The sequence below is a fragment of the Lissotriton helveticus genome, chromosome 12 (genome assembly GCF_964261635.1).
Source record: "Lissotriton helveticus chromosome 12, aLisHel1.1, whole genome shotgun sequence".
NCBI lineage: Eukaryota > Metazoa > Chordata > Amphibia > Caudata > Salamandridae > Lissotriton > Lissotriton helveticus.
Window position 1 is genome coordinate 834,527,267 of NC_136073.1, and position 59,576 is coordinate 834,586,842.

Here is a 59,576-nt window from a genome sequence, read left to right on the forward strand (position 1 = left end):
AATTTCACACCTCCAAATTTGTTAAAGTCTTTTGGCCATATATAGGGTCAACACAACATTATATAAAGAGAACAATTAGAAAACCATAAAGTCTTCAAGTAAAAAAAGTTGTGGTTCATTTCACAAAAAAAGTTAAAATATGGGCTGAGAATTACAAATCTACCTAAGCAAACTTTCACAAGTTTATTTTTGTTGGGCACAAACAAAAAGTTTATATCAGCCGTAAACTTAAGTTTATGACAAAAAAGTATCTTTGTGAGTTGGATCCCTGGTTCTTACTTTACAATTGGGTCAATTGACAGGTTGGTTGAGTGTATAATGTGCAACTAACCAAGAAAAATACTACACAGGACAGCTGCCTCTGAAAATGTTGTTGTTATTTTTGTTTTATTTCATCCTTTATATTTAATGTTTATTTAACTTCAAGATTCTTTAGGGAACCCACTGAACTCTACAAATTTAAAGCAAATGCACCTCACTCATCAATTTCCACTTCAAGACCTTGGATGTGGAGTATTTAAGACCAGGACACAGTAACAGACACTGTTCTATGGGTAAAAACTCCATCTACCCAATAGCACATCAGTCCGGCCTCTCCTGCACCTCCTAAGAAATAGCTTACAAAGGATGAATGGAGCAGCCAATACCCCTCTTAGCAGTGTATTTAATTAGTTCCAAAGAGAAAACTGTTGCACAATTGTAAGAGACCAGTGGCCCTTTATTCGTCAATCACCTTGCCCATTAAATTATTGAGACATTACTCAGCACTCCAAATCAAGTCACCAATGCAATACTACTCAACATATAATATGACTCAATTGCCCATGTTTCAATGAAAAAACAAAATATTCCCATGTGCAGTTTGTATTTGATTCTTTATTTTTCATCTGGTCATGAACTGTCCATGTATCTAACTTCATATCTGTCATACGTCACTGTTCCCCTGCACCTCCTACCTGCGCCTGTTGCCTACTATGCAGCATCCACAGGTAGGGGCATATTTATAATTATGTGATGCAGCACAGCAAGTCTCCTTGCTGTGCTACGTGAAAGGAAAAGGGCAGGTATGTGCTGTATTTACCATAATACAGAGCATTATTGCCTTTTCCAAGCACTGCCACAATGTGCTGCCGAGCACCAATGCAGGGACCGTTGCACACAGGATTGTTTTTGTGCAGGAAAAACACCTTCCTGCACAAACACAATCCCCACAGGCATTCTGCAGCACAAATAGAAAGAGGAAAAAACTAAGAGAAATAAATATTTCTCCTTGTGACGCCTTTCCTGGGAAGGCATAGCATTTTTGAAGCATTCCCAGGTCTCCCAGGTCTACCAGTAATGGTAAATCTGGGACTGCATCAAAATCCATGGGTGTTGGAACGCCCACGCCCCACCCATGGAATGCCTCCCTGGAGCCGAGTAGCACAAAGCACCGATTTGTGCTGCGTCAAGTTATTACAGATGTATCAAGCCACGCAAGGCCACAGAATGTGGCCTTGCGTGGCTTGATAGATTGCAGTTAAGGGTTGCATCGCGCTTAACCCTGTTGCATGATGCAAAAGTAGTGCAACTCTTTGATAATTATGTGCCGTAGTATCCAATTCGGAGCTCATCTTCCTCACAATTGACCCGAAGCTTAAGACAAGCCGCCAAGGGGGCGCCACATACACCCAGTAAGCCACTTCCTGAAACTGTATGAGGTTAATTGGTTTAAAAAGTAGTGTAAAATGTATAGCCATAAAAAGTAGAGGTGACCGCAACCCGCATAATTCTGGGTAGCATAATCACATAGAATTACCTCAAAATTCTGCGAGATTACCTCGAATTATGCAAAAAAAGTAATACGCTTTTAATGCGATTTCTAAGCGTAAAAATGCTCGAGGGTGCATTTTTTCACTAAGAAATAGAGCCAAATGTATCAGAGCGCAATCAGCATGTGCGAGCGGTCGTTCGCTAAATGTGCTCTTGCAGTAGGATTTTTTTTCACCAAATTACACAAGCACCAGCAATTGCATAATCATCTGTAATTCCGCATCATGGAGGAACATGGAATTACCAAAATTACTCTGATTACTCTGGCGTAAATGAGATTCTACCCAGGCCCAATAAAAAGGCAGAGGTAAAATCATTGTAGAAAAAAAAGTATCTCAATAGAAAATACAAAACTGCAGTGGTTAATTTTACCAATGTATTTGTGAATTGTATACAGCTATGCCTTAATCTTCACCATAATCCCTAAATGGGACTCCTTCTTAGCTCTAACCTTAAAATGTTCCCCTTACACCATATTACTGTTAAAAAGGGGGTGCCCTCGGACCATTTCCTGTCTATGTTTCTTTTGCATTTTCTTTTTGCACCATTAGTTACACCTCCCATTACACTAACCCTTACCCAGTGCCTCAATCTAATATAACATTAACCTCACCACTTGTCGAAACCCTACTCCTTACCCCAATCCTTACACTAACCCGTACTTCAAACCTAACCGTAACACCATCCCTTACTCTAAACCACGGGTACTCATAGTACGGCCCGTGGGCCTTCCCTGGTGGCCCGCGGACCTTGCAGACATCATAACCCTGTTTTAATTTTTTATTTTAAAGAGTGTCAGCAAACACCCCTGCGGCACCGCGACTCAGAGACTGTGCTGCTCTGTGGGGGCCGGGCGATTCCCGCCATAGTCAGAGTGGTGCTGCAGGGGCGCTAACAGGTGAACAAAGCCTCATTAACATGCGAATGGTCTTCTTTTAAAGACCTGTGAAGTGCTCGGGAGCGGCTGTGTAAATGTGTGTGCCCAGAATCTGTCTCAGCCCGCGCACACACAGGCAGGGTGAGAGGAAGGGAGGTAGAGGGAGGGAGACAGAGGGAGAAGGAGGGAGGGAGACAGAGGCAGACAGAGGGAGGGAAAGGGAGGGAGACAAAGGGAGGGTGAGGGAGACAGAGGGAGGGAAAGGGAGGAAGAGGGAAGGAGATCGAGGGAGGGAGACAGAGGGAGGAAAAGGGAGGGAGAGGTAGACAGAGGGAGGGAGGGAGGGAGACAGAGCGATGAAAAGGGAAAGAGAGGGAGTCAGAGGGAGAGTGAGGGAGAAAGAGGGAGGGAGAGGGAGGGAAAGGGAGGGAGACAGAGGGAGGGAAAGGGAGGGAGAGGGAAACAGAGGGAGACGGGGGAAGGGAGAGGGAGGGAAAGGGAGAGGGGGAGGGAAAGGGAGGGAGACAGAGGGAGGGAAAGGGAGGGAGACAGAGGGAGGGAAAGGGAGGGAGACAGAGGGAGAGGGAGGGAGGGAGAGGGAGGGAGGGAGGGAATTAGAGGAAGGGAGACAGAGGGAGGGAGGGAAATGGAGGGAGGGAGGAAAAGGGAGGGAGACAGAGGGAGAGGGAGGGTGGGAGAGGGAGAGGGAGGGAGAGGGAGACAGAGGGAGGGAGAGGGTGAGAGAGGGAGAAGGAGGGAGGGAAAGGGAGGGAGAAAGAGGGAGGAAAAGGGAGGGAGAGGGAGACAGAGGGAGGGAGGGAGGGAGGGAGGGGGAGGGAGGGAGAGGGAGGAGGAGGGAGGGAAAGGGAGGGAGACAGAGGGACGAAAAGGGAAAGAGAGGGAGTCAGAGGGAGAGTGAGGGAGAAAGAGGGAGGGAGAGGGAGGGAAGGGGAGGGAGACAGAGGGAGGGAAAGGGAGGGAGAGGGAAACAGAGGGAGACGGGGAAGGGAGAGAGAGGGAAAGGGAGAGGGGGAGGGAAAGGGAGGGAGACAGAGGGGGGGAAATGGAGACAGAGGGAGACAGAGGGAGAGGGAGGGAGACAGAGGGAGGGAGAGGGGGAGGGAAAGGGAGGGAGACAGAGACAGAGTAAGGGAGAGGGAGGGAAAGGGAGGTAGAGGGAGACAGAGGAAGGGAGGGAAAGGAAGGGAGAGGGAGACAGGGGGAGAATGAGACAGAGGGAGAGGGAGGGATGGAGAGGGAGACAGAGGGAGTGGGAGGGGAGGGAGGGAGAGGGAGAGAGAAGGAGACAGAGTGAGGGAGACCCAGAGTGAGGGAGAGGGAAGGAGAGAGAGGGAGACCTCAGAGAGAGGGAGACCTCAGAGTGAGGGAGAGGGAAAGAGGGAGAGGGAGACCTCAGAGTGAGGGAGAGGGAAAGAGAGAGGGAGACCTCAGAGTGAGGGAGAGGGAAGGAGAGTGAGGGAGATATCAGAGTGAGGGAGACCTCAGAGTGAGGGAAGGATAGAGAGGGAGACCTCAGAGTGAGGGAGGGGGAAGGGGAGAGAGGGAGACCTCAAAGTGAGGGAGACAGAGGGAGACCTCAGAGTGAGGGAGACAGGGGGAAGGAGAATGAGGGAGACCTCAGAGCGAGGGAGATCTCAGAGTGAGGGAGACAGAGGGAGACCTCAGAGTGAGGGAGAGGGAAGGAGAGAGAGGGAGACCTCAGAGTGAGGGAGACAGGGGGAAGGAGAGTGAGGGAGATCTCAGAGTGAGGGAGATCTCAGAGTGAGGGAGACAGAGGGAAGGAGAGAGAGGGGGACAGAGGGAAGGAGAGAGATGGAGACGGAGGGAAGGAGAGAGAGGGAAAGAGACAGAGTGAGGGATACAGAGTGAGGGAGACAGATTGAGAGAGGGAGAGAGAGAGGGAGAGAGAGAGGGAGAGGGAAACAGAGTGAGCGGGAGGAAAACAGAGAGAGGTAGAGGGAAACAAAGAGAGAGAGGGAGACAGAGAGAGAGAGGGAGAAAGTGAGACAGTCAGAGTGAGTGAGACAGAGGGAGAGAGAGAGGGAGTGAGACAGTCAGAGTGAGTGAGACAGATGGAGAGAGGGAGTGAGAGAGAGAGAGAAAGAGGGAGAGAGAGAGAGAGAGAGCGAGAGAGAGAGAGAGAAAGAGAGAGAGAGAAGGAGAGAGAGGGAGATGTGTGTGTATGCCGGGTCTGGTGGCTCAGTGGACGAAGGCGTCCGCTGCAGGGACCTGTGATCAACCTCATGGTCACAGTTTTGATTTGTTGCTCTAGCCCCTCCCCCACTGACCCCGGCCCCACTGGTGGAGCCCTCGGACACAAACCACACTGTAAATTTGGCCCCCAAGAGAAAGTTTGTGAGTACCCATGCTCTAAACCTAACCCTAACTTCTACACATAACCTAACTCTAACTATTAACATATTCTTAATGTCATACACGATGTATCCATTTATTTATGACTTTTTAAAATTTGTTTTGAAGTTAAATTTTGTACTTTTTTCACCTCTTTTTTGTTAATCTACCCTTTATTGTATTTTTTTAACATAAACCCATAATCATTCAGTGACGCCACACACTTGCAACCATCACACTCTTAAATAGTTAAGGTTAAAACCTGATTTAAATTGCACTTGTTGGTACACCCTTACAACCACAGCAAGCAGTGCACATGTAGAAGCACCATGCACCCCTTTCCTTCTGAAATACAGCGCTTTCAGGAAGCAAAGAAAGTTGGCTGGGTCTTACAAAATCCTAAAACAAATAAATACTAACCCCTACACGTGAAATATCTTGGTGAAAATCAACATCAAGTACCACTTCCTACACCAGGAGACATGCTTGAGTGTCTCGAGGCACGCATGTGTAGTTTTCAGCCAGTAGTGACTCAACAGTCAAGTGTGACCAGGGCCGGCTTTAGCACTGCTGGTACCTAGTTCGACAATTTTTTTGGGCCCCCCCATGTACTAGTCCTCAGATCCTCTCACTAGCACCCGGCTAAAATGCCCCTCTCTGATATACATTTCTTTTGTTTAAAAGCTCTGGTAAAGGCTGGCTTTACTCATTCACTCAACTATCCAAGTAAAATACAGATCTGTTCTTTGCAGCAGGCATATTAACCCTCTGCGCTACTTTATGTTGAGTCAAAACTGTCACCAAACAAAAAGTTCTGATCTCCCCCTCTCTCTAGCAGGAAAATAAATTGCCAGAGTTATCTTGACATTTTTATTGCTGCCTGAAAGCTGGATGCACAAGGAACTCTGCAGCAGGTGCTTTTAAATCGTAAGTTATTGCTAAACACAAAGCCCCATCCCCCCCCCCCCCCCCCCCGCCAAGGTCTGTGCCCACCTTCCAGGTCGGCGCCCTGTGCAGCCGCACCAGTAGCACCGCCCTAAAGCTGATCCTGAGTGTGACAGACATCAACTGGTAAAGTAGAAAAGGAAATAACTTAGCATTACTTCCGCAACAGCTTACAGCATTGGCTGAATATTAAGCTCCAAAAAGGGTTTGGCCACATTTCTTCCTCAACAAATTGCTGAAATCACATTTCGCCATGGGGAAATTTGCATAACTGAATCCAGCCCTAGAGCTGGACTTTACTTCCCCTTTCTGCAGCTGCTACCTACATCCCTTCAGATTTACTCCTGATGGTGTGGGGTCCACGGCCGTGATGGAGCCTGAGGTCACGTATGCGGAGCTGAAGTTCCCTCCGACAGCCCCGCCACCAAGGAAAGGACAGGCGGCCGTGGTCAGGACAGCAGGTAGGGGGCACTGCAAGCAAGCTTTCATAGGGTCTCTGCATGAGGACTTCTGTAGAGGGCTTCCACAGAACACCTATAAGGTCACAGCTTTAGGATTTCTAAATGGGCACTGTAGCAGAGCTTGTGTGGTGTCACGCATGATTTGTGTAGGGTCGCTGTATGCTTGCTAATGTAGGGTCTCTATAACATGGCCGCCGTCTATGAAGTTACAGATGCCTCAAGTGGCAGGAGTGGCTTTTGCAGGATGTTTGAATGATTGAAGCAGGAGGACATCTGTAGAGTCACATCTGCAATTTTCTGAGGGATAACTCAGGTAGCTCTTTAAGGGCACTACAACTGGTCCTTTGTTTTGCAACGGCAACAGTACGCCTCTTTCCTAGTTCTTATATTTAACAAAGGTTTGAAACAGAAAGTCTTCTGACTCAATATTCTTCTGGGATGATATGGCAGAACATTTCAAACTTAGGGCCGTATTATGAGTTTGGGGGTGCAGGTGAGAAGGACCGCACCGCCCGCCCCGCCCTGCCCCGCTCCGCTCCCGCACTGCCAGACCCATGTTAGAAACGTCCACCAAATTAGGAATTTTCTCTTGTCTGGTGACGGTTCTTTGGCGTTCCCACGGCAATGCTTATGAAATAGGCACCACAATGGGAATGTCAAAATCAGTACTTGCATTGCATGGACTGCTGCAGACCATGCGCTGCAGGTACTGGTGTGCCTGCACACAGGGGGCCACATGATTTAGGGCCGCCTTTGTTTCCTCACCGTGACACTTTTCATGGTGGTGGCAGCGCCATGAAAAGTGTGGCGGTTCGGAAAATCTTAATATGCTTGGTGGACTGCAGTGGCCCATCAAGCATACTGCGGCCTCAAAACCGCTGCAACCCTTCTAGGGATCTTTCATTCCTGGAAGTTGCTGTAGTCCAGGGTGGTCCAACTGCCCTGGTATTAATAAGGCGGTCGGGAGACCTCCACCACTCTGGCAGTCCGTGGACCACCAGGCTCGTAATAAAGCCTTTAGCATAATCGTTGAACAGCACTGACAGTGAGGAGGAGATGTGGCTAGTAGTGACTTGAGCGGTTGACATTGAAACATGGCGATCCAGGCTCAATTTCTGACCCCAACTCAGCATTCTGTGACTTCAGGCAAATCACCTAATCTTCAAATTTAGGGACAGGATGCACACCTTATTTTTACGTTTTTCCATATCTTTTTCACATTCCATTGCTTCGCCTGCAGACTGGTTTTTAAGTGCAATGCCCAAAAAGCACACTTTGATCAGAACTCCATGACAGTGGGGCGACATCTCACCCCGACCAATCACACTGCTTAGTTGTGCCTTCATAGGCAGCATCTTCAAATCACCTAATGTGCCTGTGGCTAGAATAAAAAAACGTGTAATGTCTGGTTCTCCACTAAAGCGCTATAATAACCTCAGGGCCAGTATTGAGATAAAGAAAAGAGCTCAATCTCTTAAAGTGTCTTTTCATTGTGTGTTTATTAAATCATACAGTAAAAATAAGAAAACTATCTCAGCAATATTAATCTATATCAGAATCTCTTTATAATGTTTCACCGTGCGTGCTAAAAATATTAATGCATAGGCATTAGTGTGCCAGAGCGCTATCAAATTCTGAGAATCTCATGCATATCTTTTAACCATCCTGCACCATGGTATTAACTGTTTTATTAATAATGGAAACCCTGAATGTACATTTTTTGGAGAAGTAGCCACAAGAGCTGTCTATCAACTTCTCTCTGTATTTCCTGTTTAGATTGTGTTTAAAGTTCAGAATACCATGTCTTTCATCTCTTGACTTTCCCACAACTACTCAGGAGACATTCTGTAGGTCCTTGTCTCTAGGGTCATTGTGAGAGCAAGGTCTACATGTGTCATGTTTATGAAGGAGAAGGGACAGCTGCCACACGTCACTTGCATGCCAACATGAGTACATGTTTAGAGGTGTTGTGTTGTGTACTCAGGTCGACATGTTTCAGCCCTCAGTTGGCCCACAAAGGAGTCTGGAGCTTTCCTCAGCACCAAAAAACCCTATGTGACCCTATGTAGTTCCCTTAATCAAAATGATCATACACGCACCCCGAGCGCACACATACAATGCCAGATCACTAATATCTGGTTACTTCAATCAAGAAGCTTTTCCTTCTCAGTAAAGGCTCCCTAACTATGGGAATCTAACACCTCATGGAGGATTGGAGTGGGGAAGTTATGTAGTCACAAATGGAGTGCGCGTATGAGCATTTTGAATAAGGGAAATACTTAGGGTCTATCAATAAAACTAGGATGTTCTTTTGGAAGATGACAGGGATTTTTAAGTAGATCCCTCTCACTCTCACTATACTTTCTCTCGGTCTGTTAGCAAGGGCCCTCCCACCATTAGAGGATGGTTTGGTGAGCGCAGGATCGCCGATGATGAAGCACGCCCGGGCGGAGGGGGCCATCCCGTTCTTTTTAAACATGTCTGTTGGGTTCCAACAGTGGAACTCTGGGATAGTTGGTCCACTTGTAATAGGAATTTTTTTTTTTTATATGGCAGGGTGGCTCAGCCCCAAGTTGGGGCTGATCTGATGCAGGAATGTTACGTTTTTTGGTATTTGGCTGTTGCAAGGGAGAGAATGAACACTTGCCCTACAAATCACTCTCCTTCTCCCTGTCCTACTAAATTGAATGGGTGCACGCGTTAAGAAGATACTTTATAGGCCTGTTGTGGTTAGGTATGGAATTAGTCTCCATTTTGGAGATTTCCTCCTTCGCTCGTCATTTTAATCCTCCTCACTTGCTCCCGATAGCTAAGGGAGTTCTCTTCAAATCACTTTGCATTTACCATTCCTCCTTACATAGTTTAGGCCTGCTCTATCTTCTGAATCGTCTTCGTCCATATACATCAGTCAGATCCATCCTGTCCAGAAATTCCAGCTGTTCAAAAACCTTAACATTCCTTGACCTTGTACTGTTGACCACGCCTTTTCCTATTTGCTGACCAAACATTAGAACTCCTTTCTTATCAATCTTAAAGCCATTACTAACCATCCCCTCTAAAGTCATCAACTATATACTGTAACACTTCATCCTTCGTCAAGCAACATCTTAGGCTCCTGGCTTTCCAGATTACCTATGTTATCACTCTGTTCTGCATCTACCTTTGGGGTGGATGATGTCGGGTCTTCACCTAGCCCATCTGAGTGCAGTCAACCACCTGTGGAGGGTGCTAGGCGGTAAGAGGGAATATTTGGCCTTGTGACTACTCCAAACCTGTGCAGGTGAAATGGGAATTCTCTGTGTGTTGTACTTGTGCATTTCTGATTGTGTGCCTCCTGTTGTCCATATTATTGGTTGATGATGTGTCTGCATTACCATGTGTTCCCACCCCTATGTCTCCCTATTCCTATGTGTTCCTGCTTCTCTGCCTCCAGTGCCCCAGGTTGTGCAGTCACACGGATTCTATGCCTCTGTTTCATTTGCCCCTATCCATTTTTACACCTGCCACTATCCATCTCCTATCCTATTATCCAATTAAACTTTATTCGACAATTAAGTCAAAAAAGTGTACATACATAAAAAGAGAATTAATAATTTAAAATCCATTAAAATTCATACAATAAATATTAAAAAGGAATTAAACTACAATAGACTATTGCCGAATATCAACTTACATTGTTTCAAATATAACATAAAATCAATCTCATCAATATACAGTTCTTTCAGAGGAATATAGCACAGGAGCTCGCAAGCGATACCCCTAATTTTTATGGATATAAACAGCTAAATCTTCATATATCTGTCCCTATTTGTTTTGTGCGGATTACCCAAGCCCATTTTAGGAACTTAGCCACAGCAACAGCGATTGTAGGGGTCGGGTCTGTACATAGGATTCTAAGAGCCTCTCCATGTCTATGAATCCCAAGCAATTTACATATAGGCTTGATCCACATCGTTCTGGGGGCAGTATACATGGGACAGAAGAAGAGAAAATGGCTTAAAGACTCTTGTTCCTCCCCACACTTTGGACATCTGTCGTTACCATTTTTTCCTGCCCAATTTGCTGTAAAAGACCTTACTGGGAGGGTGCCCACTCTGAGCTGAAAATAGAGCTTACGATCCAGCTGTTTCCCAATAGTGTCCCAATAAGGTTCCAGAATCGGATGGGCCTTAACATCCATGAAACGACCTGTCAAGTGCCGGGAGAGACCCTCTGGCCTCTCTTCTGCGATCACCATCTCCCAATACTTTTTTTTAAGAAAATGTTTGGAGGGGAAAAGAGCGTTTTCCGGGTCTTCCCACACTTCCCTCATTCCCAATTTAAAAAGTAAAGACCGAATGGCCTTCAACCAGTGTATTTTATGGGAGGAATCCTTAGCCATTATCTCCCTCAGGCCCTGAGCATAGTGGTATAGTTCTTCTGTGGTCCATAGGCGGCGCCAGTAAAGTAGTGGCCGCAAAAGGGCAAGGTCCTGCACCGCCTTTTTTCCAAGGTCCCACATTAGTGGTGTTAACGGGGTACTTACGGGAACGCTAGTAGCTTTTCGCAGAAATTCGTTTTCTGCTAGCGTCAGTTTCCTTAGATCTTCAAATCCCCAAAGTTCGGCTCCATAAAGGGCCGAACTTAAGACCTTCATCCCATATAATTCTAATAGTGGGCTAATGGGCTTTGTCAATGAAGAGGAAACATTTTTCAGGAGAATGCCTGCCTGTTGGCTGTGTTTTAGGACTACAATGTCTAATTGTCTAGACCACCCCAGATCTCTCTGGAGGGTAACCCCCAAGTAAGTGAAGGCGTCTACCCGCTCCAGCTGGGAGCCATTCATATATATCATCCCTTTAAAAGGCCTGGCAGTCCCATGAGCTTTACGGCCAGTAAGGACCATAAACTTGGTTTTTGCCGTGTTTATTTCTAAGCCCCTATCGAGACAAAAATCATCAAAGCACCTCAGCACTTGCTGGAGCCCACTAGGTGTCTTTGAAATGATGAGGGTATCGTCCGCAAACATGAGGATCGGGACCCGCTCACCAGACAACGCAGGGGCATCGGTCGGGACCAGGGAGAGGAAGTCCGCAATCCCGTTCACAAAGAGCGAGAACAGGGTCGGTGCCATGACGCAACCCTGCCTCACTCCCCGTTCTACAGGGAAGGGTTCCGTGACCGCCCTCTGGCGACCCCACCGGACTCGAGCGAACGTGCCCTCATGTAAGCGGACGATCAAGCTCAACAGTTCAGGTGGCATCCCCTGCCCCGCAAGAACTTCCCATAATGTGTTGCATGGGACCAGGTCGAAAGCCGCCTTTAAATCAACAAAGACGGCAAACAAAGTACCCTTTTCCAGGACCACGGTACGCCAGTATAACATTATAAACCGGAAGACCTGGTCTATGGTACTTGTTTTTGGGCGGAAACCAGCCTGGAGGTGACTCAAAATATTGTCGTTATCCATCCAGGTCTGGATTCTGCCCAAAACCAGCCGTCCCATGATTTTTTGTATGCAGTCAATTAGACTTATTGGTCTATAATTGGCTGCAAGCGACTTATCCCCCTTCTTATACACCGGCACTATTTCTGCCCCTTTCCAAGATTTAGGTACTTCCATACCTTGGGCTACGGCGTTAGCCAAGTACAAAATGTAGACCAGCCATTGCCCTCTGTTGTTTAGAAATAAATCTGCGGGGACACAATCCATGCCGGTGGCACGACCCTCTGTGACTTAGTCCAAAGCCCTATCCACTTCCCCCAAATTAAAGACAGGCTCCTCATAAAAGGTATAATCAAAAGATCCTTCGCTGTGATCAGAAGCACTACTGGCGTATTGGGGCTTAAAGTAGTCAACCCATGAATTTCGGTCGACATTATTATGGGGGTTCTCACGATGCCCTCCCCTGTCCCATTTAAAAATGTCCCAGAAAAGTTTGGGATTCTTTGCATTACACGCCACTTTTAGATCCTGCCACATGCCCTCTTCCCATTCTCTTTTAGCTTTGTGTTGCTTGAGCCTATAGTTTGCACGGGCCAATCTTATTGTACCCATATCTTTGGATTTTAAGGCTTAACCCAGCTCAACCCTGGCTTGGCGGCAAGATCTGTCATACCAGCTCTCAGGTTTTTTAATTTGGGTTCTTCTTTTTCCTGAGCTAGGTTTACAGAAATATATTTTTAGTTTGGTGAAAAGCCTATTATGTACCTCCAACAGAAGATTAAGGGGAGATCCATTCATGGTGACTACCTCCATAGCCTCTAGGGCCCCTGCCAGATCTTCCTCAAGATTACCAATAATATCCTGTTGGTCTGCAACTTGACACCATTTAAGGTGGCGCTCATTGTTTGCCAGGACTAAATCTGGAAGAGTGTTACCCTCATAGGGATCGTCCACTTTATGTATACCCAGGTTAAATATTGCGGTCAGGGGATTGTGGTCGCTCTCAATACGAGTCACTACCTCCATATCAAGGAGAGTAGACAACATCTTAAGAGGGACAAGTAAATAGTAAATATTGCTTGCCCTAGCGCCATTGTCGAAGGTTTCCTTTCCCATTTTATCCGACAAAGTGCGCCCATTGGCAGCTTGGAGCTCGTTTTCAATGCAGAGGCCCTTTAACTGTATTGCGGCCTCGGTCAATTTTCTTATGGGTTTAGAACCAAGCTGAGGAACTCCCCACCTGGCATCCTCATCCTCTGTTAAATGTATGTCATCTAAGCCTAGGGGTTCAAAGGTAGTGTTAAAGTCACTGGCAATTAGTGACAGTATATTGGGGGGGGTCGCCTGAAGTAATTTATCCAATTCCACTACAACTTCAGATTTCTTTCCACCCTGAAGCCCCCTTGCGTAAACATTATAAATATCAATTGCTAAGTTAGCAGGGAAACTAAACCTAACACCAAGAATATCATTACTTACAACTGGAAGCAACTGGGTTTGACATTTTAGAGACTGCCTAACCCACATCACTAAACCCCCCATAGGTCGACCTTGGCTTTTCTTAATAGCAGGCACAAAGAAATTCAAGTATGTGGCGAGGCGCGGTGTCCCAGTGGCGGCAATAGGGCTCTCCTTGACCTGCTTGCGAGGCTCCCCCTGCTCCGCCGGGATGTGCGCTTCTTAATGCGCCTCCTGGCGCTGGTGGAGTGTCACCGGTGCGCGCCGCTGCTGAGGATGCCAGGAGATGGAGCCCCGGGGCGGCGGCGCGGTTACTTGCGGCGTCTGGGCGGTAGGCTGCTGTGTGGCGAGGCGCGGTGTCCCAGTGGAGGCGATAGGGCTCTCCTTGACCTGCTTGCGAGGCTCCCCCCCATCTCCTATCACTCCTTTTCATCTGACCCAAACCGTCACCATCACTGAGTTCCCAGTCTTTGTATCCCTATCCTGATCTTTGTCTTGCCATGTCACATGTGGCCAGATGTACAACCCTGAATTCCATGCACAAATGGGTTAGCGACCCGTATGCGCATGCAAAAACGAATAGGGCCATGTAGAATGCCTATTTAGCGAGTCGCAATTTTTTTGTGACCCGCTAAATAGGAATTGCGACAAACTATTAGAAAGGGGCGTTTCAAGGGCGTCTCTTTTTAATAGCAAATCTCTACCACATGTATGAATGTTTCGCGTCCTCAATTGCGGTCGCAAAACACTCGCAATTTACCGCCCCCTTCAATAGGGTGGTAAAGCACTCGCAAATGGGAAGGGGTCCCCAGGGGACCCCTTCCTCTTTGCAAATGCAGGAGAAAATATTTTTTAGGGGCAGGCAGCGGTCCCAGGGACTATCTGCCCTTAAATAATGAAACGAAAACGTTTAATTTTTTCAAAAAATGCATCCAGTTTTTCAGGGCGTTTTCCTGGGCGGGGCTTAGGCTTGGTCAGACGCCATATACCAGACGTGCCAGGCTGAGCTCATTTCCCTTTCGGGTTGCACAAACCTGCCACAAGTAATTTCCCCATAAGGTAGACACTGACACGGGATCTCCGGAGCCAGTAACACCCTTGTTTTCCACCACCTGCTTATTTCGTTTGTTAAGGTCCTTACAAACGCTGCTCAGCAAACTCAGACTTCCATTCCGGCCAAAGGGTGCAAGGCCGGGACAACTATTCCAAGGCTTTTTTCTTTGAAATTTTGACTGTATGTGTAAAGCCTTGCCGCCTCTCCCTACAGGGGGCATTTATCATATATCACACATGGCCAGCTCCAATACTACCTTGGCCTTACATGGCTCGTCACCACAGCATGGTGGTACTCTGTATGCACGAGCGTCCCGTAGTACACTTGCACCTCACAGCATATGTGTGTGTAATTTTGCTCCATTCCTCTTTCTCCTGTGTTTAATCTTGTGACTGTCAATAACCTGGACTGGCACAATACATACATATGTACCTCCTCATTACCTCTAACCATTCAGCACCGCTCACGGTTTCTTACATGTTGAGCCAACATCACACGGTCCAGTGGCTATCCAGCTTTCCTTTGTACCGTTGTCTTTTGTAGTACCTCACCTCCCTGTGTAATCATTCTGATCTGTGTTGGAACCAGAGTTTTGAGCAGTCATCTGCTCTTCACCTGATATATGCTCTATTTAGCATACATATTCAACTCCTATTCAGCTGTATTTCTATGTATATGTATACCACAGTAAACCTTTATGCCCCCCCTTCCTAATATAGGATTTGGAAGCCACCTTGAGTGTGTGAACCGAGGATGAGGCGCCATTAACTCCCCCGACAAAATGGGTAACAATCACAAATTGATTGTTTGTGTGAATTTCAAAGCCACATTTACACTGATATTATATACATGTAACACTTTGCTTAAGGAGTGTGTGTTTGGAATGTGTAAAGCTTTATGTTTGAAACACTTGTCTCTTTACAGGGACGACGCTGACCAGCAGAACATTTTATTGGCTCAATAACCTACTAGCTGGTTGTAACCTTTATTAACCGCCTACTAGATCTGGTATGTGTGGTTAACTCACTTCATTTTTGCACTTCATTTGGTCCTGAGGAAAGCCATGTCACCTCTATGGAGGGCATCAAGGCTGAAACGTGTTGACCATCTAGAGACCATGACAGGTTAAATCCTCCTGCCATAGCCCCCACTCTTTTTAATCCTGAGCCCTGGATGCCTCATTAAAGCTTGTCCTGACATACCCGGGAGTTTGTTTTAACTTCACTTTAACTTTCCCTCCACGCCCGGCTCATGTGAAGGTTTTAGAATACCTCTTAACTACATTGATAAAACATCCCTGAGCTCCTCCCTCTCAGTGAGGGGGTTGTAGCCCGCACTACGACTAGGTTCGCAGTACGAGGAGGTTTCCGATGATGAAACATGCCCCCCAAGGGTGGGTGAGGGAAACCGTCCTATAAAAGAGCCCCCCCCCCCCGCACTGCCCCTCTGCACTTTAGAGCCAAGGATGCTTTTTTTGTGTTGCTATATAGATTAAGAAATATACCCAGAATTAGGAGAACCTGAGCCGAAGTCCAGACTCGAACCAGGCTCCCCAGTTCTAAATGTTGTAAACTGGGAGGCGGAGCAAGATTATGCACAGGCTGGAATGGGGTTAAAAGAGTTTCAAGGAACCCCTATAACCTGTTAATTTATTCACGGCGTTTTAAAGGTGTGACAATCTTTTTAGCACTGGGATGACAGAGCTTCTGCTCTGAAAGTCAATCTCTGCCCTCTGTCCACAATCTGGATTGGATCTAGGAATACAAGGCAGATAATCTTAAATGAAATGTTTTACTTTTTATTAAATAGATTGTAGTGCCTTCACTTCCATCAGGCAGGTCAGCCTTTTCTGCCAATAATGTCATATCATGGGGTGGGAGGTGTTTGTGATTTTGCTCTTAAATTTTCTTGCAACATTTCTGTACGTATTTTCAAAATGTCTTGCAAGGATATTTCATAATATTCTCATTCAAGAGGGTGTTATATCAGGTCATAACACCACATGTTATAATAAAGCAGAACTGCACGATATTACACAGCAGAGTATAAAACAATGGAGCATCATATATTTCGAAGGAGTACTAAAAAGTGGCAAAATAAAATAACATTAAAAAAGAATGAATTGGACCATGCACTAACAATGCCATGTTTCGCACCTAACAACCTGGGTGTCTTCGCCCACCCTGCTGAATGTAGTATATCAACAAGTGAACATGGGTCACAGTAGTGCAACGATGTCCCTAAAGAGCAAAGAGAGTGCGGGAAAATCTAAAAAATGCGAGTAAGTGTTATGACTTGGGAACTCATGGGTACATCACTAGAGAGGGATTTCAGTTGGCGTGTGCAGGTAGGGGTGGGTTTCTGGGAGGGGACAGGTAAAGAGGACCATCTTGGGGCATTGACCATCTGTTGAATCAATTCTCCACAAAGATATCTGGGTTCCCTAGTACTGTTCAGCAAGCATCAGTGAGCATGTGTACACAGTCAATGGAGGTAGAGACATCTTACTAATGTATAAAGGGACACGCCCCGCTAGAAGTATGTAGGTTCGTTAAGAAGGTAGAGGTTGATGAGACACACTCAGGTTAGTGAAGAAAACAATTATTGTCACAAGAATGTCCCCTCTGTAGTCGGAGGGTTACTTTCTCTCTAATTAGGGTAAGCAACGAATGAGTGATCCAATTTGGATGGGGGGTTCCTAAGTGTGTAGTGGTGACCCTCTCTTGAACAGAGTTCACAAGCGAAACAAAAGAGTTATGTCCAACCCGTTGCTATGGGTGGGAAGGGAAAGAGACCCTTTTCTTTAAATAGCCCTCACTCCCTCTAATAGTGACATGCTTCATCATAGGGCTCACCCCGACGGCTAAAAGTTGGGGTGGGCTTGACCGTATTTCAGGGAGCACTTAAAGATATTGTGTATGGGGGTGTACTGTTAAAGATAAACCTCCTCACCACTCCTAGAGAATTCTTTAATAATGGAGTGGGGGAGAGATTAAAATATATATAATAGGGTTTTAAGGACTTGAGGGTCCTCTGACCCTTACTCTAGCACCAACATGTTTCAGCCCATCCTATCTGGCTTAAGTAGGTCCTGGCTTTCATCAGGGTGGGATGTAAAGAAGTTACTTCCTCCAAACACGTGCGTGCATGTCAACTATTTGTTTCAGGCCCTCTTAAGTGATTAGAAACTGGAACAAGCCTAATACTTGCCACTATTCATGGTGAGGAATTACCTATGTAAAGAAAAAACATATAATATATGCATTTGTTAATTATATACATTGTGATTAATATTTGATCACCAGTTTCACACCGATCCCTCTAGATGCATCGTTGTGATAATGTGGGTGTTTTCACCCTATAACCCCATTGTTTCAGCAACTTGCTGCAGTGGTTGTATCCTTTGTACTTCAAGTATACAATAACACTTGCACTCCTGTGACTTTCGCATGTGATATGCATAAGTGAAGAAAACAGACATGAAGAGTCTGATACTGGTTGGTCTGTTGCATGGTAGATGAGATTGGATACGGGATTTATATAGCACAAACCTGGACCAAAGGCATTAGACCTCTTTATATGAGACTCACCAATTTTACAAGACTCACATATTTTATGCATATTTTATTAGACATGGGGAGGTTAAGTGATTTGCTGAGAATCAGAAGATGTGAAGCTGGGGTTGGATTAAAACCTGGTCCACCAGTTTCAGAGTTGCAGCTCTAGCCACTAGCCCACATCTTCTCCCCCATAGCTGCAACCATCCATGTAGCCTGCTTGAGGCAAGAAGTACATTCAAACATTTTAGAAGATGCTTGATTCCCACATATACATGTCACACTGCATATCGCAGATCAATTGCAGATCATTGCCAGTATCCAAACATGCCAACTGAGGGAGTGGATGGTAGAAAATTAGGGATGCCAGGCTACTCCATCAGAAGAGAATTTACCACTTCCTCTACAGATTTTCACTGCCACCAGCTCTAAATCAAGTGCATACATTTGGGCAGTATTTCCAAATCCTCCAATTTTTGCTTACCATATAACCCCAAATCAGATCCATGGTGTCCAATCAGCGTAGAGAGGTAGGATAACTATGCCTACCAGATGTCCGTTTACTAGCAGCTGTAAGTGGCACGCTTTGCTATGAGTTACCGCAAAAGTGAAAGGTCATGTCAGAAGCGACAGGTCAATCTAAGAATGACCAGGAGAGGGTAAACAGGATGCTCCCACCTGCAATGCATCTCCCAATGCCAACAGAATAACACCACATGACTGGGTGCTCCTGTTCCCTCATGTCTTACAGTTAGATTATTATTATTATTTGTATTACTACTACCTTTATATTAATTAAGCACGTGTCTATCTAAGCACCTTCGCAATAGGAACAAATGAAAGGAAACATTAAAAAAAAAAAAAAACAAGTAAGCAAGAGGACAAAAACACTGCATGGAGTGTCTGCATGTCTAGGACAGAGCCTATAAATAGATCTGTTTATAGGACTTGGGCTGAAAGGTGGGGCCCCCTGAAAGGTGTGGGACCTCTGCCCTACAGGGCCATTTGCCTTTATTACAGTCTAGCTATGTGCTCCAGAGCGTGCAAGCACAGGCAGAGATGCATGACTGATGGGAAGAGGTGTAACTGCTCAAGAAACCTCAAGACAGCTCACACCAATCACAGATGATTCATGCTGTAAACATGTAGATTAGTGACTTGTTCCTTCTTTCAGTGACCACGACTGGAAAGACACCTGTTCCTTCGCCAGCGTCTACAAAGTTGGTGTGGACTCTTGCCATTTTAACACTTATGCTGCTGGTGCTTGTGATCACTCTTTCAATTCTCTGTAAGTATTTTGCAGAATATTATTTTGGCATTTCAATAAGCATTGTTCCAAAGCTTACTTAAAAAACATGGGTCTTCACCTGCTCTTTGGGTTGGGCCTCTGATGGCCACCAGGTGTCGTAACATTGAGAGTGCCCCTGGGGCATAACTGCATGAGTGACAGCTTTTTGTGCTCCTGGGTCACTCTGATATTCTAGAAGGAGCCACAGTCATTTGTGCTGCCCCTTCTGTAATACAGATCGCGTTGACGCAAAATGGGTGCAGTTGCAATCTCTAGGAGACTTTCCTTCATTTGCTTGGGATTTTGGTTCCAGGAGAATGAGGGAACCTATTCCTTTTGCATCAGCACAATATTACAGACAACGTGGTAGGTGCAAAGAATCTGTGAAGAGACACACTGACTATGCGGCAGATAAAGGTAGTGCATAGTTAGTGCAACCCTATTGGTCACCCTTGGTAAGGGGGTGACATGGATTACCCGGGATCCCAATGTAGGCGCAAAGGTAAAGTGTCAAACAAGAGGCACACTTACTTCGAGCCACATAGAGGTGGTGGACAGTCATTGCAACCTTCAAGGTCACCCATGGGAAAGAGTAGACATGGATTACCCAAGGATCCCCATGTAGATGGTGCAATCACTCACAGTACCTGCATGCAAGAGGATTTCTGCCCTCTTTGAACAGAATGCAGGTTGCCACCAGCATAGTGAAAGTCAGACAGGAGGCTTCAAACAGCTGGTCTGTGCTTCGCTGATGAGCTGTTGGCAATGAAGCCACAGTGGAAAACTGTGCCTTATCTATAATGCAGCCCCTTGTGCACCATAAGTGTTAAGTGGATTTCCCTATGGCTGCTAAGTGTTCCACCATATATTGTATGATACCTAACCCTGGGTGGAGTTTGCGGAGTTGCACTACGCGAAGTGCAAAAAAAACTCCGTCCCACAACATGGAGTTCCGCAAGCGGCGGAGTACCGTAGAAAAATGCAGTTTGCTGTGATTGCACAGTGCTGGATGCTTGTCCACACTGTGCAATCATTGCGAACAGCACCATGCACAGCACAAGCTTACCTTTTCTGCCGCTCGAGTAGATTTTTACTCGAGCAGCAGCTTTCTCAACACGAACAGGCAGTTTCTCAATGCGAGCGGTTGCGAGCATACGCGACCACTTGCAATGAGAAGCCTGACCCTCCCCCCCCCCGCGCGTTGAGAAATCTCGACTTGATGTTGGCGATCGCGAATGAGGAAAAATCTCGCCGGGAGGTGGATTTTCCTCACTCACGCTAGCCAACTTGACGTTGGTGAACGTGAAGCGGAGTTTTTCAGAACCCTCCGAGCTCCGCATAACGCGGAGTGCGGGAAACTCTGCAAACTCCGCGAGCGGAGCAGAGTTCACTGCCCATGGTTAATGATACCTACTTTTTGCATTCTAGAATTCGTAATTTTGTGGTTGTCATTATAAGTGGGCTTAGAAATCCCAGCATGCAAAGTGATATTGGCTCTTTAAACCAAGAGTAGCAGAAGGTGTGGTTTCATGCATAAGTTATACCATCAGGCAGATATGCTTCCTGTGTGATGTTTCATTGTCTATGTTGAGTTTCATCTTCTCACGCTGCTCTTAATGGGAGGGCTGCACTGATGGCTGGGGTGACAAAGCATTTAATGGTATAGCTGACCAGGGTTTCATGTCCTAGGCATTTCAAATACAAATCAATGTTATCCGTTGTGTTCATCTAATTAGTATTATTGAAGCATACCAAGACTACAAAACCCAGAATGCCTTAGGTTTTTATACAAAGGGTCAGGCCTGGAATCCTATCAGTAAAGAGATAGTACAGAGATGGCCAACCTACTGATGACCCCAGTATTAACCTTAAATTTCATATGAATGTCTTACCTTATGTACCTTAAAGCACCAAAGGAGTTAGTTAAAAGACTTTTCAGGGGTGTAATTTAAGGGTAGGTAGGGCTAGCAAATCCCAACTCTCTGCTGTAGTTTCTCTCCTATGTCATTTTAATGGCAAGGCAAGTTTTACCATCCATAGGGCTTAAAATGAAAGCACTCCTTGGAGAATTGTAGGGGCTCCTGGGCTGACTGGACTGGGACTGCTCTGGCTCGGAAAGGAAGACATTGCAACTAGCACATGCATTAATAGAGCGTGAGAGTGTTTCTGAAAGACAACTGAAGACTCAAAGTCCCTGTGTCTTCTTAGAAAACCTTTATGCATCTCTTAATGGTCAGCTGCTCTTGATACCAATCCATGATTATTAAACGTACAAATTGCCTAATGCCCGATTGAATGTTGTGACTCTGTTGAAGTAATCTTTCATGTGTTCCAGCCGTGAGGTGGTCCAGTCAACTGCAGGAGAGGACGGCGGAAGTGATGCAATACTCTGCCAATGCCACCCTTTTATCTGAAGAAGTCATGTATTTCTCCAAGAAGTGGGACACCGCCCAACAAAACCTGACCCAGTTACTAGCCGAGTACGACACAATGACCTGGCTATACCAAAATCTGTCTGTATCCTTCCAAAACACTAACGAGACTCTCCAAGGCATGCTGGAGCAGCAGAGGCAAGCGGAGGAGCACTGGACCCAGATGTGGCAATGGCTGCAAGGACGAAACCTTTTTCAGTGTTCGAGAGAGGACATGAGCGGTTATACAGGTGAGGCCATTTGTGTGAGTCCGATAGCTTGGCAGCGATATAGTATTTGATTCATGCATTAGTCTCAACTGAAGGTCTGCATTTATGGCTTGATTATCTATATGTTATGAGGTTGTCATTGGTCAAAAATAATTCCTAAGAATTAGGTATATTCAGACGTTGAAGTATGAAGCCCTTCAGACACATAATGAAATATATCTTGCTGTGTGTGGAGGAGATCAGCTGAAATACAGCTTTTTCAGACTTAGTTTAAGTTAATATTAGGTCTTCTAAGATTGTATGTTCTTAATCGTCTGGGTAAAAGATTTATTCAAGAGAGGAAACTTTAAAGTAATGGTTAATATTATATCTGTGACAGAGATCCCCCCTGTGGTTAAGTACAGGAGAAAAGTAAAAAGTGTATTAAAAAGTGTATTCGCAATTCTAAAATGAGTATGAATACTTTTATGTTGAATAATTTTGTACATTAACTTTATATATTGTAAATGCATAACACAATTTAAAAACTAACTTAATTCCAATGTAAATGTTAATTATTTGAAATATATTAAATTACATTAAAAAAATCTGAAGTTTCAATTAACAAACAACCTGTAATTAAAAACATAATATATTTTACGTATTATAAATTACTTAAAATAATCTGTAGAGTTAATTAAAAGATTAATTTCAAATAAAAAACCACTAACATATTTTTAAATAAAATGTTAAATATGTTCTATTTTTAGATCTATTTTATTAATGTAAATTTCTTTTTAACTTGTTTAAATTATGTTATTTGACTTAAAATTATTTCCTATGGTATTCTATTTTACGTCCCTGCAGCCATTATTTTCTGTGGGCGAGTTCTTGCAGTGCCATTGGTTGGTCATGTGTGGTGTTGGAATTATTACACATCTGAGCTGGAGTACATTTGCTACTATTTTGGGTCCAACCATAGAAATGAAGTTTGTGAATTGCAATAGGCTTATTCTTTTGGGGGCGAGTGCATGTCCCTCCCTACACCCCCTGCTCACCCTCTCCAAACCTATCCTTACGCCTCCCTAAAACCCTCTCATTTAGTAGTAAGAATGCCACTTTTTTCTGCCACTCCCCTTGGTGCCTCCCACATTTACTACTAAGGGGCGATTACGAACTTGTTAGGAAAGCATTCCCACCGAATTGGGTTGGGAATGCTTTCCGTACAAATCGCACTCTGAGAGTCCCACTGACCGAGTACGATGTGTTCGTATGTGTATGGACTTGGTTCAGTCGGACTCCCATTGAATTCAATGGGAGCTGTGCACCCAACATAAACACAGGCTACCATTGAAAAAAGGGGTGAGTGGGGGAAATCGTGCCCCCTGTAGTGGACACCCCATGGTACCCGTTACACTGTGCATGCATGCATAGAGGGACCCATGGGTACCCCCTCCCCTGCGACCGATTAGGAGGGCCCGGGTGAAGGGGGGCCTGCTATGGTCCTCGAATTCCAATTCCCACAACTGTTTCATCTAGTCAAAACCGAGTCGGTGCAGTCATCGTACTTGCTGGTCCGGAAACCGCCACCATTGCGCTGCATGAATCAGCTCAGAACGAGTCGGACTTCCTGAATGGCGTTCAGAACCGATTCGGTCAGCGGGATGGCTTCTTCCCAATGTACTTGGTCGTTCGGAAAGGGGGACGATTCGTTCAGAAACAAAGGCTCCGAATCGGATTTACTTTTTCCGAATCCAGTTTGTAGCCCTTCCTAATGAGATCGTAATCGGCCCCTAAGTAGTAAACTTACATGTGTGGGGATCTTATAATAAAAAGATAGGCAAGGTGAAGGTGAGGATTTACACTTATAGGTTTGTGAATCGCATTTTGTAGTATTTAAGTAGTCTCCTGTAGAAATACTTTACATACTACAGCAGTTTGTGAAACAGGCCAATAGATTCCATAACACACTTGACTGTTCAGTGTGACTGTGATGGGCTTGGCCTGCCAGACATACTAGATAATGAGATTTCCCATGTGAGTGTCAGAACATAGAGGTGGCCGACAGGTAAGGAGTAATTTGATGATGTAAAGCCCGACAATGTTTGAGATCTGTACTGTATGGCTGTATTGAGCAGGAGTTTAAAAATCCCTGACAGCAGAGATCTGCTAACCAATTCCAAGACGCACTGTGCCGAAAATGCTCGTATGCCAAAAATGTTCAAACAAAATTAAACTAGAGATCATCTAGAATTCGAAAATTAAATAATGTATGCTTAATCTGCAAACATGCAATCATATTTTACAATATCTTTATATGTTGAGTTTGCAAAATCTATTCATGGTTTTTTGCACTTCATCTGATGATCAGAACATTAATGTCTTCAAGAAATTCCAATATTCAAAGATGTCGAATTTCCAATGTATTGTGGGTCATAATAACCCTTTGTCAGGGTAAACTTTGAACACAGTTTGTGCTTCCTCAGAATCTCCTGCCAATGCCAATGGTGCTCTCTCAGAATCGCCTGCCAATGGTAAAACAATTTTACCATTTGTGATTTGATATTCAAATTCTGGATAAACAACAGTTTCATTTTGTTTAAATGTCTTTAGCCTATGGGCCTCTTCGGCACAGTGCGCCTTGGGACTGGTTAGCAAACCTCTGCTATGAACCATTTTTTAGTTCTATTTAGAGTTCATTGGACAGAGGACACAGCAGAACACACGTCCTATACTGTATACTGATGAAGTCTTCTTCACACTGATTTATTTAAGTGAGTGCATTTTTTCAGACTCAGCATTGATTCACGTTGAGCAGGAGGACATTGTGCGAAGTTCAGAGCACCTTCGGAGTAACTTTGGTAGGGGCTGGCAGGTACATGCCCCTCTTAAGTTAGCTGGAACAGGAGGCTCACAGCTTTCAGTGTAAAATGTGTCTAGGCCTGAATAAAGAGAGTTGTCCTGGTTTTGACACTCTTACCAAATTCAGTCCATGAATTTGTCCAGTCCATGGACTGAATGTTCTGGGGGATAAAAGTGAAGATTTGATGTAGCTGGATAGAGAAAGTGTGTTTTTCAAGAACCCAATGCATAGTGGAAGAAGAGAGCATTTAAAATTTCAGTGTAAATAATTGGGGCTTTGTAAGGTTAGTTGGTCAAAGCGCCTTTTCTCAATGACCCAGGTCTCAGGGTTCCTTCGGCCGGATCCATGGGTGGGTATCAGAATAGGAAATCCAGAGGAAATGGATGGGAAATGGTAATTGATGAAACAGACTTAAGCGGAAGAGAAAAGATTTGTTTAAAGAATAAACTGGAGCAAATAACACAATGGCACCCCACAGGACACCTGCCCAACCGCCAACTTCTCGTCGTAGTCTTCCAATTCTTTGTGGCCTCTCTTTACTAATGTCTCACACAGTCTGATCCAGAATCTTTACAACAAATGATCCAGGGAAGCTGAAGATGAACTGCTTCTGAATAATCACAGGTCCTGCCTGGTTCCAATAGATAGTTTCTTTAAGCTACCAGTGCAACTGTTGACATATTGATCATACTTAAGCACTTAATTTCTTCCCAAAAGAATCTGAAAATCTACCACGCTTACAACATCCACTTTGAGTCACTAAGGACCACACAAATGACCAATCAATCAAGCTGTCAATAAACTATATCAAACGTTAACAACACTTATTTCCTCCCCGTCTGGCCCTCTCTTTTCAGCCATTCGTTGTAGGTCCTGCAAAGAAGAATGGACATTCCAAAATCTGCACTGCTACTATTTCTCAGAAGAAGTCCAGAACTGGTGGATCAGCCGACAATGGTGTATGTCTCATAAGTCCCAGCTAGTGTCAGTGAACAGCCGGGAAGAACAGGTGCGTTAACTTCACTTTCTAGTAGATCACAGCCCTGTAGTCAGTAGATTTAGATCATTATCATCTTACAACGTCTGGATCTAGTGTTTGAAATATACATGGAAGCAAACAAAAGTCTTTTCTCTTCAAAGTATTTCCTTCCCTTATCCAAAGTGTTCTTTCTTCACCATGGTTTTCTCATTCTACTTAACGATGCAAAGCACTAATTAATTATGAACATAGCTCTGTGTTACATCAGGATCTCTGTTGTACTTATAAAGAAAAGGAATGTGTTATAACCATTCCCGACATTTTAGGCCACTGATCAGCTTGTATGAGTGATAACGCATGAATGGAATGGTAAGTGTGGAATGTTGGCTGCATGAGTGCTAAAGTGTGAATGGAATGGTAAGTGTGGAATGTTGACTGCATGAGTGATGAATTGTGAATGGAATGGTAAGTGTGGAATGTTGACTGCATGAGTGATGAAGTGTGAATGGAGTGGTAAGTGTGAAATGTTGGTTGCATGAGTGATAAAGAGTGACTGGAGTGGTAAGTGTGGAATGTTAGCTCTATGAGTGCTAAAGCATGAATGGAATGGTAAGTGTGAATGTAGGCTCTATGAGTGCTAAAGCGCAAATGGAAGGGTAAGTGTGGAATGTTGACTCTATGAGTGCTAAAGTGCGAAATGAATGGTGAGTGTGGAATGTTGGCTCTATGAGTACTAATCTGCGAATGGTATGGTAAGTGTTGAATGTTGACTATGAGTGCTAAAGTGTGAATGGAATGGTAAGTGTGGAATATTGGATGCATGAGTGATGAAGCGTAAATGGAATGGTAAGTGCGGAATGTTTGCTGCATGATTGTTAAAGTGTGAATGTAGAGAGTAAGTGTGGAATGTTGGCAGCATGAGTGATGAAGCATAAATGGAATGGAAAGTGTGGAATGTTGGCTGCCTGAGTTCTGAAGTGTGAATGGAATAATAAATGTAGAATGTTGACCGCATAAGTGATGAAGCGTAAATGAATGGTAAGTGTGGAATGTTTGCTGCATGAGTGATAAAGTGTGAATGTAGAGGGTAAGTGTGGAATGTTGGCAGCTTGAGGGATGAAGCATGAATTGAATGATAAGTGTGGAATGTTGGTTGCATGAGTGATAAAACATGAATGGAATGGTAAGTGTAAAATAAATTTTGAATGGAATGGTAAGTGTGGAATATTGCCTGTGTGAGTCATTTGGGGTCCGAAGGCTAAACAAAGATGTCCTTGCTACTGTTGGGGTGTCCTATTTACCTATTCACATCATATATACTTTTCCCACTGATGTGTACATGGAAATAACACAGTAAAGAAGTATCTTACATGAACTGGCGTGTCGTGCCTCGTGACTGATAGCACTTTACAACACTCTTTCACATGAGGAAAGAGTGATATATCTGTGAGAGGCAGTGCAATTTCCAGGCCAAATCAACTGAAGGAAGCCACTTACAGATCTACCTGCAAGTTTCCCCCAAAAACAGAAAGGTTGCCATGGTGATTAGTGTTAGGTGGAGATCAAAATGACACCAACAAGGCTATCACTACCAGTTGTGTGCAGAGGTATTTCTGCATGTTTTTCTGTGGAACTATGATGCCACACTACAACAAATTATTGGTGTGCGGCATCCCGCTTGGTATTGCAGGTGAGGGTATGCAACTGGTAGTACCACACTTGACAATGCCATCTGCTTTTCCAGTTACTTTCCATCTGCTAACAATCTGTGGAATAAGTGAACATAAAAGTGACCGAAATTAAGATAAACATCTAATAATAGATGTGATATTCCAGGCATGTTTATTATTACTAACCCCGGGTGGAGACCTCCGCTCCGCCCGCGGAGTGTGCGGAGATTTGCCTTCTCCGCGTTCCATGGAGAACGCGGAGAAGGCAAATCTCTGCACACTCCACAGTGGAGCGCAGTTGGCCAGCCCCACCTCCACCTCCACCTCCACTATTACAAGTATGTAAACATTAATTAAAAATACATTAAAACCACTTACCTCTGTGATGCGGCGTCCCCGGGCTGCAGTCCTCCTCTTCCTCGCCGTATCTGTAATCCTGGTGAAAACTGCGCATACATGCACGCCCGCACCTGCGCAGTGTTCACCAAGATTACAGAAATGACAAGGAAGAGGAGAACTGCAGCTCGAAGACGCTGCAGTACAGTGGTAAGTGTTTTAATGCATTTTGAATTAATGTTTACATACTTGTTAATGGGGGGGTGGAGGCGGGTGGTGTAGCGGAGCTCCACGGAGTTTGTTTGAGACTCCGTGGACCTCCGCATAGCCTCGCTACGCCCACTACACCGAGGGTTAATTATTACCCATTCTCTAGGACAGTAATTGCCCAGTATTGATGTAGTAAAATCACCTGGTATCAGTAGCACCCATTTAAGTGTGTAATGATGTCCCTAGAGGGAACCAGTCCTGGTCATGGACAGTAATGGCACCACTAATGAAAGAGCTACAACGGGAAGGAGGGATCTTCCTGGGATAATCTGAAACTACAATTTTGCGCAGTGGCAAATGTTTACCCCTTGCTGAAATCTGTACATTGTTTGCAAATGAGCAAAATTGTTTTCTAAAGTTTTATCAAACAGCCCCTATTACATAAACTGTGTAAAAATGCTATAATGTTGTAATCACCAAGCCCAATTTATTTAAACGTTATTGAATACAAATGTGTCAACTTTCTACTAAAATATATCCGGAGTGAAAACTTTATTTAAGTAGGGTAATATCTTTATGTGGGAATAGATCCAAGATGATATATTTCATTACAATCATTAAAACTTCCACGTGGGAGTAATTCCCCGGCGGTGCGGGGGGAGGGGCCGCTCACAGCGCCAGGGTGCCCGTGACGAGCTTGGCTCGTCATGCTGTATAGTGAACTTGTGCTCATGATGAGCTGAGCTCGTCACGACTCCGCCCACAACTATAGAACCCCCGCACAGGCGGGGAATTAGCCGTGAGTGGGCCGTCCACTGTGCCTCATGACAAGCTGAGCTCGTCATAAGCATCGAAGGGGTTAAAAAGAGCACATAGTCATCAATTATGAGTTACCGGGATTCAGGTGCTGATACAGTGTGCCCTGCAGTTAGGTTTCCAGACACCAATTCCACAGTTACATGCAGTAATGATGAGTTAATCCCCACAGACTGGAGAATTCCTGGATTGACCTGATTTTTCCAGGTGGAAAGAGGGGGAGTAAATTGTATATGTTCCTCAATTATTTAGCAACCTTGGGTCCATTTTTAGCTCTACAGAGGTGCTCTTTCTTTATGTTTTGATAATGACATTTGATAAAAGCAAGAATAACTCCAATTGATTGTAACACTTTAGATCACTACCCAATGCAGCAGCCTCCATCTCATAAACTCTGCCCCCCAAACTTCTTATAATATTGATTACATTGATTCCAACTGACTCAATAATAGTAGTAGGAATATAAATGAAAATGTTTACATGGTTTATAACTTTGGCGGGAGAAGTCAAACTAGGTTAATGAATATATATATTAAGGAAATCCATAGTGTTGGACGAAGATGCTATGTCAATATGCAATTGCTTGGCCAACACTGGAGAAAGCTTTGCCTAGTGAACTGTGTTCTTATCATGGTGGCTCTCAGAATATGGAAATGTAAAGAATCATATATGATGAGGTTGGTCATCGAGAAATCTTTCCTAAAATGGACACAAGGCCTTACCAACCTAGGTGGCCTGCTTCATCTTCGGGCTGCTTGTCCTTCATCCCTCATCATGCTGAAGGGTTAAGGGGCTCTAAAGTAAAAGCTCTTAGGGGAGATTATTTTAAAAAGTAGATGAATGGGACTTTTCTTCTGAATAAATTTGCCTTCAGGTAAACTTTAAAACTGCTCTATGTTGTCTGGATCAACATTAGATACACAAGGGTGGGACAGTAATACATGGATACTAATGGTCCCTTAGTCCCTTCAGTGATTATGTTGATAGGTACCAGTGTGGATGGTATACTATGTCTTGTCCACTATCTCCCTCTTGGTGTATGTAGGTGTTTAGTAAACTCTCAAGAAGCTGTCTTCTGCTAGCACTTCATGGTACTGCAGGCAACATGCAGAGACTATGGAGCCTGCCAAAGTGATCTGATGCCACATTTACCAGTAGCGGTCCAGTTCTATACTGATCAGAGTAGAATCTATTGAATGTTGATAGAGAACTGAGGTCTCAAGACATTCTCTCCAAGTGACACAAGATAGGGGTCCAGTTCTTCCGGGTTGGGGAGGCTCGAGTGTCTGGAACCCAGAGTTTATGGTCTTCATCCCAATCAAAATTACCCAAATTTACCCAAATTTGCTACAAACCACTCCATAAATTCATCAGCATAATCTCCCTCTTCAGACACTGGACACAACACCTTAATCATACTAATCCTTTAAAGGAAACTACATCTCTCATCTAGAAGTGGCCACTAATACAATGGTCATGTATTGAAAAACACACGATCCAAAGTGACCAAAAGATGAAGCCTTAGATCATCTTTTTTGTCTCTTTGTGGATAGGCACAGTATACATCACATAAAGTAAACAGACAGATAAAGTTTCTTCCACCTGTGATGCAAGCTAATAGTTAAGTACTGGAAAGACATCATGTAGTTAACATTAGACATAATGGGGATCCATGTACGTCATTGTTCCCCTTTTGGTTTCAGTGTTATATTAACATTATAGTAGACGATGTGTGTGTGTGGTTGGTGCATTGCTGTTGTGCTCATTGATTCTTTTTCTATTTCTGGTATCTTATTGACACAAGAATAAAAGTTGGTGTCTGTGATGTCATGCCTTCTATGCGGTAGGATAGAAAATAGTGAGTGTGTATTCTCTTGCGATAATTGTCTTTGGTCAATTTTATTAATTGTAATAGAGGAGGAGTGATAATACTTGTTTACTTGTTTACCTGCATGCGTTGACAAGCTCTTTTCTTGGATTCAGTGTTTTTTTTATGAATTTGATGTAAAGTGCACACTAACAAATATATTCACAATATATTCAGGTGTTTATTAACGGCAGATCACGAAATTCAGACGATACATTTTGGATTGGATATTCAGACTATCAAAAGGAAGGCCAGTGGCTCTGGGAGGATGGCTCGTCTAACATCCTAAAGTGAGTTATTCCTTATATATTCAATGGCACTTTATTAATAGCTGATGTAAAAGTTGGTAACCGGTTGAGGGGTTATGAAACCCCACTCAAGCAATAACCATCTTGTCAAGGTGAAGTCACAAGCAAACCCTAAATTAACCTGTGCTCAGCCCTCTGGTAGCATGGCACAGAGCACTCGGGCTTATCTCAGAGGAAATGTGTAGAGTATGTATGCAGCAGTTCACACAATTATAAAGTGAAACAAAATACAAGACAAATTCCAGACCAATTTAGAAAAATAGGGTACTATTTAATAAATAAGACTAAAATGACAAACCCAAACAGTAGAACCAGAGAAATGCAATATTACAGATTTAAGTGGAAATATCTCCAAAAAACACATAGTGCCAACTGTGGTTATCTGGTCGCACCTAGGCCGGGACAAAGTCATAATTTCAGGCTGACCACGATGGAGTGCAGGTCAGCTAAAGGGACCTAGTTAGGCCTGCTGAACAAAGTACCTTAAATCCATCATCATTCCTCACTTCTCGTTCCTACTTGTCATCTGTCATTCGTCACTTCTGATCACTCATTCGCCACTTCTCACCCATCATCCCTAATTTGTATTCCTTATTCATCGTACATAACTTATCATTCTTCATGCTTATATAGCATCACTCGATTTTGCTCATCATATTGCATTAATTATTTTTATTTCTCTCCCCACGACCCTCATTCTTTTTCCTCATCCGGCGTACAGGTGAAGATTTATGACCCATTCCATGTATGCTCCTCTCCATTCCCAAACCCATTAGAGCTCCGAATACAGGACAGAGGAAACAGAAGAGTATTTACCTAAATAAAATAAAATGTGGTAGAGCCCAGGATTGATCAGACACAAACATAGCTGCATTTCCTCTCCTCCGCCCTCCTCCTGCACGTGCAGAGGAGTAACCCCGGGCATCGTACTCTGCTCCACCAGCAGAGTTTGCAGACTTTTACCAATGACTCCTTGGTGAAGCAGAGTACGAGGCCAGCTTCCTTAAACACTTTTTTTAAAACCACTTACCTTGTCTTCTGCCTGCCCTCCTCCTCGCCGCGGTGTCTCCCTTCTTCCAGCGTCCTCCGCTTGCTGTTTCTGGTCCAGGGAAGATACGGCTTGGCAGGTCGGGCTGGACTGTTCCCACGAGGCACAGGGTTAGACTGATTTGCAAATAGCTGGGTCTGAACTGAGGTGGCGAAGTGAGCTAAAGAACGATGATGGATTCAACCCAGATCTGTTACTGGGGGTGAATGTCTGAAAAGTTTCAGCGCTCCGTCCATCATCTCCTTGAGTTTGCTTTGTTCGCCCTAAGTTGGCAGGGTATGCCCAGATGTGGGTCCCTTGCTCACTTTGCCACTGGAATCAAGCTAGCCTGGCTTAGGAGGGCTTGTAGCCCGAAAGTGATCTCAGGATGCTTGTTTCTGGTCCAGGGAAGACCTGGCTTGGCAGTTCGGGCTGGACTGTTCCCATGAGGCACAGGGTCAGGACTGATTTACATATAGCCGTGTCTGAACTGGGGTGGTGAAGTGAGCTAAAAAACGATGATGGATTCAACCCAGATCTGTGACTCGGGGTGAATGTCTAAAAAGTTTCAGCGCTCCGTCCATCATCTCCTTGTGTTTGCCAAGTTAACTAATCATCATTTTATTACTCCTCTCACTTACTTAAAACGAGTTTTAAAAACACTCTAACCCTTCCTGCCACCCATTACTTGTCACCCACATGACATGTAGATGCCTGGACCTGTTAGTTTAACGATCAGTCCTCATAACATGAAAGTGTGCTAGGGAGGAAGAGGACACTTGTGCTGATGTGCCAGTTGGAGTGGAAGGGCTGAAATATATGATGGTGCAATCCTCAAAAGTGTAATTCTCTTCAACGACACCTGATGAATATGCCACTCAGCGGGTGACTTCCTGTAAGCCAGCACATAGATAAGTAAAGGTGTCTAGGGTTTATTTTCATACGCGAAGCGTCAGTGCAGCAGGGAAACCAAAAATAATACAAAATTAAGATGGTCCAACATTTGCTTGCTCAGCATTTATGAAAAAGCAATAGCCAAGATTTAGTGGACTATCTTTCGGCAGCGTTGGTGGTGGGATGCCAGAAGTTTATATGTCAGGTACATAATCTATACCTGATCCAAGACAACTAACATGCACTCCATCAAGAACAATTATCACAAAGGTTTTACTCAGGATGAAAAAGCAGGAAGTGAAGCAACAATTCTTGAGTGTGGAGAAGCGGGGGTAAAGGAGTACAACACAGAAAACCAAAATGAAATGATGTGTTATGTAACTTTTGCTCATGGTCACACATTCGGGTGTAAAGAGAGCATCACTGCAAATCCAGTGTGGCTAAATTTTGAAGAAGTCCCAAGAAACTCCATATTAGCTCCAGAGGTACTTCTAAAAATGTAAGCTAGACAGTTCCATGGGGATGCAGTCAACACAAAGAGATGTGTTTTTCTGCAGGGGATGGAGTTTGAGAAGGGCCGTGGGAGCAGGAAAATGAGGAACGTGCAAGTGTTATGTCCTGAATGAAGTATTACGGGTAATTAGGACATTTACTACACAATCTTCTACAGGCTAACTGTTGACCACGTAATTTCCATATTTTAAAAGGGTTATGTTGTATTGTGGTATTTACAAAGGTGTGTATAGTTTGGTCTGAGAACTTTGACCGGTAGACAAGAGCAGAAAAGAAATCCATGGAAAAATTGGTGAGAGAACAACCCAAGCAAAACAGTTAGGACAAAAGACTTCAAGCTCCAAACCAAATTTTATTAAAAATTAAACAAGACTTCAAAAAAACAAAATGACTACAAATGGTATGGATATTCACAGGATTAACGTGTGTAACGCAACTAATTTAATGAATGCCTGGGTGATAATTCGAAAACGATAAACCATTAAGAGGACAATTAATGTTCATTAAGGTGCAGTAGTGTATTGAAATGTTTTATTGAAATACAACCAACCTGTCAGAAATCTGTTTCAAAAAGCCTGAAAGGGTGGGTCACTGTCACGCTTACCTTCATGTGATTTCCTCATGCACCTTTGATGTAGACATTGTAGAACAATTCTAAAACATCTTAGAAGTTGTAGCATTCTTCAGCATGAGCTCCACCATGCTCTGTCTTGGTGATGACTTGGTTATGCCACAGACGTCTGTGCTGATTTACCAGCCCAAGGATCAACAGAGAATTCTTCCAGGTCAGTAGGACTTCCTGAGCTTCATCTATTTGTGTACACTCAAATGCGGATGTCTTCAGGGCTACACAGAGCAGCAGTCTACTTGGTGCAGTATTACCGGTGGTAGGTTCTTCCACTTGAGTTTAGGAAATGTGCAGCATTGTTCTTGGATGGATCTAGTTTGGATTCAGCCTTGACGTTTCTGATAACCTTCTCCATTGTTTGGGGACTAGCGTCGTCTGGTCCTGTACTGGTTCCACAGTCCATGCTAGCTTAACATTCTGTACCTAGTATAACTATAACCCAAGGTTCCTTTTAGCTCCGGCTCAAACAACCAGTGGACAGATAGAGCAACTGTCCTGTTGGCTCTAGCTCCGGTACACTTACAGCGGTACATGTAGACCTACTTTCGGGGTGAAGGAGATGGGCTTTGGACATTCGGGGCAACAATAACTCTGCTGTCAAAAAGATGCCCAGAAAGGGTCTAGACCTCACTGCCTTCCTTTCAGATACAAACCACTGCATCCTCTTCAGCCTGCAGACGAAGGTCCACCTGCTTCCATACTCGACTCACACAGTCAGTGCTTGCAGCCCACAATGTCATGCTACAAACATCAGAAGTTCCATACATATTGTCCCCTTTCTCCATCTGTGAAAGGAAGAATCCAATCAAAACTTAATTTCTCTGTCTATTGACAGGGCTCTGGTTATCCACCATTTAGGGTCTGGGCCACACTTAATGAGGAGGACAAGTAAAGATTAGAACCCAAAGAGGTCTTGCCAGAGTTGGCACCAATAAAATAACTTTTTAGGAGAGATTGCTGCACCATATTTTGTCGTTCCTGTTTTCATGGTTCACTGCATACATCCCCCCTACAAAGACCTACAAGTGTTTCATTGCAAAGGCAGTATCTTGCTGACAACCTGCCCAAGTCCTTCTACATTGGTCATCTGTTCCATTGTCATTAACTAGGATTCCTTCGCTAGCCATCCTCCAGCAACCAATGTTCGGACACCCAACTCTCCTTCTTTCCTACTGCCATCATCTGCTTCTTAGCACCTCAAGCCAGCTCTGTGGTCCACTGTTCAGGTGGGACATACAAATGGGCTGTCTTTACCTTGTAGTGTATGGTGACACTCTACATTCTTCTTAGTTGGCTAATCTTTTTCTTTCTCATGGAGGAAATACATCTGAGCTCTTTAGTATAGTCCTATGCTGGGTAGTTTGGTACTCATCACTGATCTTGCATATGGTACTGCACACAACAAGGGCTGTATTTTGTGTTAGTAGCATGTTCACCAACAATCATCCACTTATAAGTGGCATACAAGGGAGGGTGGAAGTACATATGCCTCATGAAGCCCCAAGACAGAGCGTTTCTACTCACCCAATCTCCAGTCCCCTATACCACCCTTAGCTACTGACTGCTGAGAGAACAGTGAGCAGGAAAGTCATGCTTACTTCTCAAGTTCTTATAAAACTATAGAATTCCACTCTAGGGATAATGCAGTCATGGGTGCTGATAAATTCTATACAACCTCTTCCTCTAAATCCGAGACTAAGAAAATTCTTAAGGACAATGAAGCTGAAATCTAAAGAAGTTATCTATTATTTCATAACTATTGCCCTTTTTCTATACTCAGAATCCATAATGTGTAACTTGTGTTAACTGTATTTTTCAATTGTTTCACCATAAAGATCTCTCCGGATGTTCAACACTCAACACCTCTTTTTGATTTAAAGATTAGGATTTAAATTCCTCCAAGAGCAACTCTTAAGTGTTTCCGATCCCAACAAACTGATACAATTAAATTTGAGTAACATCATTATCTGTCCTTTCGACTCTTAGAACCACCTTAGCTGCAATATTAAGCACTCTTTAAAAAACAAGTGATTACTATTTTGTGAAAAACTTTTGGCCCATGCAACGAAGCTCTAGAATTCACTTCCTCCCTTCCTCAGAGCTATGACTGATTTGTTAAAGTTTAGGAAGGCACTCAAACCTGGCTTTTGCCAAAGTAATTGGCACAGAGTCATCCCTTTTCTTGGAGCTCTGATTCTGTCTTTTCCTATGGTACTTCCCTCTTTTCCTCATGTATCACCCTTATTTATGGCCAACGCCAGGATACCAGTCGGTACAGACCACTTTATAAGAATTATAAATAAATAAGGCGAATTGCTAATTATTGTTACCATAAGACCTTATTTATTGTTAATCTATTGCTTTCATAATAGTAATACATGTAATACAATCTTATTAATGAATAATGACATTACATTTATTTTTACTGTCCCATTTTTTTTCTAAACAGTTTTTGGAAACGTCGAGAGCCAGATAACTATAAAGGTGTAGAAAACTGTGCCACAACAGAGCAGACGGGAAGTGTTTTCTCGTGGAATGATGATAACTGTATGAGAAGATTAAGATACATATGTGAAAAGGATACAGACGAGGTGTTCTTCAATAGCACCGGTGTATTTTCCTAAACAACCTGCGACTAGTATCCACTCTCTCTGACAATGGCTTGACTAACCATCCTTTTCGATGTCTGGAGTCTGCCTTCTCGACTATTCATAGACATGCCTTCATGCAAGTCATATGTTTCTATGTGACGTCATCAGCAGAGAAGCCAATAAATACAAAGTTCTATGGAAAGGAATATGGATGCACCTAAAATTATCCCGCTCTAGAGTTCACTCTCACTGGAGTCCATTACGGTTGCACTAGGAGTAAGAGACTGTATTGGATGACTTGGACGAGAAACAATTTGGACCCCAATGACAATTGCAATTCAGATAATGACTTCTAACTAGAACAAATATGGATGCAATGTAGGCCAAAAGATGGAACCGCGTCTGAAGTACTCAGGTTGGAAATCGCCTAATGTGAAGATCAGCTTATGTGCTTGATGTAATGATCTATGACCCTCTTCTGAAAACCCCTTCTGCATATTGGATTGTGACATACTTCCAGTTGGCTGTCTGTGGAAACAGAAAAACCTCCAGAAGATAAACATGTTGATAGTTTACATTTCACGTATCGCCCCAATCCTCCCAGATCTTACAAGATCCTACAATCATGTACTTCAGAAAGGATGAAAGCCCGCCTCTTTAAGCGGTACCTAATCTATGTGCAACCCTCATGGACACTTTCAGGAAACATTAAGTCAGACATTGACTCCTGTATATACATTGGGCTCTGGGCCTTCTCTTCCTGTACTTGGTCCAGGACATGGCAAAATGGACTTGTGTTCTGGTGGACTAGCATATAGAGCCACATGTGTGCATGTAGAATCTTAAGTTTAATACTGAAATAGGATGAGGTACCCAGGGAACGATGAACTTAAAAAAAAAAGACAAGATTTGGGATTGGATTACGGAATCCTGGTTTTTGTAGCGTGGTAGATTGAAAATCCTTGAAGGTTCCAGTGTTAGTTGCTGTCTTTCTTAAAAAATCACTGTTGCAGGGATTCTGCACATACACAGAACTCTGAGCAGTCAAACAGGACCTCGTGTGTAGGGGCTGAGCCTTCCTACCATCTTCAGTACCCAAACTCCCAAAACCGATTAGCTAGAATGTCTCCTTTGTTTTCCTACATAATCACGAAGCTACAAATGATTAGACAACCCAGAACACAACACTCCCGACTCTCTCAGGAATCGCGGTAGCAAGACAGACCCTTTCGCTCACTCACTCGTACCAGTCCAGTGTTAGTCGCAGTCTTTCTTAAATAATCACTTTTAGATTGCCAATTCACTGTGTGGGGATAGATGCAAGCCTTTGGTGGTCGCAGTAGCCATTCAGAAGCGTTGGAAGACTTTGGAGCCCTTAGTCAGTTCTCATGTAGTTTTTAAAGGTGGGAGATTTAAAACTGCGGAAGCCTGCATCATTGAGCACTAGTTTGAAGAGGTGTCAGGAACCAGGCATGTCTACATATGAAGAGCGCTGGTTTCCTCAGGTAATTTAAATAAAAGTTAACCAATGAAAATGTGGCAAAATTAAATGAAAGCAGAAGTCCTTCATTTACACTATAGTGAGTTGGATTTTTAAAATAAAATATAATTTAGCTTAATAGTAAGAGAATTGGTTAAGAATATTTAGTGCACAAAATAAAATTCATCCAGATCCAGTATGAAACTGCAATTTGAACAACTATAGAGAAAAACACCACAAGATCATGCAACTCCAAGTCAAAAGGAGTATAACTGTCTCTAAGGCTTTGAGGGTAAGGGTAAATAACAATAGTTAACAACAGTGATATTACCAGCTTACGTTACCTATATTGAAATCGGGATACTTACCTTCTTATTATTATTCTTAAAGGTAAGGAAAGTTCAGCCAATCAAAGAAACAAAAGCTCACCGGAAGAAAGCCAATCTCTAGGAGGAAATCAGAGAACGTTGGAAAGGGATTCCTTGGGTACTACTTTTCCCCATTACCCTCCCACTTATCTGTACTCTTTCCATGCTAGTATGGTACTTTTTGTGCAGTTCGTCATTGTTTTGATGCATGATTTGTACCTCATAAACCATAATATATATATATATATATATATATATATATATATATATATATTGCAGGCTTGTTCTCCGTCAGCTCCCCCTCACTCGCGACCGGGTGCTGCTCGGGCGGGGTGACGGACACCACGCTGGTCCCTTACAGACCAAAGCTATATGTACAGAAAGTACGCAGCACTCGCAGGGACGAGTCCGATATTTTTTATTGGGCTAACACACTTGTTATATATATATATATATAGAGAGAGAGAGAGAGATGGACATATAGATGTGGGGGGTGTATGTGTGTGTGTGTATATATATATATATATATATATATATATATATATATATATATATATATATATATATATATATATATAGGGTTTCGCTTGGATCATGCATTATATATATCATCTAAGGACACTTTGATGTTGGTGTTTTTGGTTGTTTATCTTGTTTGACTCTGCCCCTTTCTCCAGCCTTCTACCACCCTCTTATTTTTTCATCCAGCGCAGATACATTTTAATTTGCTAATGAAATGTCTGAGGGCAAGATAGCAAGAGTTTTATCAGTGTAGTTGTGCTTGTTTCATTTTGATTGGTTTGTTCATTCTTAATTTTATCTGTATTAATACATTGAAATACAACATACAAAAAAATCTCGTATATGCTGATTAATTCTTCCTAAATATATGTCCTTTAGGGGACAAAGGAAAATGAGGTAAAAACACATAGCATTTCACTTACAATCTTTGTTAAAGAGACAACAATGTCAAAATTGCAATGATATCTATTAATGTCCACCAGAGGTCAGACCTGTGGTGGAATCTAGTGTTATCATATTAGTATTTCTAGAGCACAATTCTACCACTGTTTTGGTACTTTTCCGTATAGTTCAGGGATTTTCACCCACCAGTGGTTTGGTTTTTGAATATGTACGTGCTATTTGTAGATCTCAAACCTAGACAATAGTTAACAGAATGCTGTGCAGGGTCAAGGGTAAGGGCACAGCCAATGAGTGACTGGCTCTCCCTCTCACATCGCGCTGCTCGTGGATACAGCGCCTCTTGGAGCTTTTACTACCTTCTCCTGCCAGACTCGGCACTTCGGGACCTCGCCGGACCCGCTGCGCGGGTCCCGCATCGCCCCCTGACACAGGCGTCAGCTGGAAGGATCATCAGGGGTGCTCTGTTGGTAACCGGCAGGGCTGCGAGCATTTGCAGGGACTCCAAGGACCAGGAGTCCCTGCGCGCCCTTGGGACCAGCTGGGCTGCTCTCCCTGCCGGCCCCGCCCACCCGCTAGACCATCTATTAGTGAGCTACTTAAAGAAGCCGTAAACCCCGCTACGCGGGAGCGCGCGGGAGGGCGCCGGGAGAAGCCCGGGACAAGGGCGGGACCGTCTGTGGCCGCCCGTGGTTGGACAAGGTTGGGTTGGGCCTGGACCCCTGTTAAAAATTTCTTTAGACCTATCAATTTGCAAGGTGTAAAAAAGGTATTTTGTATTAACTGCCTTCACAAGGGAGGGGGTCATACAGCATCAAAAGTATAGTGAAAACATTTATCTACTCATTTAATAGCTAACCATGCCACTGAGATCAGGGAAAGAACGCTTAGTTCATATACAAACATCTAAGGGCGTAGTCTCGGGCCCACTGGACGCCTTTATCACCAGGGCCACTGGAATATTGGAAAAAGAAATAGAAATGGTGGAACAAAGGCTATCTCTTGATTTAGTCACTGGAAAGCGCTCTTCATTGGGTACCTTAGCTTTAGCCAAAAGCCCTGTCTCTCATGCAGCTTTTAATTGCATTTCTACCATCGAGACTGAGGCAATAGTCCATATGGATGGAGATGGGGTTAACCGTCATCCTTCCCCAAACTATCACGCCCAGATACCAAATGTTAATCAGCCAGGGGTCGGGGATGTAAGCCAAAATGCAGGGGATGATGAACACAGTTTGGTCAACTCACCCCAATCTTTTGATTCCATTCCACCTAATATGTTTGAGTTGACCAAAACAAGCCCAAAACCGATATCCCGGAAGCGAAAATACATCTCAAGTCCCCAGGGGGATAAAGATCTTAAACAGCCCAAATTGAACGACACCATTAGTGTGAGTAATCCACCCCAACCACGCCAAGGTTTTCCAATTGTGTACTGTCCATCTTTAGCTCCCTCTGGGTCATCTAATCCCTGTCCTACATGCATGCCTCAATAGTGACGATACTTTGTTGGTCAAAATCGAGGCTATGCTAAAGACCATTTTGCTCCCGGTCCTGGAACGAACAAGGTTGATGACCGCTAAAATCGACGCACTGGAAACAGTAGTAAACACTAATTTGGGCTTATTGAAAAACTTATCAACAACTAGCCCCGGGGTGGGGGCTCGTAAACCGAACCAGGGTCAAAAACAGTCAGCAGATAATTTCTCTGCGACCCAGGTAACCAAGCCGGCACCGCTAGGGGCAACTACCAATACTAACAAACCCATACTAGGGGCAAAGTCCAATGCCATTATAACCAATGCTAGTAGAGGTCTCCCAAATAATCCACCAAGGGAGATAAACCCAATCAAATCTAACTCAGCTAAAACGACCCAGTCACTTTTTAAAGGCATGGCAAAACATTCTAACACTACCCCAGTTCAACCACCCAGTAGGGGTACCACTAATCCCCAATCCCCTAGGACTCAGCCTGTGGGTAAACAAAAGTTGCGCCCCACTCCCCGAGTCAATCTACCCCCAGAAGCGTCCCAATATACCATAGTTTTAACTGGTGTAGCTCCCCTACGGGATGGTATTAAGGAGACCCAAGGGGAATTGCGGAACAAAGTACTTTACTGGCTAAATAAAACTCGCCCCCTACCTCCATCATCCCCTACAGAAATCCTATATGTAAGGAGAGTAGACTGGGTGGGTAAGGGCACTAAAGACCTGGAAGGGGACTGTATCCTGATATCTTTCAAAGACCCCTGGGTGGTCAACCTAATACGACGAAAAGCAAGATTTGCCCGGCAGGGCGACGTCCAGACTTTGGACCTCGCTTATTTTTACCCTCATTCACATACTAACCATTCTATAGGCCCACACCAGTGGAGAGTCAGTGATGGGAGGTTTAGAGGGCCTAGAACACCCCACTTACAACAGTACCCCCTACTTTTTAACCACTTTGGAGCACTGTCTGATTTGGAGCTGGTAGATTGACTGTGTTCTCCAACCACACTGATTAACTCTACCACTGACACCGGGGAAGAAGTACATACTCCCTTTAAACGTGCGACACTTTTGTTGGGTAATCAGCTCATGCCACTTAAAAAGGTAAAAACGAGGGTCCTGGCTGAGGGGGAAAGTGTGCAAAAAATCTATATAGAAGAAAAAGGGGTCAGAAATATGCCCAAAAGTACCATCCGCACCTTCCCCCCCTCCCCGGTCCATTTAGGTAATAATCACACTGAACCCACCACAGCAACCTTTAATATTGTGTCTTGGAATGTCGCTGGAGTGAAGGCTCGTATAGACTCTGAGGATTGGCTGGAGTTTATCGATAAATATGACGCAGTACTATTGCAAGAAACCTGGGCAACTGCACATACACATAGAGCTGGTTTTATAAACTTTTTCAAACCCGCAACTAAGAGTAACAAAGGGCGTGCTTCAGGGGGTTTGATAACATGGGTCAAACAGGACTGGGGATACACAACCACCGAACTTTATGTCGATCATCCCGACATCTTGGCAATTGGGCTGAGCAAGGAAGGTGGTCAGGACATGCTCATTATCAACATCTACTCCCGTGGTCTCCCTGGTGGTCGTTGCCCGCCGATGGTGGGTGTTCTGGACAATCTTTTGGCAGGGTGGAACAAAGGAACACTGATCCTCCTAGCCGGCGACTTAAACTGCACCATTGAGCCACTCTATTCAGCAGGGGACAGCTGGGGGCATGAAGAGGATGCTACTTGGAATATACCGGATTTAATGATCAGCAATCCGGTCAAAGCAACGGAGGCTGCCCTGAATTGGACTGCTTTTTGTCTCACCTGGGGTTTGAGGGCTGCAAACGGCTGTACTCCATCCGACCTTGGCGCCAATTTTACTTTTGACAATGGCATGAGGAAAAGTCGCATAGACTATATCTTTTTAAAAATGGAATTCTGGAGTCTGTTGGTTGATATGGAAATTGTCCCCCGTCCAGAAAGCGACCATAATCCCTTGTCTTTGAAACTAAAGGTGCATGGTGTGGTAAGACTGGAAGCTCCAGACCATAAGGGGCTTGGGGTTGTAACCATATCAAACGATCGAAGGAGACTGAAGTGGTCCAACATATCAGGTGACGAAACCATACAGACCAACATAGAAAAAGTGGTGATGCTCGCATCAGATAAAATGATGCCAAAGGACATAAGGTGGGGTACCTCAGAACCTAACAAAATTATGGACGTACATGATCAATGTTTTTCTGAACTTAAGCTACTTATCTCCAAACCATGTCAGAGGGGTGTTGGGCGACCGCCTGCCACCCGGGCCAAGTGGTATAACAAAGATTGTAGGGAGGCTCACCGCAACCTAGTCGAAAAAGTTAAATCTAGAAATAAGTTTGATGTTAAGGAGGCTAGGAAACTGTACAAAAGAGTACAGTGGGAAGCAAAGAGGGCGTGGGAGGATGATTATTGGGCTGATCTTTTGGAGGCCACCAAGTCAAACAACCAGACTAAATTTTGGGACATAGTAAAATAGGGGAAGGATGGTGATTCCCGTATTCCAACTAACCATGTGTCCCCAGAAGTCTGGATAACCCATTACTCCACTCAATTTAGCTCAGAAGGCATTGACCCTCCCCCTATTTTGAATAAGTTGCATGTAATGACCCTCTGCGAACCAACTCTGATCTTCTCCAATATCGAGACAGAATTAGCCCTTGGTTTAACTCAGCGGGGGAAAGCTCCTGGTTTGGACCAAATACCAGCCGACCTGTTTCAATAAAACACTGCTCTTTGGGTACCATATATAACAAACATTGCTAATGCTATAGCAAAGGGGGCTTGTATTCCCAAAACATGGAAGGGGGCCGAGATTCTTTCTATATATAAAAAAGGAGACAGATCTAATCCGGGCAATTATCGCCCGATTAGCTTAATCGACTGCCTCCAAAAAGTCATTGCCCGTATGATCTTGGCCAGAGTGCAGGGGTGGATGGACACCGAAAACATACTATCTCCCATGCAGACGGGCTTTAGAACTGGTACGAGCACCACTGATCAGGTGCTCCGATTCTGTATGATCTTCTGGAAGGTGGTCTTGCTAGGCGGTGGTACCATCTTTGCCGCATTTATAGATCTGAAGTCAGCCTTCGATCTGGTACCCAGGGGTAAATTGTGGCAGGTACTGAGGGAATTGGGAATGCCTGGAGCACTACTGGAGCTGATTATTAGATTGCACGAAGAGAACTATGCTAGGGTAAGGTGGGGAGCACAGGGACAACATACGGATTCCTTCTCTGTAACCCGAGGAGTTCGTCAGGGGTGCGTCCTCGCGCCCACTCTCTTCCTGCTTTTTATAGATCAAGTTGTAAAATTCTTCTCGGCCACCCATACTGATGCCCCGACCTTGGCAGGGACCAAATTCCCCATGCTTATTTTCGCCGACGACACCCTACTCCTATCCAAGACCCGGGCAGGCCTACAGCGGGCCCTGAACCGTTTTGAGGAGTTTTGTGCGAAAAATGACCTCCAGGTAAATGTGGGTAAAACCAAGTTCATGGTTTTAACCAGGAACAACATCATACGCAGTAACGTTCAAATGAGCGGGGTCAACCTGGAACAAGTTGAAACTATGACTTATTTGGGGGTCACTTTGGACCGCCATCTGTCGTGGAAAGATCAAACCGCGACGCAGCACTTAAAATTTGCCCAATTGACTGGCTGTCTTCTGCGCGAGCAGAAGAAATCTATTACTAAACGGGTCATCCCCGCCCTGAGAATTTATGACACCAAAATAAATGCTGCCATACTCTATGGGGCTGAGCTATGGGGATATATGGACCTCTCCAGTCTTTATAAAATCCAGTGCAAATTTTTACGGAATTTGGTAGGGTTACCACAGTCTTCCCCATCGATACCCCTTTGTCATGATATGGGTTGCCAACCAATCACAGACATGGCGAGATTCCGAGTAGTGGCTACTTGGAGGCGCTTATGGACCTGCCCGGATCTCACATTATTTGCTAAGGAGTTAGCAGAGGTGAGGTCCATGGGGGGGGCTCAGAACGAATCCCTTGGCTTCGTTCGGTGAAAAAGAGCCTGCACGACATGGGTCTCAAACATCTGTGGGTCTCCCCAAGCACCAACACTTTTCCATCAAAAAAAGAATTCAAAGAACTATTTTGGGCTTCAACCCGCCATTCTTTGGTAACTGCTTCCAGCTCTGGTAACCTCACGGGACGATTCTTAAGCTTTAAGCTAGACCCCTCCCGTGAGTCTTACTGGGACATCATCACCAGACCACTGGACAAGAAACTTTATCATCAGTTTCGCGTGGGTGCCTTAACTTTGAATTCATTTACTTCATCCTGGGGTAAAACCTCCTCTAGTTTCTGTAGCTGGTGCCCAGACCAAAAAAAACAGAAGGTCATCTATTGTTTGCCTGTCCGCAGTATTCTGAGCCCCGTTCCACATGGCTAAAACCCCTGTTCAAATGTCTTTCCTGTAGAAGGTCTTCCGAGGCAATCTAGATGTTGAAAACTAACACCTCGGAAATTTTTGTGATATGCTTGGCCAAATTCTTAGGTTGGGCATGGGCAATTAGGGCTAGAAGGAATCCATCTTAATTGTACCATGCAAGATTTTACTTAAAGTTAAAAAAATTCTTGCTAAACTTTGCTTTTTAGTCCCGGGTTTATATTTGTCTTGTATAACTAACAAAATTTAATAATCTGTCTTAGCTTTAAAATGTATAATATGCTCATTATGTTTTGTAATGTTTTTTATTTTTGTCTTTTATGATTTTATTATTGAAATAAAGACATTAAAAACCTGAAACCTGACTGGAAGGGAAGCTGGGCTCTGAGAGCATAGGTGGCCTGCTGCTTTGTTGTGATGTAGAGTTCTTTAAAGAAATGTGTCTTCAGCTCTTTAATAATCTGGATTGGGAGGTCCTAATGGACACTGGGATACAGTTCCAGATTCTAGGGTCACAAAGTCCATTGCCATGTTTTTGTATTCTTTTTCACACTTCTTATTGACCAAACGAATGGTACCCTGGTTGTGGGTCTGCCAAGAGGCTACGGATGTGTGGGCTTGTTAGCCAGATAAGACGGGGTGCCGGTTCCGATGGTTTTGTAAATTATGCAGCTGGTTTTGAAGACGGTGGTGAGGGACAAAGGCAGCCAGTTGAGTTCTTTCAGGATGGGGGTGATCATTCTCATATTTCTTAATGTCCTGGAAGTGGCTTGCTGTGGCTTGCGGGATGCCAGCGTGGAGTCTGGGAGGCCAAGGGGCAGGGTGTAGCCACCAACCAGATGCAAGTGTAAGAAACCTAAGAGGCAGTTCTGAAGTTGCATGCTAGGAGGAATGGTTTCAATTTCTTCAGTAGAGAGCTGATAACAGGTTTCCTTGACAATGTGTTCCACGAAAGTGAGAGCAGTGTCCACGGTGAACCAGAGAGACACATGTTAAAGACAGAAAGTCCGGCTTTAGATTCATCTAGGTTCATGCTGCCGAGCCAGGAGTGAACTATTTGACACTTGATTTTCTTGCAGAATAGTTGGAATCCTGTTGTGGTAGGTTGATCTTTGTATAGGTGTGGGACATCCAGGACTGGATTAGGTGCGGGCAGTGTTGGAGGTGTAGGAGACTGAAGTGGAGGAGTCTTTCAAATAGAGTTGTGTGTTGTTGGAATACTGCTGAATTTGTATGCTGTTATAGGTGAGTGGAGTCTCAAGGGGCTCCATTTAGAACACAGAAATATGTTTGATTATTGAAAATGACCATGCCACGCTATTAAGTCAACAAGCAGCCATCAAAAACAAAATAATTCAGACAGCATACACTAACCCTCAGTTTGAAAATCCAACATGATACTCACTTTCAAAGTCAGCTAAACTTAATCAGATTAGAGTTAGCTCTTACAGATAAACACACTTTTCATCAAGAATATGTGACGTTACAACACGATCAAAATGAAAGCGGTATGTTACATCGCAGTTTTTACAACGCAAGTCATTACGACTTGCGCTGGAGAGCGCTGGACCTAGGAATAGTATGATTTACTATTCCAACACAAGTCTACGTACGGTAGGGAAGGTGTTGGAATAGTAAATCATACTATTCCTTAGGTTAGAGCGCCATCCAGCGCAAGTCGTTGTAACGACTTGCACTGTAATACCCGCGATGTAAAGGCATTGTGATGCAATTACCGCGTGGTAATGGATGCTTCCCATTCATCAAGGGTCTTATAACGGAGTTGCCAAGAGGCAACTACGAGTTTCTTAGTATCTCCAGGTTCGGCATTATCAGTTTGGGAAACTCTGGATATTCCTGTGCCTACTAAATCTGGCCCTCATAATCCTAAACCTGCAAACTCTGGACCTGATAATCCTATGCCCACAAACTCTGGCCCTCATAATCCTGGATCCATAAAATCTGGACCTCATAATCCTACGCCTATGATCTCTTGACCTCATAATCCTACAACCACTAACCCTGGTCCCATAATCCTATGCCCACAAACTGTGGGCCTGATAATCCTGGGTCCACAAACTCTGGGTCTGATAATCGTGTGCCCATAAATTCTGGGTCTGATAACTCAAGGCTTGAAGACACCAGGCCCGCACTCAAAAGTGGGTCAGCAGGGGCTGTGGGCAGCCTCATCACTCTACAAATACTGGAGTCCGGGTGCTGCAGAAAAAGATTCCACTGTGAAAACTAAACTGCTCTGCCCTTCTGCCATCCCCTGACCAATGCAGCCAAACCACAGCTGAATTTCCACCATTCTGTAGGCATTGACCTTTTAATCCCCACAAGTATTAGCAGGCGTTTCAAACTAAGGTTCGGGCCCTCCAACATCCACACACCTATCCCCTAAAATCTCTTAATGTGAACCTGAGATGCTAGCAGTCATCTTCACCAAATCTGTCCTTATGCTGTAAATGTATCCCTGCTACAACTTCAAGAGCACCGTGACAAACGCAAAGCATGGATTCAGATAGCATAAGAGAATGAACTAACAGGGAGGGGAGAGTACTAGAAACCAAGGGGCCTGGCTTAAAGTGAGAAGTTACAAAGTCCTTACTGACTCTTGGTATGATCTTGGACTGTTCTTGGGCAACTCTCTTGATTGATCTAGGATATGTTTATTCTGTTCTGGGTCAATGTAACCAGATCTATGGCTTTAGATGTCATAATTGTTCAAAACAAAGAGACCGCTCTGCTGTTGGAGCCAGGCAGATTCATTGAATCTCAAAAATAAAATATTGAAAGAGCTGCCAATGAGAAGGATTTCTCTTGTGTGGAAAGTACTGGTGGGTGATAGGTAATCAGTTATACGTTTCATGCAATTTATGGTGTGAATTTTCTGTAGTTGCAACTATTCAGAGGAATGTAGCAGTGCAGCAAGGCTGGTCTGAAAACCATTCAATTTTACAGCAAATTGCATGAGTCTATGGGCTCTCAGTTCACCCCAAATGTATTGACTTTTGCCCGGACAAGGTACATCTATTCAAAAAACACTTCGTGGGGTTATGACACACTCCAACTAGAACAAAATACCAATCAGGAATTGCATGAAACCTATTTCATAATGATGACAAAAAAGTTTGAAACACAAGCCCGTTGATGCCAGACATGAAGAGAAATATGAATTGGTTTGTTGGGGTGTGCGCCCTACTCTAGCGTTTGGATATTTCGTACATTTTGACCCGGGCATAAATCCAGATGTTTTTGGAAGAGACATAGGGCCAGATGTAGGTGGCCAATTACCGGTCGGTAACGGCCGAATTCGGCCGTTAACGACCGGTAATTGGCTTTTGAGATGTAGGGCATGCATTTACAGAATCGGTATTTTACCGATTCTGTATTTACCGATTTGGTAAAATTACTGAATTGGTAAATACAGACTCGGTAAAATACCGATTCTGTAAATGCAGATGTAGCTGGCACATGTCAGAGTGCCACAGGGCTTTAAGAATCGGTATTTTACCACACAATCCAATTGGGTGGTAAAATACCGAATCCAGGTGTGCATGCACATGTGTGCATGCACACCTGTGCCATGTGACACACAGACATGCCCTTAGGGCATGTCTGTGTGCCACATGGCGCACATGCCTATTTTTGGGGTGCCAGAGGGTGTCAAAGTGACACCCCCTGCACCCTTGCTAAAATCGGTATTTACTGATTCTGTAATTACAGAATCGGTATTGCCCATTGATTCCTATGGGCTGCAAGGCCCATAGGAATCAATGGGCAATACCGAATCGGTATTTACAGAATCGGTAAATACCGAATCTTAACGATTCGGTATTTACCGAACCTGAAATACCTACATCTCTCCCCCTCTATTTTACCACCTCTTAAATACCGATTCGGTATGAATCGGTATTTAAGAGGTGGTAAATTAAAATTACCTACATCTGGCCCCAAGTCTACTGTGAAGGACCTAAACCATATGATGATAATTTTTTTTTTTAAATCTGGTGAAAATGCTTATTTAGTGGTAAGAGCTTCGGATACGTACCTTCTGTGGCATGTGGTAAAGTGGAACCAATGTCACAGGGCACCCTAATGGATCCTCATTGTACTACGTGTTGGCTGATAATGAACGTGCAGCTAGAGGCTGCACCGTGGCATAGCCTAGCGCAATAGTGCATCAATTCCTTTAAAAAAAAACATACAAATTCATATCCAATCTAGTGTCTGGTGATGGTACAAAATTGTTGATTCTGCAGGAAGAAGTCCCCATTTAAAGTTGTATTCTGTATGAAATTGATCAGTTTATTTTTTAGACCTTGAACTACATTCTACATCTATTTTAGAAAGTATTTGAAATCGTGGAAACCTACCAAGGAACAGAAGAAATTGAACCAGTGTTGAAGACCAGAACAGTTTCACTTCCTTACTCATCATAGGAAACACCTTGCTAGATGCGACTTCCGGGTAGGTTAGCGTAACTCTCAGCAACCTCACCACTCCATACTCAGACTATAGGTCAGAGTATGCTTTTGGACAATGATGTAAAACCCGGTGCCTCTAATACTCTAATGACCAGCAGTATTCAAGGAAACATGCATAGCATTGTTAGAAATGTTAGCCGTAGATGCTTAAAAGCGTTTTCGCTAAAGTGAATATGGCATCCTGACATGAGCGTACTGGTCTTTGACCCTTGATTAAAATGGATTCAAATGGAAAGATGCATGAGCTTGGCTTTATGATACCTTTCATGAAAGCAGATATGATGTCTTAACCCTGCCGGCACCTTGCCACTGGTGAACTCTGTCAGCATTCATCGCAGCAGCGAACTACATAAAAGAAAGCGATTTCAGATTAGTGGTCGGTAAGCGTGGTGCAATGGCTCAGAGCCAACCGTGGCTCTGTTTCCAAGTTTAGATCCATCCTCCATCAAAAAGCAAACACTTTAATTGTGCCACAAGCAAGTATTGTTGGGCTACGGATAACACAAAAAGCAATAATTTAGATAACCTAGTTTGAAGTGTCTCGATGTGCAAAGTGCATCCTCCCACAACTTGTCCCATCGACAGGTGTATATTGGTTTGTCAAGATAGGCCCAGCTTCCAAGATGACATCTACAACTTCAGGAGGGAGATGGAAGGAAGTCACCTGTTACTGCTTAATATCCAAGCATGGAGGTGAAGATTGTGCAGACCTGGGTGCATGGCCCTGCCCTGCTGCTGCAACAGAAGATCCTCCAAAGGTGGCAGCCTGACTTGGAGAACAGATGCTCACAATAAAAGGTTGTTGATACCACACTCTCCTGGTCCAAATCCAGTGGCACATGGATGACTTGGACCCAGTCCTTCCTTTCAAGATCCACTAGGCAGCAGTGGTTGAGTTCATCCACTCTGGTGTTTAAAGGTCCCATCAGGTGGTGTACCACCAGGAAAATCCCCTGGTCTTCAAGCCATTTCCAATGGCATGGTGCCTCTTGGCACAAGGTCCATGACACCGCTCTGAATATTGCAATACCACATGGCAGTGGTGTCTATGAGCACCTGCACAAGCCTCCCTTTGATGGATGGCGTGAATGCCTTCAACACCAAGTGGATGGCCAAAGTTAAAAAAGGCGGATGTGAAGCAAGGACTTCACCAGAGGCCAGATGGCTCTGATCACCACCTCCCTCAAGTGGCCAGCACACCCAGGAGTGATCATTGTTAGCTCTGGGTGGAATACGAAGACGGGTCTGCTAATGGCCCAACCTCCACTGCAGGTTTTTTGCAGGCTCCTCCAAAATATGATCATGATCAGAGAGGTCCCACAGATCCCACTGCAGGCCCCACATATACCACCGGGCAGGTGTTATCAGTAGGATGCAGGAAACCATGAAATCCAGCAGCCTCAGAGTTTTCCTCGCTGAGATCCAGGTCAAAGGCTGCAACAAAATGCCCAAATCTCCTAGACTTACCATTTCCAGGGAAAGGCACAAAACTGCAGGGTCCAGAATGGCTCAGGTGAAGGGGAGCATCTGCAAAGGTCAAGTGTGACCGTGGCAAATTTTTCGTGAACCTCAATGAAGTGAAGAGGTTTGCTGTAGTCTGGAGTTGAGTAACGACTGCCTGGGTGAGCCTGCCTTCACAGCCAGTCATCGAGGTAGAGGATGATTGGAACCCAGACGTCCTAATGTGCTGCAACGACCGCCGTCACTTTCATGAACACCCGAGTGGCACTGGTGAGGACAGCAAACTGAAAATGCCCCTGCCTCGCCTCACCTCACCGTGAATGACAGATAGGCCTGTAGGCTTTCACGGCAGGCACGTGGAAATAACTGTCCTGTTTGTCCAACACTACCATCCAGTCTCCAGTGTTGATGGCAAACATGCCCTGAACCAGGGTGAGCATCTTGAATTTGTCCTTCCACAAGAAAGCATTGAGAGCACGAGGCCTCTGTCTTGTTTTGGAACCAAAAAGAAATGGGAATAACAAAAAAGCAAAGGGACTCCTGAGACCTGAGAACCCCTTGTGCTGCTTTCAGACCAGTTATAACCAAAATAATCACTCAAACTTTGCATATAATTGGAAGGAGAAGCAGCAATTACTTCTAAGGTTGGAATACCACGCCCCCTCCAAACTGCAGATAGCTACAGGTAAAACGTCTAACTTGTGCCCTTGCATTTCTGTGAGGTCTGCAGTGTGCAGACATCTGTTTCTTTCAAGGCTGCTTTTTTGGATGCAACTGCTAAACATATTTATGATAGCAAATGAAACTTCACTGAAGAACAGGCTGAGGCGCTCTGCATGCTGTTTAGTGATCTCCAGATACTGCAAAATCAGTCTTCACTGAATAGACTTGAAGATGCTTATGTGGTCAGAAGATAAGAGATGGCTTGAGCTATAGGGGTGCTGCAGACTCTCACGGTGGCTGAAAGGCAATGAAAAGGAGGGGAACGCTTGCCCGTCCATGGTATAGCAGCCCTACACTTTGCTAGGACCAGGTCGAGTTGTAGGAGCTTGTACTCCATCTTGCACTTCTTGAGCTTTAGAACATACCCAAGTAGATCCATGACTCTTATGCCAATGATTAATCAAAGATATATTATAGGACTTCCAATTCTGGAAAATTAGGCACCTAGCCACTGCTATAGTTATAGAGAAAAACATATTGCTGGTACCATTGCTGGAGAAGTGTGGCTCAGGGGTTAGAGGTGGCAGACCCGGAATCTGAGATCGGTCGACCAGGGTTCAATTCCCCGCCCCGGCGGGTCTTGGGCTAAAAATTCCACGGACTTGATAATTCTCACCCCGGTGCCTCCTCGACTCACGGGTTCACACTCTGCGACTCTGGGCAACAGCTTGCTTAATCTCCACAACGGCCCCTCGTGGCGGGATGCCTGACTTTCACCTTGTGGATACCCTGCTATCTCACAGGGGAATATCAGGAAGGGTTCCCTAAGCAAGCGCCGGGACACCTGCTTTGCGGGTAGCTGTGCGCTATATAAGCTCAACTACATTTACATTTACATTTACATTTACTTGACAAGTGCTGGACCTCTATTGAAGAACCAAATAAGACCAATTTAAGAGTAGTGGTAAAGTGGACCGATAGTGCCAATGATTGATTCATTCTTTGAAATACATAGGACTAAAATTGAGGTACATCACGCCAATTAAACAAACATGTGATTGCAAGACTCTATCTCTAGATCTCTGCATTTAAAACAATACTCTGAGGAAGCCAGAAACATCTTGTTCAGTCTTTTCGGTATATAGTAGGTTAGCCATCTTGACAAAAAGGCAAATCTTTTATAATTGGCAGCTCGCAGCACTCTATGACCTACTTCACATAAGGTCTGACATTCTTTTTTGCTGACACTGCACCCGGTTTCTTTTAATACTTTAGAAGAAAAGTTGCTAATCACTTTCTGTTCCCCCAAATGCAATAAACAAGAATACCCAATTGCCGGATCCAGTTATGTTAATGTTATGGGGGATTTGTAAAGCGCGCGGCTACTCCGAGGAGTGTGCCGGCGCTGATCATATAGTTGGCTTAAGATCCCAGAAGCCAAATTATTGGTCATAGCATAATTTGGTTTTAAAAAGCTTGAAATTTGATTAAAGCTAAACGAAAGGGCTAAAAACCGAAGGCCCAGCTGCTGGGACAGCGACTCACTAGTGATCAGGTTTGATGGATTGAAAAAATCCCCCAAGTATTCAAAGCCTGCCTCCTTCCATAGTTGCAGGGACCCCCGAGAGAGCTGTTAACTGGAAGCCTGACAAACATCAATTTTTGAATGAGTGATATCTGGGAATATTTTGTAGTTTGAAAAATACTTGTATATGATAAACTAGATCTGATATTGTCTTATATCCAGATTTTTTGGGCATTTTTGGGGAACGAAGAAAAACAGATAATTTAGTTGCACTCTCAACAAATATCATATTTAGTATGACATTTTTAAATTTGGATGATATCATTGGGAGCTGAACCAAAAAGTTCAATCATGCTGCATGATAATACAGTTCAAAATTTGGCAGGGCGAGCCCCCCCCCCCCCCGAGTTGGATCTAGCTGTAAAATTGCTAACAAAGTTCTTGTCTGTTTATTTGCTCAAATAAAATTCCGAATTAATTTATGTACTGCAATAAAATAGGATTTAGGTGTTTTAATGGGAAGATGGATAAACAAAATTCAAAAATAATGGTAAAATGGACATTTTGACCAGGGATACACAACCTATTAAAGTTAAAGGAAGAAGAGACCATGGGCTAGATGTAGGTGATTCTAATTTACCGACTCATAAATACCGAATTTTACCGATTCGGTATTTATGAATCTGTAAATTAGAAGGAGGGAGATGTAGGTGAATTTATTTTTTGAAATACCGAATCTGTAAAAATCGGTATTTACCGAATTGGTAAATACCGATTCGGTATTGCCCATTGATTCCTATGGGCCTTGAAGCCCATAGGAATCAATGGTACAAAAGGGGGATGGTGATGGACGGAGCATCTGAATCAATCAAACACTCACACCCAGTCAAAAGATCTGGGTTTAATCCATCACCGTTCTTTAGCCTACTCTGCCACCCCAGTTCAGACACGGCTATATGCAAATCAGTCTGACCCTGTGCCTCATGGGAACAGTCCAGCCCGAACTGCCAAGCCATGTCTTCCCTGGACCGGAAACAAGCTTCCGAGGACCGGTTTCTGGCATTCCAGCCATCTTCAGCCCGGCTTGCTTGAATCCAGTGGCAAAGTGAGCAAGGGACTCACGTCTGAGCATACCCTGCCACACTTATGGCGGCCAAAAGCGATACAAAAGGGGGTGGTGATGGACGGAGCATCTGAATCAATCAAACACTCACACCCAGTCAAAAGATCTGGGTTTAATCCATCACCGTTCTTTAGCCCACTCTGCCACCCCAGTTCAGACATGGCTATATGCAAATCAGTCTGACCCTGTGCCTCATGAGAACAGTCCAGCCCGAACTGCCAAGCCATGTCTTCCCTGGACCGGAAACAAGCTTCCGAGGACCGGTTTCTGGCATTCCAGCCGTCTTCAGCCCGGCTTGCTTGAAGCCAGTGGCAAAGTGAGCAAGGGACTCACGTCTGAACATACCCTGCCACACTTATGGTGGCCAAAAGCGGTACAAAAGGGGGTGGTGATGGACGGAGCATCTGAATCAATCAAACACTCACACCCAGTCAAAAGATCTGGGTTTAATCCATCACCGTTCTTTAGCCCACTCTGCCACCCCAGTTCAGACATGGCTATATGCAAATCAGTCTGACCCTGTGCCTCATGGGAACAGTCCAGCCCGAACTGGCAAGCCATGTCTTCCCTGGACCAGAAACAAGCTTCCGAGGACCGGTTTCTGGCATTCCAGCCGTCTTCAGCCCGGCTTGCTTGAATCCAGTGGCAAAGTGAGCAAGGAACAGATTAGACAGATTACTAAGAGATTGCGTGATTGAAAGGCAGCTCTTGCTTCGCCCATTTTTAACATTGTATGAATTTTAAAACCTGTATGAATTGAAAACCGAAACTTACAAGCCGCATTTTGCACGTGAGCACCTGAGCACTTTAGAATTTGTAACAAAGAACGAGACTGTCTGATTTTACGAGCCAGCCTGTATCTTGAATTTTAACTGTGCAGCACCGTGTTTTAATAAGGCATCCTTCATTGCACTCTTTCACAACGATTGAAATATATTGTGTTGAATCTGAATTGGTGCCCCTGATTACCTGTCGGACGCCCGATCCGTCACGGCTTGTGCCGATAGCACGGCGGGGTCCTTCCTCCCACAACAGCGCTTCCGGTAGCCCACACTGGTTAGCGCTCTAGAACCCCCGGAAGGCGGTCCCGCCCACTCCTGCATATAGCGGAGTGCACAGAGCGGACTCGCGCAGCGACGCGCAGGCAGCGCGCCTAAGTCGCGCCAAAGTCAAGCCCTGCCTGTCTGCGCCTGTCCGCGCCAGGCCGACGACAGGCCAACTCTCTTTTACGCTCTGACGGCTCATTGTCAGCAACTAGGTAAAAACTAATATAACATCTAAAATGATCACTTATACTCGCACAGAGCTCCAGTCCCTTAACCCGACCAAATTAGCTAACACTGAGCTCTTAACTAAACCTAGCCCTCCGTTAACTCGGAAACAGTTAACTTGCTTATACGGAAATGTGCGGTCGCTTCCTAAACACGCACTAGAAATCTGGGACATACTTGATCAAGAAGCCCCGGATCTTTTCTTTATAACCGAATCCTGGCTATTGGAAACATCGGGTCCGGACATAGCGGCAGCTTTGCCCTCTGATTACAAAATAGCCAGACTAGATAGAACCGAGAAACGAGGGGGAGGGACTGCGATAATTTACAAAAAGGTAATTGAAATCACCATCATCGACACACACTTAGACTCCTCGGGAGAGTTTTTAATCTTCTCTCTTGCCTATAATAATAGGAAGGAGTCATGGAAAGGAGCCTTGATTTACCGACCCCCAGAAACCAAAGCTAATTTTGCCACCCAGTTAGTTAGCATTTTAGCACCCCATATATTAGCGTGTAAAAATTTTCTGTTGTTAGGCGATTTTAACCACCACATGAAAAAACACGAGGACCCTTACACTATGGAACTAATGCAAAGTATTGAGTCCCTTGACCTAAGACTGCTTGAAACCGATTCCACACACAAAGCAGGTCACACGCTAGACATTGTATGCACCAACTCCCAAGAAACGCATATAAATGAACTAATTCCCGTCTTATGGTCCGACCATGTAATAATTAAATTCACTATTAAAACCAGTGAGCCGGCGCCTAAGCATCTTAAAGAAAAAGTGATGAGCCGCCCATGGAAGAAGGTCAACCTAGAAGCGTTTTCCAAAACCTTTGTACCCCCGAGAGTAAGCGAGGACATAGAGCTGAATAAATCGGCAATAGATTTTAACTCCACAATCAGTAAGACCCTGGATCTTATAGCCCCCAAACGCCAAATAAAGTGCCCGAAAATGAAATCGCCTTGGTTCACTGATGAATTGAAAGCTATTAAACTAGCTACAAGGAAAATTGAACGACAATGGCGCAAATCAAGAAACATCATTGACAAACTACAATACAAAATAGCACATAAAGAATACATGAGCAGTATAGCCACTGCAAAAAAAAACTATCTTGGGGAAAAAATTAAAAATTAAAGCAGCTGGAAATTCTCAGAAAGAACTCTACTCTATTGTAAAAGAGTTCTCAAACCCCCTTGCCTGCCAAAAGATCGCACAGGAGTCCCAGGAATGGGCTGATAAATTAGCTATCTATTTTAAAGATACAATAAATATAATCCATGAATCATTCCCCACAGAAACTGGCCCAATAAGTGAAGTATGCCACGTAGACCCATCTACCATAAACCTCGTAAAACAGAATCTATCTGACTTTGGAACAATCTCGGAGGATGAGGTAGCTGACAAATTAAGAAAAGCTAAATCTGGATCTCCTAAAGACCCTGCTTCTGCCCAGATTTTAGCTAAATTAACTCCCGCCCTGGTTCCTACACTAACATCCATCTTTAATGCGTCTCTAACACGTGCTACTTTCCCTAACCTTTGGAAAGAAGCCACTGTGAGGCCAATCTTGAAGAAAAACAACGCAGACCCTAAGCAACCGATAAATTACCGCCCCATATCTTTGTTACCACTTTTTGGTAAAGTGATGGAATCTATTATCAACACAAAGTTAGTTAAATATCTGGAAGAACATATGCTCCTGGATCCCTCGCAGTCGGGGTTCAGAGCTTCTCATAGCACTGATAGAGGTGGTTGACAACGTCCGGCTAGCATTGGACTCCAAACACTCAGCCATCCTCATCCTGCTAGACCTCTCGGCGGCCTTCGACACCATATCCCACAAGGTCCTGCTAAAGCGACTTGCGGGGATGGGTGTCGAAGGCCTAGCCCTAGGTTGGATCCAAAGCTATCTTGCAGGGCGATGCTCTAGGGTCAAGTCAGGACCTTTTCTGTCAGGGGCAATGGATAACGACAAGGGAGTGCCCCAGGGCTCAATTTTAAGCCCAACCCTATTTAATGCTTATGTATCACCCTTGGCCAAATTAATTAGGGACTTCGGCTTCGACACACTGTCGTACGCCGACGACACTCAAATCCTCATAACCCTTGACCGTGAGCCATCTGAGACAAAAGCGAGATTCAGAAACTGCATGTTAGAGATAAAGGCATGGATGACCAATAACTTCTTGATGCTAAATGCTGGCAAGTCCGAAATTATGCTCTTCGGCGCTGCCAAATCCATTTGGTCGCATGAGTGGTGGCCACAGGAACTTGGACCCTGCCCATCTCCGAAAAGTACCGTTCGAAATCTGGGCATTACCCTAGACGACAAGTTGACCATGACACCCCACGTAGACAAAGTAGTTCACACCTGCATAGGTCTCATGAGAAGCCTAAGGAAAATATTCAAATGGCTACCCCTGCCCTACCGTAAACCACTTATACAAGGCCTAATCATCAGCCGCCTTGATTATGGCAATGCACTTCTGGCTGATGTGAATGAATGTGCATTAACTAAGCTACAGACACTCCAGAATACAGCAGCCAGACTGACTCTTGACCTGCCCCCACGCACTCCTTCCGCCCCGTGTTTGAAGAAATTGCACTGGCTCCCAATCAGAAAGCGCATAAGGTTTAAGATCTGCTGCCTAGTGCATAAATCAATAAATGGACAGGGCCCCAAATACCTAAAAAACAAGCTTCAGGGATACTGCCCGGAAAAAACATTGTGCTCCTCAAACAAATTTCTCCTAAAAATACCAAGAGTTCGAACGGTTAGAAATGGAGATAGGAGTTTCTCGAAGGCTGGCCCTATGGCATGGAACGCCCTGCCTACGGCCTTAAGATCAAACCAGAATCACAAAATCTTCTGGAGAGAACTCAAAACTCTACTATTCAAGGCAATGATGTAATACCTCTTCATTTCTGTATCTCCTAAACCTCTGTCAGCGCTATGAGACCGAATGGTGATATGTGCGCTCTACAAAAATATATACATACAAAATATAAAAATATATACATACAAGGGACTCAAGTCTGAGCATACCCTGCCACACTTATGGCGGCCAAAAGCGGTACAAAAGGGGGTGGTGATGGACGGAGCATCTGAATCAATCAAACACTCACACCCAGTCAAAAAACCACCCCCTTTTGTACCGCTTTTGGCCGCCATAAGTGTGGCAGGGTATGCTCAGAAGTGAGTCCCTTGCTCACTTTGCCACTGGATTCAAGCAAGCCGGGCTGAAGACGGCTGTAATGCCAGAAACCGGTCCTCGGAAGCTTGTTTCCGGTCCAGGGAAGGCATGGCTTGGCAGTTCGGGCTGGACTGTTCCCATGAGGCACAGGGTCAGACTGATTTGCATATAGCCATGTCTGAACTGGGGTGGCAGAGTGGGCTAAAGAACGGTGATGGATTAAACCCAGATCTTTTGACTGGGTGTGAGTGTTTGATTGGTTCAGATGCTCCGTCCATTACCACCCCCTTTTGTACTGCTTTTGGCCGCCATAAGTGTGGCAGGGTATGCTCAGACGTGAGTCTCTTGCTCACTTTGCCACTGGATTCAAGCAAGCCGGGCTGAAGACGGCTGTAATGACAGAAACCGGTCCTCGGAAGCTTGTTTCCGGTCCAGGGAAGGCATGGCTTGGCAGTTCGGGCTGGACTGTTCCCATGAGGCACAGGGTCAGACTGATTTGCATATAGCCATGTCTGAACTGGGGTGGCAGAGTGGGCTAAAGAA

At 44.4% G+C, this 59,576-nt stretch overlaps 1 protein-coding gene across 1 annotated transcript; it reads left to right on the forward strand.

Annotated features, from left to right (window-relative positions):
* The first annotated feature begins 6,330 nt into the window (after positions 1 to 6,330).
* On the forward strand, positions 6,331 to 38,674 carry LOC144799886 (uncharacterized). Its single transcript, XM_078671495.1, has 6 exons — positions 6,331 to 6,468; positions 19,137 to 19,250; positions 21,586 to 21,912; positions 25,591 to 25,742; positions 30,789 to 30,901; positions 36,431 to 38,674. The coding sequence occupies exons 1-6, from the start codon at positions 6,378 to 6,380 to the stop codon at positions 36,603 to 36,605; spliced, it is 972 nt and encodes a 323-aa protein (XP_078527621.1). The 5' UTR covers positions 6,331 to 6,377; the 3' UTR covers positions 36,606 to 38,674.
* The last annotated feature ends 20,902 nt before the right edge of the window (positions 38,675 to 59,576 follow it).

Bases quoted from the DNA above. Each gene is read 5' to 3' on its own strand.
- LOC144799886 (XM_078671495.1), top strand. From the start codon at position 6,378: ATGGAGCCTGAGGTCACGTATGCGGAGCTGAAGTTCCCTCCGACAGCC. The intron at 6,469-19,136 runs GTAGGGGGCACT...TCCTTCTTTCAG, and splicing joins GGCCGTGGTCAGGACAGCAG to TGACCACGACTGGAAAGACA. The intron at 25,743-30,788 runs GTGCGTTAACTT...CAATATATTCAG, and splicing joins TGAACAGCCGGGAAGAACAG to GTGTTTATTAACGGCAGATC.